The following is a 71,127-nucleotide window of genomic DNA, read 5'->3' as shown; positions in this document are numbered from 1 at the left end:
AACACGTTCAACATCGCTTCAAAGGCACGTTGAAGACTAGACCTCTGCCCTGCTTGTATCACCCAGCGCTCCGAGAGCATGCTGATGAAGCTGTCAGCCGTTCAAGCTGCAAAGGCGATCGGATCTCCTCAGTTGTTGTTGCTTTGTGTTGGGAAATGTTTTCCTTCCTTTGATCTGGGTGGCAGTTTGTAAACTGGCTCTTAGTGTGCATTTTTTCAGTTTCTCATGGAGAGATTAATGGCACAGATGGTATATTTTGCAATATCTATAAAGTAGCAGGCAATTGTGATTGTTGTTAAGAAATGCTAGAAGTCTTTTGACTCCAGTAGTTGGCTCTGGAATTGAAGTCACACTATTTGGACAATAACACAATTGACTGGACTCGGGTTCGTAGACCTTTCAGTGCTGTATCCCGTCATGTTTGTGTACCTTTTACAGCAGGTGGACAAACCTTGTGTTTTCCCACAATAGGACTATAACTGTTCAGAGAAAAAGCATTTTAACATGATTATTATTAAATGTTTTATTGAAAGCTTTTTGTTGATCATTTCCGTGAATCAAAATGTATTAGCTTACATTTTTACATTACTTTCAAAAGCTCCGTGAATGTTTTTCCATGTGTATATGTATGTGTTCAGTCTGTGTTCAGTATATTGAGTCTCCCGAACACATGGCTGCAATGCATAACAACAGGATTGAATGTGAACTCCACAAGCGGGGTCATTCGTACAGAAACTCAGAAATGCGTGGGTTTGAAGTTTCTGCTCTCAAAAAAGATAGCATTTTCTAATGTTCTGGTCATACTTATGAGTCATGGGCAGATATCAATGTAAAAACAAAGTACAGTGCATGTGTTCAAATGGTCCTAGCTGATGTCTAAGCAAATTGTTATTTTTCGAGTGACCGGATTGAGTAATGATTAAGAGGCTGTGTTGTGGGTTGGATGGCTTTAATCTTTAATCCTGGTCATGTGCTATCTCTTGAGGAGGCTGTCGTTGTTCATCGCTAAGTGGTTTAGTTAATTGGGTTAGAGGTTCTTTATTTGTGCCGCAGTTTAGCTGAGTGGACGCAGCGCTTTGTGTTTCAGAAAGGTTTCCCTCGGTAAGACACAGTAACAAAGAAAAGTAAAATCTTGCCCCCAAGTCAAACTGGAATCTGAAAACAACAACAACAACATCCATTCTACTACCTTTCCTGTTTTCCTCCTGGCACTGCTTGCTTAGTAAATGATTTTAGCTCCGGCTGGACTTGAGTTATGAAATTGTGGCAATAGCTGCAAACATAAAGCAGGTCGTAACCTTCTCTGCACACACACACCCACTCAGCAGTTGATATCAAATAGTTTTGGTGGGAAAGCCCAGACCTTTCAACTCTCCCTCCCATTCTCAGAGTACGCTGTATATTTTCCATCATTTCAAAGTATTTGTTTTGCAGAAATCAAACCGAAAACACAATAGGACGCCAGTCTGGAAACACTGACTTGTAAATAAGGAATCTTTTTAGTAACGGGGAGTTGACAATCCTTTCTTTGTCCTGGTTGGCTGTAATGACATGCATTTTATACAGCACATTAGTGTAAAAGTAGTCCTAACTAGCTTATCTGATGAAATGTGACAGTGTTTTGGGGCTTCTCATTTGTCAGCAATATTGTGTCGCATTGTAGTGTCTCAGAGACAGTACAGGCAAATAAGGTATTATTTAAATCTGACTTTTCACACAAATACTGGGGCTACAAATGCAGGGCTTTTACTGGGTTGCTCCAGTGAGACTTCTGTGCCAGTAGTTGTCATAGTTCAAATCTCCAAGTGCATAGGAAACAGAAAGATCTTGCAGGTACTACAGATTGTAACTGGACAGATCTCTAGTTCTATTTGAGGGTTTATAATAATAATCTCTTGCACAAATAATGCTTACTGTCCTTCAGGCTGGTGTGAAGGCAAAGATAAAATAAGGAAATAATAAAAGAGTGTGGCTCCTCAGCTGGAAGTGAAAGTGCTAATGAAACAAGTTTGATGCAATCAGCGATCTGCAATTAACACGAACCATTCTCACTTGCACGAATGTGTCTTATTCAGTGTGAGCAAAAGACGTTTCTAAGGAGCAGAGGATTCAAGCACGAAGTGAAGAAGTTAAGACTAAAATGACACACCGATACGCACTGATTTACCACGGTTATCACGGACTAGGAACCAAACATCCCAACCTAAATTATTCTCCAACCCAAAGCGATCTCAAAGTTCCAGGACGTCCTGAAGACCAGGCCGACTTCTGGAAGAGACTGTTTGAATTGCTTTTGGACTCTGAACTTCCAAAGACATCTCACGGTACCACACTGAGCAAAATAAATTCACTTCTACGAGCAGTGCGTCTCAGGAGGAAATCGAGCTCACCAAGGCACCGAATACACAGACAACCTGGCCTCCGGGAGGCTGGGGCCCGTGCGCATGTTTGGCACCATGGGATGCTCCCACAGAGAACTCGAAGCCTCCCTGGGTGTCAGTTGCACGGCACCTGGAGTGTCTCACTGGCTGGCCCCTTCACTCAATACCCTGCGTGTGTAACCCACACCCTCCGAGGATCAGAGGGGCCCGCCACTATAAAGTGTAGTTTTATTATCAGATTCAAATACTCTGAGCTTGGCGTGGGACTTTTATATGACAAGAACTGCTAAAAATAGCCCTATGAAACACGACCGTCTAATCCTCCCATGGCACGGAGATGGCTGGTCTCTGTCTCCTAAAGGCGCTGCGAAACCGGGCCTGGGCTGAGCTTTGTGGCCAAGGATGTCTGGTGGACGGAAATAGGGAACTGTTCATTTCTGCACACTGTAGGCCAATGCAAAACACACCATGTAGTGTTTAAAGGGCCGATTTCTTTTCAATGCAGAGCCCGTTCCTTTCAAATTAGATGTCCGCACTCATCCAAAAGAATCGATCACTTATTGTTTTATTTTGCAGATTACACAGAACAATATGAACATGTTTCGACCAGACACAGGCCATCCTCAGCCTTTCTCACATTCACAATACAGAGCCAGTTCCAAATAATGTCTAACAATGTATCGCAGAAATGCCAACTTGTTCATTTTGGTCCGTTCTGTATGTTAAACTGCTATCAAAGATAGGTCTTAATGGTGTAAGAGAAATAAGTGAGAAGGTAATGACACAGCTGTCAACGTGTTTCTTTAAGACACTCTAATGATGGGATAGGTGTTTCGGAGACCTCGAAACTGGCAAAAAACTGTGGCCAGATCAAAACAAGACCAAAAAAAGAAAACAGATGATAGGTGGTCCAAACAGTACCTAAAGCTGCACTCACTGTGTGGGTGGAAACTTAATAGCCTTGAGAATGCGAAAGACCCTGAGGCCTGGAATGCTGTAATTGGAGACCGTCACCTATCTGGCAGCGGGGGCACGGCGCGCACAAGCTGGCCCAGGGACGCTGTTTGACTCGCTCTGGGCAGGAGGCCCGAGTCGCTCTGACAGATGCCCAGATGCACACAGACGAGGGAGCTTAATGTGCACAGTGTGAGTGGTTGTTAGCCCTGGAGAATTGGGATTTCAATTTTATGGGGAATTAACATGTGGTTAAACATGATCATAAAGCAGTCATCAAGTGGCCATTACAGAAAATCAACATATAACCATAGCGTAGTGCGGCACCAATACAGTGGCGTTCCTGTGGCTGGCAGCCAGTGTGAGAGCATGAAGTCGACACAGAGCCGAACACTGGCACTGGGCTGCGGGGGACATCGTCCACGTTGTCAGATGTATGTGTGTAGTATGTGTGTAGGATTCCTTGAAATTGCAACAACAACAAAAAAACCTGGAATAACAACTTAAAAGAAACAGTTTCAGTCTCTTGTTTTGAAGCCCAGACAGGAATGGAAAGAATGGATAAGTGCCAATCAAAGTGAGACCATAGCATCCCCCCCATGCCCACCCCCGTTCCAGCACCATTCATTGATCGGCTCCAATAAATCAAGCGAGAGGAACAGCTGGAAGCTGTAAATAAAGACGACAATTGACATAGTTTAGGTTCAGAAATAAGGTTAAACTGTCTGCTTTTAATCTAGTTTATGTTTCCTTCTCTGGTTAGAAAGAAGCTCTAAAATTCATTTTAGTAGGTCATTATACAGAAACAAAGTAATATAAAATACATAAAGACATCATTTAATTGCTGCTGATTCATACAGAGGAAAGTCATAACTGCCACTCGAGTTGGTCCTCTGTTCCCACTGTATTTCTGTGTTTGCTGGGAAGAAAGGGGGCAGGTAATCTCAGGCTGAGATATCCTGTATAGCTGCGTGGGCTTAGGGACGATCAGCAGATAACCATGTGACCCTCTCGAAATGTTTGCAAACACATGGCATGGATGATTATTTCAAAATGTTTCCTCTCAAGGTTTAGCTGTTCTCAGCAGACAGCAAGAACCGCAGGAACACAAATAAAATGGGGAACAGAAACTCTTTTACGTAGTTCCTATACATTAGAACCGCACTTTCTGAGACACTGTACTTGAAATCTCAAATCTACGAAGACAATAGGGCTGTGTTTTCATTTTGTTTTGTTTCAACTACAGACTGTTATCTGTCCCTAACCATGACTACCTAACACAAGCACTTGAATCCCTCAGACACAGGTTTCTAATACGTGAGGTAAATGGAGGTCTTGTGCAGAAGATATCACTCGGCTGTGTCCTGTGTCTAGATGCAGGAGATCCAGGTGGCTGGCTGGCTGCAGGCTCCCATAATTTTAGCTTGAAATCCTGATGTCTTTTGAGGGTCTGAGAGGAAGGTCAGAATGCCCCAAGAACAGTGTTCTGCCAAGAGTCTGCTCTGAGAGGGCAAGCTGAGTAGCTAAATAATTACAGATGAATGTAGATACAGATAGAGTGTACTTTTAGACAAATACGGTGAAGAAACTTGATTTTCCCCTCTGGGTAAACGTTATGACACTGTGGAATATGCAGAGGTAACAGACAGCAAAGCCATATTCAGATATTAGGAAAACTGGGTGCATCCCCAGTGATTAAATTCATCAAAGAAGGCAACCATGTGACCTTTGCGTACCTTGGTGACTTTGCTGGTGCGTTGGAGATCTACACGTGTCCGTTAACGCCATCCAATGAAAAGTGTTTCTTGAGATCACAAGGTAACTTATGTCAGGTTCTGAGGATTTCAGATCTGTTATCTTGAGAAAATGATCTCACGATCACAGATTAACAAAGACCCTTTTCATTATTTGGCCAAACATATCAAGCCACTGCAGAATCAGAGTAACAGTTTCTCTCCCTTTCAAGATCCCTTTTGCTTAGTAAGCACTGTAAATTAATGAAGAAAGTTCATGGCAGTCATGTAATTAGTTTAGGTTACTGGACAAGTTCGGACCCCCTGACAGAATAGACGCAGGATTATTAATAGATGCTAATAACTCAAAGTGACTATTTTTATATTTCTGTAATCCCAAAAGCATTTTTTAAGTGAACAATGACAGATATGGCAGAGAAGAGATAAACGTTTGGCAGCAGTGTAGCATGTAATGGATGTGTACTGTCTAAAAACACAAGTATGTACAACTATGTTTAGTAAAGAAACAAACAAACAAAAACACTATTTATAATGGATCCCTTGAATAGAATAAATGTCCCAAATTATTTGCACCATTATGGCCTTCAGTTACCGCTCAGAAGAGGCATGAATGCTAACAATGTGTCTGAAGTGTTTATGACGCTGCATATTTCCTTACTTTGCACAGTTAACAGACGAGGGTAAATACTTTGCTGTGGACATAAATATGTGTAATTTATAGTACGACATAAGGAAGCTTTAGAGCCAACTGAATTTACAGCTCCATAAAGTCCTAGTTATCCCTGTTATCCATCAACCCAGCGACTTTCTTTCAGAACAGTAGCCCTTAATAATACGCTGCCGTGGGCCATGCGATAGGACGTGGGCCTGGGGGGGTTGGGATGTCGGCATTCCAGACGCTGTGTTTCTGCAGTTGTCGTCTCTGTGTATAAACTGTTCCTGTGTGGTGAGGCCGACACCTGCCACACTCACCCCACGCTGCCAAGCTGCTGGGCTGAGCGGCCCGCAGTATGGCAAGTTCTGCTGAGGAGCGGTGCGGAAACCGAGGCAGAGCACAATGTCACACAACCATTCTAAGATCACGAAATTGAAGACCATGAGCAATGCTAGTCAGCGTGGTTTACTTTTAAATAAATATGTGGCTCTGGCTTATAAGTGATTAAAAGACTATGAGAGGAAACAAGGGCTAGATTCTACTTGTGGCTGCTAAGCTGAATTTTAAGATAAATTATCAAATGTAAAATTAATTTGGTCCAGTCACTTTGCCAGGGCCTTATTATGAATTACTCGGCTCCGCTTGAAACCACTAATAACTTCATGTTGTTTCGGGTATCACCTAAAACGCTTTATTATTAAAACAACTGCTGTGAATATTTATTTTTCAAATGCAAAGTGTTCGAGTCTTGTATTTTTGTTTTCTGAATGGTTAAAAGTACAGGAGAGCATGTCAACGTGAAAGATCCTTCCGGTGTATTCTTGTGCCAGACGAAGTGGCACCAGACATGAATTAAATTTAAAAAATTCACAGGCCTGGCATGTGCGAGAATATGCGCCTCCCCAGGATGAATGATGGGGTCGAATGAGTGCAAGTGGCCGGACTGTGTTTGAAATGCTGAAGCCCACGTGACGCTGTCGCCCTCGCGGATTCCTTACTGTCAGTCTGAGAGCTTTTTAAAGTGTGGTGGTACGGACCTGCAAATCATCGGGGAACGCAAATGTCACTGCTCTTGAAAAACAGAATGCATCTATGGGAAAACCCATTAAAAACCCTCAGTGTGCATATGAAGACATGTAAGATACAATGAACCCCTCAGTGTTGCTTAACTTGAGTTTCCCTCCTATTTGTAAGGAATGTGGAGAATTCAGGATGCTCCTGAGGATGGTATTCACAACAGCAAACACGGAAATAACTCCCAAATAAATTAATTTTGTATTTATTTCAAAAGACAACTGGACATCCCATGCCTCAGAAACACAAATACGCAGGCAGTGTGTTTGCCAGCCCCACATGTATTTAAAGAACTACAGAAAGAAGGAAGTGCAGAAGCAACAGGAAGCCTGACCTGACCTAAGAATAGAGCTCACTGATAGATTGAATCCACATTGACAGGAAATTGGGTTTACAGGCTGCCCTGGGCTCCTCTCGCTCTCCTGGCTGTTTTGTATTCATTAGCGAAAGTAAATGAAGTTCTTGTTGCATGCCCTTCTTCTCCCCATCCTGCCTCATTCGATTGTGCCAAACACGTGCATCGAGGGATACGGGGATCGCATTTCATTACCTCATATCAGTCATTTCATCAGGAAACGTCCACCCTGAATATCTGCGCTGTGAAGCTTGAACATCCCTGGACTCCACAGCCTTAATTCCACACAAAAAAACACACATCAAATTCAACCACTAAAAAAATACATACGCTTAGTGTTTTATTGATCTGAAGACATAATCCTTCAGATAAATTTGACTGCCCAGCTGTACAATGGTGACTGACCTTAATATACCATCAGCAAAAACACTGTATTTTTTGGATTTCAAAAAACTAAAATAAAACCTTATTTATGTCAAAATGTTAAATCAATTGCTTATTAAAACTAATCGACTGCATATTTGCCAACCTAATTTACAGGTTTCCTAGACAAAATGGATCATTTGTCATTTATAACACATTGTAAATATCGCAGAACAAGAGGACTTTATCCACTCCACTGTAAAGGGAAGCCCATTTTAAACTGCCAAAATGGTTTATTGTTTTATTGCAGGTGTATACATCTTATAAGTGATTTATTCAAACACAGGATAGATGTTATTTCATCCAGTATGCTTTCATAGCGTGACTCAGTGTATGTTTGAGCTCTTCAACATGCTGTGTGATTGTTTTATCTGGTTTGAAACACTTCAGCTTCAGCTACACAGTAAAAGCATCGCCACTCTCTGCTGCAGGGTAGAAGGAGCACTAAATAAAATAAAATAAAAAATAGTAACAATGCAAATCCTTCAAAAGAGCCTTCAGCCATCACACAATCATCATGCATTTGCCCTCAGCTAACTGGTGTGCTGTTCTGTGGAAAATACATTTGTCTGCTACACATATAAAGCAGGTCAGTCAAAGATAGTTGTCACACTCGCCCCCGGGGGAAAACCATGACTAGGTCAGAAGCAACAAAGATTTATTTCTCAGTCAAAAATGTATTACATCTATGTATCGTGCCCTCAGGCCCTCAGTGTGAGGTGCTGATCTCTCCTTGAAGGTTTGCCCGTACCTTGCCATGGGCTACAAGAAATAACCTCTGCATCTGGAGGAAGTCTATTAAAAGACGAGCTCCCGATCACCTCTGACGAGAAACGAATAAAGATAACTTTAAGCACTTCAGCTCTGAAGTAGCGCAGGTTTTTCATCACTTCAAATGTTTTTAATGTCAGTGAGTGTAAAAGTATGCCAGTGCTTCCCTTTCTCTGCTTCCTCCGTTCCCTTATCTCGCTCTGGTTTGAGAAAGACACCAGCAGATCTTGGGTTTCAGAGCTGCACATCATTTATTTTTCTTTCCCCAAATTAAACACAATTCATTTCTTCTACCCATAGTCCTTGCATTGCATTCTTCACTAAATATCCCTAAATGGGGCTCTGTATTATTCCCCATTATCTTTCTTCTTTATTGTGTAAGCTGTCGATTACATGATCATCAAAAAATAAAAAGAGAGAGAAATAAACAGCAGAACAGGTCTTACATCACAGAGTCCCCTTTTTCTTCACCTAAATAAACTAAAACATCACATGAAGCCAGCCATGTGTCCACGAGTTCACTAGCTTGAGTTCCAGTTCAATGAAGTGTCTGTGTTTGGGACCCATGGGGAGTAGAACATTTATTTTGGCATTGCCAATGGCTTAGAAAGGAAAGTTGACAGGGCTGGGTTTGTCTCTGTGCACCTTAATTAACCCAGAAGATCACCTGAGCTGAACTGGCTCGTCTAATCAAAGAAGGTGGATAAATACGCTGTGGGGGGAAACGGTCTACAATCAGACTGCAGTCTCTCATATTTATTCATATTGCTGGATGGCAATTATAGTAAACAGAACAAAACAACAATAAAAAAAGAACTGATGTTTTGTTTTTTATCCACAGCCTATATTAAGTGTATTCAAATCGCCTGGTGAGTAATGATACAGTAGCTGTTCTCAGGGCAAAACTATTCTCTCATGTAAATTCACTGTATAGTTGTGTAGGTGAGGCCTGCCAGAGTGATTGTTAATGATCCTCAGTAGAGTCAAAGCGAATTAGAACATGCAGTCACAAGCAAAAGGACGCTACCCGAAGGAAAATATTCATGTGGGTGAGCTGGTTGTTGGTTGAGAAATACTCCAAGTTACTTTATTTGTCATAGCGTGTACTTTTTCTGCACCTTTGGTTATGGCCAATAAATAAATAATAATAATAATAATAATAATAATAATAATAATAATAATAATATTAAAGAGCCCATGCGTGTCCATGCATATTGTTTCCCAGTGGTTTGAAGATATTTACTTGTGCAGTATACTATATATAGAGTATACACACATATCAATATACTGTGCTTTTTCTTTTTATGAGTATAAGAAAATTGAACAATGTGGTTTTCAATTTTCTGTTCAACCTGAGAGCAGAGACCAGCCAAGCAGACTTCACATTCAAATGTGTGATTTGCATCGCTTTCTTCTGAAAAGGGGAGTATTCGTTTGACATATTTATCCCAAAGCAACCGCACAATCGTGGGATAGAAAAAATATCACAACATTTATGTTTAGGTTTATTTTAAAAAAAAAAAATATATATATATATATATATATATATATATATATATATAGCTGACTATTAATGATGTATTTCATCCAGTCAATAGTTACATTTATTTATCCAATGATTGTTTGCCATTCTAAAAGGTAAAACTTACTCACATTATAACAAAAGCTTTGGCATTTGGTTCTCGTGCACTTGATCTTCATTGCACCAGAGGTATCATTACTATGAGCACCAAGAGTCCTGAAAGAACATTGCCCTTTTAAAAGAATGAATGTTGCCCTTTAATGTTTTTACCCAGGTACCTTTCACTGCCTGAAGGCAAATACAGTTTTTAACAAGGGACATTTTAAAGTCTAGCCTTGAGCATGGAATCATATCTTGTACCAGAGTTCATTACAGGTTTGAATTTCAAAGTCTTGAAACTCTAGTCCTGTTTGCTGAATCTCAACACTTGAATACCGTACTGAGACTGTCAGCTCCATTTTCTGTTTCAATGAGCTTGTTCTCCTCCTTGTGAGTCCTTTTATAATGTGTCTGCAGTTGAAGGGTGAGATGAGACAGCACAGCTGGATAATTCCACTCTCAAACCTTTTTCTACAGAAGGGTGTCCCTGGGTACATGAAAACCAGGCGAACAAGTCAGCCTTTACAAGAAGTCACATCAAAGTAACACTCAAGTTGTTATGTGTGCATCTGGTTGCAAAGACAGTATGAGTTTACATCCATGTTTCTTGGTTGAGATGTGGGTGCGCAGCTGCCATGATATGTTTGAAATGAGGTTCACATTAAAGTCATTAGAGTATCTGAGGTTTATTAGGGGTTTATGTGTTGCTTCTAAAAACATACAAACAAACAAACAAAAAATACATTTAACCTGAGTGGAATATCTAATGATATAGAAGATTTTGTAGATACACAGCACAATCATTTTGTTAATGTAAGTTTTTTGGGGGGGGGAGGTTGTCATAATGGTTTCTACTTTCATACATGGACAAGATTAATATGATATTTCTCGATGCTATGGTTTTATAACGGATGATATTCAAAAATAAATAATCTGTCCGGCTTAGCTTTCTGCTTTCTGACAGAGTTCTTGTCCAGCAGATGATTGATTGCCTAGATTTCAGTCATATGGCTTTACATAAAAAAAAAAAAAAAAAACACACATCCAGAGAAAATACAGCATCTGCTGCTAATGACTTATCTTGTATGCAAAACAGAGGATTCCCCCTAAGGGGAAAAAAAAAACATGCCTCCCAAAAACTCAATGTATCTGTCTTGGGACTTAGAAGTTAAGAAAATGAATAGGCTTCTGTTTGAACCCAAATGTCATGGAAGTTCTTGGTTAATGAACTGAGTGATTTATAGATGTATGGGATTGAATGGGAGAATGTAGGGAGAGGCTGTATTATTTATAGTATTGCTGTGGAATACATTAATAGGATTTAAAACATTTGTATACTAACATTAAAATTTAAGTTTTTCAAAAATGTATTAGTGTGTGCCATGCAGATAGTGGTTTATAATGCACAACATGCAAGGTAATGCATGTTATAAGGTAATAAGGTAATGGAGATTGCAAACTGAATGATTGCTTGTAACTTACTTGCATCTCGCCCGACTTTAAGCCTTTATTGGGGAACTGAACTTGCACCAATGGCTTCTACTCAAGTACGTGCAGAAAATGATTATGAGCTGATGATGATGATTATTATTTAGTTAATGCACTACACGTGGCCAGAATGATGAGTGAACATACCATACTATAATTTCTATTTCACACAAGACATGCAGCAGAAAACCAGAAACCATTCGCTGTTGCACATCACCATGCAACTTCTAGCAGGAGCATTTACGGCGCCGCGCTAGCCCTTCGTGAATCGCCCCGACGTCCCCCCTCGTCGGACAGCAGCCCCGCCATCTCTATGGGGGACTTACGCAGAGTACGTGGCCCCCGCTACGCCACTGGCGCCGGTATGTAAACACCGCCAGGCCCGCCGGCTCCGCCCCGATCCCCTCCCCCCGTCCGCTCCGCTCCCTCTCCCGAAGAGCCCGAATGAGAAACTCCGGGACAGAAAATGGCGGCGGCGGCGGGGAGCCGGACCTCGTCGTCGGGAATAACAGAGTTGAATAACGGCAATAGCCTGGGCAACCCCTCGCAGGCGCAACCCCACACCCCCAGCCTCCCGAGCGGCCCCGGGACGGTCAAGAGCAGCGGCGGGGGCAGCGCGTCTCAGTGGCGGCGCAAAGAGCTGCGCAAGGTCCGCAGCGTAGACCTGGACCAAGCCGAGGCGCTGCTGCTGTCGCCCGACACCGGCACGGCTCCCATCTCGGCGCAGCTGCACTTCCTGTCGGTCTCCTCGCCCGGGGGCATCCAGGCGGCTGTGCTGCAGCCCGGCGCGCCCGTCCCGCAGAGCAGCCCGTCCGGCGGCGCCCCTCAGCCCGAGCCCCCGGCGCTCAATGCCGCTAGCGTGTCCGCAGCCGCTCAGGACGGGGTGAACAGCCCTGCTGCCCCCGGGAAAGGCAGCGCTGACCCCGGTGCGGACCATGGTGCCCACTGGACTTTACTGGATATGAGCTCCGCAGCAAATAGGTAAGCGGGGCTTGAATGGAGGGAGGATCGTGCTGCGCTGCTGCGGGTAAAGTTGTGAGAGTTGCTGGATAAACTTTGTGCTCCGTCTGCCTGAGCTGCACTGTTGAGACTGGACCCAGGCGTCCGGTCCGCTCGGTCCAGCTCGCCGCGGCAGTGCTCTCTGTACCGGGAGACTATATATGTATGCTGCATAAGGATTTGTCCCCCACTTGTTTTATTTCGAAATCCCATGTAGAGGCTCGGCTCTCAGATGCGTTTCGTGTCGTTAGATGCACACACCGGGCTGCGCGGCTGATCCGCCGTTAATGTGTGTAATCAGCTAATTGCGTGCTCGGGCTGTGAGCGGCGCCACATCTGTTCAGAAACGCAGCTCCCGTGACACTGGGATTGTGTGCTTTTTAATAACCCTTAGATCTAAAGGTTATTAAATATGATTTCTCACATGTTCACACGTGTGTCATCAGCCTGGCATATGTGTGTTTGTTTGTCATTCCCCAGTCGCTTCCCAGTTTAGCAGTGGAGATGTGCAGCTCCGATCCGCCGACATGTGGCTCGATTTAGTTCCGGCTTTATTTTTGTATTTAGCGGAACCCAAGTATATATATCAGTATGTATATGTATTTGTGTGTGTGTGTATATATATATATACATATATATACTATAAATAACACTGTCCGGTTGATCCGGATTTGTGTGCATTTTAAAATCCGCCACCTTTAATTTGTGAGCTTCCATAATGTATACATTTAATTTTTTTTGCAAACCACTAAAACCATGAAAGTAATTGTTTTTGAAAACAAACATGCGTGTCCTGTGTGCCCCCACACTTCTGCTCTCAAGTGTGGTGCAAACCGAGCATGTGAGCAAAGACGAGTTTATTCCCCTCTTCCTGATGCTGAGATTGAGAGAAAAAACTAAACGAAAGAGAAGACTTCAAATGTGTAATGTTATTATATTCATTTAATTTTCTCGATTATCGAATGCTTTGTGGAACTGGAACGCCTGTCTGTATGATCTATTGCTACATATCAATGTTACAACAAATAGATACATGCAATTCGTTTGTTTTTGGAGGGAAAATGACTTATAAAATATAGTGATAATCCATTACTGTGACCATTGACACACAAGCAAGCAGCGAAATTAGTAAAATGTGATTGTGCTGTGAGAGTTAGGATTGGGGATTGGACAGATAATGCATGACGAATAGATACAATAACAGATGATGATAAAAGATCAAAGGCGGTCCGCATGGCATTTGGGTGTCATGTTTGTCTTGGAAAACGCACAACACCTGGGTTACATCGCTTTATAGAGAAAGGACTCAAAAACAGCTCCACTTATTACTGATTCATTATACTGTGACTAAAGGAAACCCCGGACAGCAGTGCCATTACGTATAAGACCCATCTGCTGGCTGTTTATCCTTATCACTGTTGCTAAACTCTGGAGATGTCTTGTAAGTTTGTCTCGGACTCCGTCTTTGCAAATTTCTCTGATAGGTCAAGGTTTGGGGGAATATCCACCTCTGATGATCATGTCTTTATTATCGGCAGCTCTTTGGCATTTTAAAACAACCAGTGTAGGGGGATATACTTTTGTTTTTGTTTTCAGAAATCTAAAACCCATGTACCCAATGTCATGTACTTGAACTCTGCTCATATCAAAGCACGTCCCCTGCACAGAAAAGTCATTTCAGTGTGACACATGGCCTAGACTTTAAAATGCAAAAAAAAGGCTGATAAATGTGTTTTATCACCGTTTACATAGGCCCTTTGCCTGATTTCCAGTAGAGAGAGACCCTTGGTTTCCCTTCTATGGCTGGTGCTGTGTTTATATAGTTATAAATTCTCAGGACGTTTCAGTTCTCGGTAGTTGATACTGCAGCCTGATTTAGCCATGCCTTTTTATGTTTAAAATATTTAGACTAACTGATAGGCAGTGGGTTTTCCTGTTTGCGGTGCTAAAAACTGCATGGTATTAAAGATTTGAGTGACTTAGCCGTTACCCAGCCCCAGTTCAGATGTTTTTGTTGTGGTGTTTGTTTGTTTAGACCAGTGGTTCCCAAACCGGTCCTGTGGGACCCCCTACCGTGCTGGTTTTTGTTCCAACGGAGCTCTCAATTACTTAATTGAACCCTTAATTGAACTAATAATTTCCTAAATCAGAGACTTTTAATTATTTTAAACAGTAGGGGTTTTAAGTTAAGTATAGAATTATATTAAAAAACGTATTGAAGAAACAACTATTTTCTTACACAATTTAAAAAGTAAAATCTAAGCAGATTGTTACTTCAATTAAGGGTTCAATTAAGTAAATGAGCGCTCGGTTGGAACAAAAACCAGCAGGGTAGGGGGTCCCCCAGGACCGGTTTGGGAACCACTGGTTTAGATATTGCTTTGAGAAGGAAACCAGGTGCACAATGAATGTCCTAATAATGAAGAGAGTCCCCCCCATGCTGATATGTTTATAATAATGCGTATTGCTGATCTTATACATGCAAAAAAACACTAAGCATGTCGGTAGCATCGTTTACAAACTTGTACTCCCATATAAAAGCCTTAGAAACCATTCAAGTGCTCAGTTTCATGTCTGGACAGGCCGGCACACATTGCAGTTTCTCAATGCAGAGCTTTTGCCCTGTATTTCACCTCTAAAGGTGTTTCCTTTCAGCAGCTAAGACGTTCGTCAGTGCTGGGTTGCTGAACTTCTTCTCTAGCCATTTGTTCACGATTGCTACTCCTAAAAATAAAATAGAAGGAAATCAGTACAACGCTGTGACGTTGGCAGGCTTTCGGGTTCCTCATTGGTACACTGCTACATTAACTGCAGAGACGCCACATGCAAAATCTCAGTGGTTTGCAGGAGTGAAAGAAAGCATCTCTTCATAGCAATCAATACACGTGATGGCCAGGTACCCTCACATCAGTTCCCTGTCCGTTGTATGACTTTCTGAGGAGCAGGACTGCATGCTGGGCTGGTGTTAACACTTCCAGAGAGCGTAGCTCCTCTGTGCTGTACGTGTGAAATGGGAGGTGCTCCTCTGTTCGGGGAGCCCAAGTTATTCGTGTGCCAGTATGTTTTGGGTGAAGAGGAAGAACCCGAATCCTCCCATCCAGTTCCTCTGCCTGTGTTCCCAGTCTGCGCATGTATGACCTGACATGTATTTGACACGTCGGGCTGCCTTTTCCCTGCCCCTCTAGTCATGGTTACTTGAAGATATAACCTACACTTCAGGTGGGCTGGAATGCAGTCCTTAGTCATGGCTTTGACCTGTGATTATGATTCCAGATGGCTAATTCTAGTATGGCACTGACATGTTTATAATTTGTGCAAGGCTTGGCACAGATTTCTCTTCACCACAGTCAAGCTGAATCACAAACAGCAGGGAAAACCGTGACCCATAGGTTTATACAGTAAATAACCACCGTTGGTCTGGAAATCTAACCAACAAACAAAACAATGTTGCTGCTCAAATGGCGTGTGTTTGAAGATTTTGACGTTTGTGATCGGAGGCCAAATTAGAAACCTGTCGGGCCTCTGCTACACAGTGTTCCAGCTTCACTAGGGTTAAGGAAATGGAGATGTAGGGAGAGGGTCAATTGAGCGTGAGTACAGTGAAGTTGATTTTTATTTTTGAAGACTCCTTCCCAGCCTCCAGAGACAATTGCACAGCTAGGTCACGGTTTCCTCTGAGCTCAGTGTCTGCACAGAGAGCTTGAGTCGAGAAACTGACTCGCTGCACTCCTGAACTGTATTCCAGTAAATGCATATTAAACTTGTTAGACAATGTATCGTAGTATCAAACAGTTGTTCTTGGGTTTCTTTAGGGGCGGGTACTAGAAAGTTCCTGTACTCTCCACTAATGTTTGTTGACAGTGTTTTGCATTTTGTGCAAACTTTGACAGAAACTCCTCCGAGGGTTGGTTTCGTTGGGCTGATAGCAGGCATTAGGGAGCTGGGACACACTAAGATATAAGTAATGTGAAAGAATAGAGGCACAGTATTAAACTGAAAAATGTAAATGCAAGAAAAAATCTTCTGCTTTGGCTCCTCTGAAAGCTTGTTCTTCTGTAAATATACTCTTATTTAAACAAAATATAAGAATTAACTGGTGTGTAGACTAAATTCACAGCTTGTGGAGGTTGTAATGAAAAAGCACTATGAATTGCAGTCACAGTGCATCAGAAATGGGCTATATTAGGTCTTCTTGAGACTGAGAAGTGGTTATTATGGCTTTTGCCTTAGGCGAGGACATTCTTAAAAAATCGCTTCACATTGGGGGATTCAAGAATGGGTTTTTAACAGACTATTTCTGTGCGTGGTTGTGTACTGCAAGCTCTGTGTTCTTCAATAGGCACTACTGTTTAGGTTTTTAAGGAGGAGTTTATACATCACCTAAATGTGTTGTTGCTTTCAAGATGGGCTTCATTGTGCTTCAGGTTAATGTTCAGGCTTATTTCGAACATTATAGTGAATAAATGCAAGTGCTCGTATCTATCTTGTCTTTTTAGTGAAGGTCTGGGTGGAAACGGCTGTCTGCGGTACTCGTGTTCACACAATGCAAAGTAAGCATAACAGTCATGAGGTGCAGACTTGTTCAGTTCAGTGTCGCTGTGTTTTTATGCTCAGACCGCCCGCGTCATTCAGTGCTGCTTTGCGTCGAGAAGGTTTTGATTTCAAATATGTTCTAATCTAAAGCATTAGATAAAATATATAAAAATCAAATCTGTGTTAAATCTAGAGCTTCAGCTTCTTTCAAATTCAGCCAAGTACGATCGGGTTAAAATCAGATAGATATTTGAATTGCATAGAAATGGATAGTTCGGGAAAAGCAGTCCTGATGCTTAAAAAAACAAACAAGCAAGCAAGCAAATGTTACATTGACCAGTATGTTGGCTAATAGTCTGTTTCCTCAGGGGGAAAATACTGCAGTAGACTTTTAACTGCCCTTGCCTTAACTTTCATTACTGGATAACTTTTTCCTTCCCCCGTCTCTTTTGAAAATAAATGTAGTAGTTCTTAAAATATTTTTAACTAGTTTCTGTTATGCTGTACTTTGATCCTTAACTGAAACCATTTCCAAAAAAATAAATGCAGAAATGTTTCATGCTGGCCTCAATCTATCAGAATAAGAGACATTGTGCAGTATTTTTAGTTCCTTATTTTTGTCTGTGGGCCTTGAGCAAGATTATTCTTTCTTAAATGGAACTGTACAAGGTTACACAAAAATGTTTTGAATTGCATTTGCCACTTGAGAGTTGAGCACTCCCCTTCGCTGTATTGTACGATTGTTTTTCCTCATTGTGATTTGCAGTCGTGTACAAAAACATGTTTTTACACTTTAAAGGCAGGCATGAGAAAAGTAAATAAACAACTTAATGTAACTACATTGCGTTGTCTTCATTTATGGACCGGTTTGCCAGAAAGCTCGCTACAGTGCCTGTCTTAAAAATAATAGCCCTGATTTCCTGTGCAGCAGGACTTTCAGAAATCAAATTCAGAACATTGTCCTTTTTTCTAGACGGGGGCTCCATGGAGTCTTAAGAAACTCGGCCCTTAAGAGAAAACTGTAGTTTCTATCATCCGCATTTTCAGGATATTTCGTGTGTCTTTTTGTGTTTCCTACCCTGTGTGTTGTGTTGCAACACTAACTTGCTGTTGTGGGAAATCACAGGCTATGGAAACGAAAAGCAGAAAATGAGAAGTGATTTGAACGGCAGACTGTGTTGCATTCACTTTCTGCCCATGATCGCTTACATGCACTTTGCTTGGGGAATCGTTTTTCAGATGCAGTTTTTGATGTAAATGTTATTTAACGTGGGGAAAAAACAATTCTAGCAGATGGCAAGGACAACTGTTACTGCTACACGTAACACGTATAACAGGATGTGAGGAATGAATAGGTAGGAAAATCAAGACAATAAATGTTTTAGTCAGGACCAGTGCTACTTGGTACAGGTTTGGGGTTTCTCTCTAAACATCCTGGAATCGATTGTTGTATCCGATCATTTGTATACTCTGCGACACGTGACATTATCTCATTATCTGACGTTATCTTTTCAATTAGGAATAATGTATCATAAAGGTTTGATTTGTGTTCTGAATTTCTTGAAAAGCAGTCTATGGATGAATCAAATATATATTTTTACCTATTGGTGTCTAATGTAAAAGTCAGGAATTTCCTCTGCACAGATGTCTTAACCTATAGGCGTGACAACGGTGGAGGGTTGTGTTTATGCCAAGCTGCTTACACCCTGTACTGGATGAAGCCGTTATTGATAATAAAATAAGCATTTTACACCATTTGTGTCATGCTGGCCATGCCTGGTTTGCACTCTTGAATACAAAGTTCGTGCTTAACCTGCACGTTACCTGCTTCTCGGCTTGGGTAGTAAACTCAGCCACCCGGGCGTTTGCTTTCCCTCGCAGCGGAAGATCCTGGGACTTCTCAGATGGGCGTATTCAGCTCCAGAATGGCGTTTTTATTTCCACCGGATGTGGCTTTCTATTTTGTACTGAAGGACGTCGCTTTACACGTGAGATGGTTTCTTCTGTCTGTACAGGCTTTGCAACCGTGAGCCAGTCTTTGTGCTGGAGGTAGAATACCCACTTAATTTGGGTATCTCCTCCCAGCTGATCCGAATGAATTGTGAAATAATCCTATATTTATTTGTTTGTTTGATTGAATTGGTTCTTACACACATCGGCTTTAGGGAACTCAAATTTAGGAAGAATAAAAAGCAATTGAAAATGTTCATCTTTTTGAGAATTATTGTGAGCGGTGCTTTTGAAATGTCCTTACTCTTAAGTCTAACTTTTGAGCGTGCCATTCCCACCAGACCCACAATCTCGTGTGTGTGTGTGTGTGTGTGTGTGTGTCCCACTGGACCCCACTGTTGCTCTGTGCTCCACTCCACCCTTCAGTTCTGCGAAGGCCACCCCCAGGCTTTATTTCGCTCTTTCAAACAGGACTAATAATGACTGTCTGTCAGGATCTATTGCTTCATGTTAAAAAAATATTTAGTCCAATCCTGTCACATGTAATTCCTGTTCGTTACAGTGTCGTAAACAGCCAAACTGCATAGTCATCAGAAATAGTAGTTAAGCCTGGAAAACCACTCCCTTCTTTGTAATATAAAGTGAAGATACCTCAATAGGAGCTAATTATACAGCAAGCTACCACATGCCTTTGCTGTTGGCACCAGAGGAAACACAATAAGTTGGCTGTATTGTTGTTGTTCTTCTTGGTTTTAAATGGTCTGCTAAGACACCTGTGGCAGCCCACCCATCAGCACAGTGAGTGATTCGAGCACCAGGTAATTTCCGGATTTTGTGCGACACGGCAGGTGCTTTTCAGTCTTCTCTGGTTTTGAGTCCATTCATTGGCGTGTTGGAGATTTTTAGTGATTTTTTTTTTTTTAATTTTAATTGGGTGGTCATGTTTTTCTGTTGGTTTCAATGGCAAAAAACGGAGGAATATTCTTATGCCTTTGTTTCCCCCCCATCCCCTAAGTCAGGCGCAGTTCTGATGTCTTGATAATGAACACACAAAATAACTCTTTATCAAGATATCTATTATTCTTTCTATTGATCTTGAGGTTACATCCGCTACAGTTGGAGCTTTGTTGTGTTGTGGTTCGATTGTATACAGTGAGGGAAAAAAGTATTTGATTCCCTGCTGATTTTGTACGTTTGCCCACTGACAAAGAAATGATCAGTCTATAATTTTAATGGTAGGTGTATTTTAACAGTGAGAGACAGAATAACAGCAAAAAAATCCAGAAAAACGCATTTCAAAAAAGTTATAAATTGATTTGCATGTTAATGAGGGAAATAAGTATTTGATCCCCTATCAATCAGCAAGATTTCTGGCTCCCAGGTGTCTTTTATACAGGTAACGAGCTGAGATTAGGAGCACTCTCTTAAAGGGACTGCTCCTAATCTCAGCTCGTTACCTGTATAAAAGATACCTGTCCACAGAAGCAATCAATCAATCAGATTCCAAACTCTCCACCATGGCCAAGACCAAAGAGCTGTCCAAGGATGTCAGGGACAAGACTGTAGACCTACACAAGGCTGGAATGGGCTACAAGACCATCGCCAAGCAGCTTGGTGAGAAGGTGACAACAGTTGGTGCTATTATTCGCAAATGGAAGAAACACAAAATAACCGTCAGTCTCCCTCGGTCTGGGGCTCCATGCAAGATCTCACCTCGTGGAGTTTCAATGATCATGAGAACGGTGAGGGATCAGCCCAGAACTACACGGGAGGATCTTGTTAATGATCTCAAGGCAACTGGGACCATAGTCACCAAGAAAACAATTGGTAACACACTACGCCATGAAGGACTGAAATCCTGCAGCGCCCGCAAGGTCCCCCTGCTCAAGAAAGCACATGTACAGGCCCGTCTGAAGTTTGCCAACATCTGAATGATTCAGAGGAGAACTGGGTGAAAGTGTTGTGGTCAGATGAGACCAAAATCAAGCTCTTTGGCATCATCTCAACTCGCCATGTTTGGAGGAGCACCATCTCCACCGTCAAACATGGAGGTGGAAACATTATGCTTTGGAGGTTTTTTTCTGCTAAGGGGACAGGACAACTGCACCGCATCAAAGGGATGATGGACGGGGCCATGTACCGTCAAATCTTGGGTGAGAACCTCCTTCCCTCAGCCAGGGCATTGAAAATGGGTCGTGGATGGGTATTCCAGCATGACAATGACCCAAAACACACAGCCAAGGCAACAAAGGAGTGGCTCAAGAAGAAGCACATTAAGGTCCTGGAGTGGCCTAGCCAGTCTCCAGACCTTAATCCCATAGAAAATCTGTGGAGTGAGCAGAAGGTTCGAGTTGCCAAACGTCAGCCTCGAAACCTTAATGTTGGAGAGGATCTGCAAAGAGGAGTGGGACAAAATCCCTCCTGAGATGTGTGCAAACCTGGTGGCCAACTACAAGAAACATCTGACCTCTGTGATTGCCAACAAGGGTTTTGCCACCAAGTACTAAGTCGAAGGGGTCAAATACTTATTTCCCTCATTAACATGCAAATCAATGTATAACTTTTTTGAAATGCGTTTTTCTGTATTTTGTTGTTGTTATTCTGTCTCTCACTGTTAAAATACACCTACCATTAAAATTATAGGCTGATCATTTCTTTGTCAGTGGGCAAACGTACAAAATCAGCAGGGGATCAAATACTTTTTTCCCTCACTGTACATGTTTTCCAATTAGTTACTTACCCCATAACTGCATGGAAGTCTTTTTGTTTATATTTTTTTAATAAGCCCACCAACTGTAAACGCACAGCTATTGGACTCTGATTAAGCGTTGGTTTTCGAGAGTTTCATCTCTCAGTTCCCACAAGGTTTTAGTGAGTAAAGGGATTAAACATGATGTGTGCAATTAGACTGTGTGTATCAACTCTAATGCTAAAGATGCACCGCTCTGTCACCATGATTAACAAAACAATGTAGCTTGCACTTCCACGTCAAAAGGACGAGTAAAATGGAACCAGGAAATAGAATGTGTCATGTAATTATTATTCCTAATTGGGAATGAGATGAGACCACACATGTGATAAATGTTTCTCAGATGGGCAACTGGCAGCTGTAGGTTGAGATTGGAGCTCATAACATTACATTACAGAACTGGAAGTCCAGTATGTATTATCTGCCCCAGCCCCCGGTCTCTGTGCGCTGCTGTATTTTCCTTGATGTGTTCGTTACTTCCAGTGAGGGCAGTCTCCCTAACAGTGACTGGGCTGACATAAGTGACCGCCCGACTGCCTGCCGCAGGTGTCAATAACTCCTGAGTAAGATTCATAGAGGGGTAAACCTCCATCCTCCTTGAAAATCCAGCCCCTATAATATTTTAAGAAGGCTATTATGGATAATTATTTGGATCTCTTGTTTATTGGGCTGTCTTACTAAAGCCAAATCAGTGGGGAGTGAGTAGTTTTGTTAATTAACTATATATATATATATATGTGTGTGTTCTGAACCGTCTCTATACTGTATGTTCCGTATCCTTTAGTGGGTAGCTCTTTAAAAAGTCTGTGTGTCCACGGATTTCTTGGCGTTGTGGAAATGAAATGCTGGCACACGCCCCTGTCTGAGAAGGTTGCACAATCAGCTGACTCTCATTAGAGCGAGATTAGTAGGCAGCTTTCAAGAGTTATTGTATTACTCAATGACTGCAGGTTGTTCTGTTCTGTTTCTCCACCGGCATCTTCGAATGGCTCCTGCTGGAGCGATGCAAGCTGCTGTAGTTCTCGGTGGATTGTGGTGTTTATGTTCGAGATGCGACGGTGACCTGTGACCAGGAGGAGTGGAGTGAAGTGCCGGTGTGGAATGTGACACCAGAGCTTCCAGAGCCTGAAACTGATCCCTGGGTGAAGTCAAGGTGCCGTGAGATGCCTTACAGTAATAGAGTGAGCTGGAGCTAAGTGCCCCGATTACTGGAAGTAAGAGAGAATTAGCTCAAGACCGTGCTGTGTTTGTGTTGTTGCTGCTTTACTGTGTTTGACAGCTTAACGATCTCCACCAAGACCATGAGCGCAGTGAAATAATCTTATACAGGTTTTCTTTTCTCTCACAGTTTTATGAAATTAAATTAGTCAGATTATTTAAAATCTTGGTGAAATCAATTAAACCATCGCCAGCAAGCTAGACAATCATCTTCCATTGCTAGTTCTTCAGGCCAAAAGCTGCATATTAGGGTTGCTGCAGGAGGTTCAATCATGGAAAACGCTTTCCTTCGTCCTGCCGGATTAAAGCTCTCCCTGTTCCTACTAACGAGTTCACCGACTTCCGCTTTGAAATCACGTGTCTCCATTTCTTCACGGGAAACAAATCAGATTACGTGTGTTGCACCTTTGTCTGAAGGTATTGCTGATCCTCTCCATTGTTGTGTCTGGATTAGATGGAGAGGTTGTGTCAGAGAGCAGGGCGTGCTGCACTCCACACAACCTGCCTTTCCTTTACGTAGCATACCACATATGGGCCTGCCTGGCTCTGGCGATCTACTAACCGCAGACTTACATATGGTATAGGATTTGTGTTGTCTATTCAAACTTGGTTTTGGTAGTTTATAAATATGCAAGTGTGCTGGTACTACTGTCTGTACTTTTGACTTGCTTTACTTCCTTATAAGATTTTTAGATGTGTGTGTGTGTGTGTGTGTGTGTGTGTGTGTGTGCGCATGTTTCCTTTTTATTTATTTTTCCTCTTGAAATTGAGTGCCATGCATTGAATTAAACTGAGCTTCTGACAGGGAGTGACGGACAGGGTGAACCCTGAAACTGAGGAAGGGAGGTGCTCCCACCGGTTAGACCGTTCGCAAATCTAACAGATCTTCTGTCTGACGCGATTCCAGGGGACTTTACCCTCTGATGCTGTGCCGGTAGGAAAGCCGAATCTGTGGAATGAGGTTGGCGTTGTAGTAGCGATGTTTGGATTACTTTATAAAACAATAAAACCGTGAGAGGAATGCAGAACAACAGTCCTAGGTATGAGCAAGTCAGACCACCGTTCAGGTGCCTTTGCGCTGGGGGCCGGAGTTCTGCTTTTTTGATGAAGTTCTGATTAAATGTATATGCTCTAAACGCAAATGTTCACTATTATTTTGAAAACCTGGTGTCTGGAGTGACTTCTGGCCACCCGGAATAGGTCACCTGTGGTCTGCTGTTGGTTGATAGTTTTGGATGGATTTAGGGTCGAGGTTAAAACGGAGCCGAACGCCTCACGGGGATGTGAGTGGGTAATGGTGTATAATGAGCAGTTGCCAAGGGCTGCCGGAGTCGGGAGGCATTTGGAAATGTTTAGTTGCCAGGCAGTGCAAGGAAAAAATGCGCTCAAACTGAATTCTTCACACAGAGGTCAGAAGCCACCTTCTTTGTCAATTGGCACTCTCCATTTAGCAGGAGAGAGGTTGAAGTCTGTCATGGCAGTTGGGTTATGATATAAACCGAAGAATTTACACTTTATTTGGGGCTGTGTTGCTTATAAAACATACTCTGAAAACCAAAATGTTACACTTTGTCGTGCGTGTGCGGGCTGTGTTTGTGTACGTGTCTAGGACTTGGAAACGTGCCTGAGTTTGCACTTTGTGTCAGAAAAACAAGCCGTTTTTACTCCTAAAATGTAATTATTTGTAAACATGGTCACTTTGTTTACAGTCACTCAGAAAGGTACCTTCTGATGAAATGTAATTTGCGTCAACAAACACAAAATTAAAGCTGGAGAGTGCATGTTTTATGGAAATGCTGCAGTTGATTTGAAAACCAGAATCCATTTTTAATATTATGAGGACTGTATGTTCTGCTAATCAGTGGGAAATCAGCTCCCTGCAGACAGTGAGCCTAGCCCAGTGTGGGAGTTTAGACTTGGGGCCGAGTGTTTTATCTAGCTGCCCATTCGGGGCTTCCTGAGTGTTAAAGCCCTCCGCTCATCTCTGGCCATCCTCAACAAAGGCCTGAATATTTCCCTCCTCCCTAGACATGCCGGATAGCGTGTGAGTTTTGCCTCCCAGTTTCTGTTTACTTAGCAGCCGAACAGGGCAAGCTCCAGATTACATGTGAAAAGTCAACACGGGGGATCATCAGATTATTAGATTAAACAAAGAGACTTCCTTAATGTATGTGGAAGAAGAAAAGACATTGTATAATCATATCAAATATAGTCAGAAAAATACTCTGAACAACGAGTTTGTTTGGATTGCCAGGGATGTACATCATCAATCTCAATAATGCAGCTATTCCATTCATTACAATGGGGTGGAATTCAGATTGCAGTCAGCTAACTCCCTGCAACAAAAAATACACACTGACGAGGACCTGCTCTTGGACTCCCAACCACTTCTCTGCGTCAGAAAATCCATTTGCCGGTTCTCGGTCGCTTGTGGTTTCTAGCCTCTGTGTGCCTGTTTGTTATAGTGCCTGCCGTAAGTGATGGGAAACAAAATTCGCTGCTCCAGCAACTTAATGGAAAACCTTTTTAATGGCAGGTGCCGTTTTGAAGCACCTTCTGGCAAGCTTTTTCCCCGCAGGCCTTAACAAGTGCCAGAAAATTTGCTTTCGGTCTATCTATATCGCAAATGCTATCCTGCCCATTGTTTCTGCCCCATAGTCAGTCAATATGGAAGAGAGCCCGGCAGAAAAGTTAATTGGTAGGTCAAGCAGAGATGCCACTGCGTTTTTAGCCTGTTTTTTGAACCTAGCAACAGTAACCAGAGTCAGTAAGTGGATGGAGTCAGTGTGAGGTGGTTCCTGTTTGCCATGTCACATCTCCTTGAAATATTGCATTAAGAAACTCGGAAGCTTAATTAGACTGTCTGCTTGAATTGAATTGAAGACCTTGCAATGAAATTATTTTTAACCCGAATGCCTGAAATGGAAAGTTTGGCTGATTTCCATGTTGTGCCGTATTTGCCACTGAGCATGAATTCAAACCCAGCTGGGTAGTTTACCTGCACACGTTAATTCCACGTGTGTATTCTAATTGGCTTAGCATTAAACCTGTCTGGTTTTAAAACAGTCTGTACTGGACTGGAGGAGATTAAAGAGCTACAGGATGCGTCGTCTGGCTGTGAGTTGCTGCTGCGGTCGGGGGGGCAAGATGAGGTCACATGGTTCTGTGAAGACGTTGCAGAAATGCGATGTGGTGGGCAGGGATGAAGGCAGTGCAGATTGCTGGCTGTGGTCATTCAGTCCTTCTGCTGTAGAACAGCTGGTATTCATTGCCAGCCACTTTAATTGTGCTTCTGCCTACCTTCTCCTTAAAGCAGTCATTGTTTCATACAGTGTAAGAATATTTATAACGCTGCCCACAGAGAAGGATTATAGCTGATTGGAGTGGAATACCGTTGTAGCAGTAATAAGGTGCTTTGGGTATATTTCTTTGTGAGTGCTTGAGAAAGTGGATAATTACAATTCAAAAGTGATTATATGGCATGGAAGAGAACCTATTAAATGTGTATGTGTCTGGAGTCACTGTATTGATGTATTTGTTTCATTTATTAGCAGACGCCATAACACAGGCGACTCACTTTGTGCATTTCAAGAAACACAGTGCAGTGAGAGCGTGCACCGTCAGTCCCTCCAGGAAGCAATACAAATGCTGTGGTTAAATGATGGCTGCGGTGTCGCCTTGAGTAGGTCCCCTGATACCATTAAAGCCAGGAACTAAAGCAAACAAAGCCAACTGAAAGGTATCGCTCACCCTTTTTGTGCCGTGACTTTATTGGCAAGAGTACATTCCTTCTCGGAGCGCTGTGGCGTGTTTACTGCACCACGCCTGCGTCCCACACCGCGATCTTCCCCACAGCTGCCGAGGAATCTGTTTATCCCAGCTCTCCTGGGGTCCTTCCACGGCAGGCATTTTTTTCCTTCCTTCTGTCTGTTTTAATTTGTTTGAGTTTTTTTCTTCTCCTCTGTCTTTGTGTGTGTGTGTGTGTGTGTGTTTAATTTAGTTGGGTTAGGACCATTTGTTCCCCAAACGTCTCTCTCAATCCTTTTATTATCGGCTACATGGCTCTGTAGATGAAAATGTGAGGCGGCTGCAGAGAGCAGGTGGTGGGGGGGGACAGAGGGGGGACGTATTGCGTGCTGAGTTGTGCCTCGGTTCATAAGCAGGCCCTGCTTTATTGAGTTGTTCTGTTCTACTGTCTGACCTGGAGGTATCTGCCAAGTTATTAATGAACCCGTAGCCCGCTGCTTCGCAATGCAGTTGATTAAAACTTCCAATAAAGCGGCGGCTGGCTGTTCCTGTGTGTGGGGTACTCAGACGTGCCTTTCCTGAGAGACGTTAACTCTTCGGCACCAGTCCCGGGCAGGCCTGGCCTCTGCTGTCGCTGGGAACTGGCGGAGGATGTTCAGTCACACATCCAGTGTAAAGTCGAGCTCTTCAGTCATTTAATTAAACCACACAGAAGTCCCAGTCGTTCACGTCCGCATATTTATTGGTGAATCTCTTGAGTTGCCACATCAAGGTGGACATATTTCCAAGTTCATATTATAAAACAAATCAGGCCATTCTGTCACATGGCCTAGATGATCGGTTCTCTTTGGGATTTGGCAATACAGTCCCAAACACAACCATCGTTAATCGAATCTCATTGACAGGACAGGGAGAACTTCAGCCCCTGCTGTGAACTAAGGACATCTGTGTCCTCTGTGTGTGGACACTGTGAAACGTTCTGTGTTTGTGATTGTTGTCCTGCTGTATTAAGCGTTTGAAACTTCTGTAACGGGTGGATTTTGGGGAAGACAAAGGACATTTTAGCTTATAACAAGAATTTAGTTAATCAGTAATTTTATTCCCAGCAAACCTTCGCTTTCCGATCTAAAGATTACTGGCAGACTGAGAGGGAGCGCATGTGATCGTGCTCTGCTTGACCCGGGCCTTTAGCGCATGTGACCCGGGGGGGGGGGCAAACGATGTGTTCCCTGGCTGCTGCGGGTGAAGCAGCCAAACAATATCAGAGAGAGAGCGACCGAGAGAGAGGGGCAGTGATCTGTATCCCCAGCAACCAGGGGGACACCTGTGGAAACGCCGGCGCGGGGGGGCTGAGCGCTGAGCTGCAGGCGTGCTGGCAGGGCAAGTGTTGTTACAGTGAGGGGGACTCCATTCACTCGCAGGGTTTGGGTCTGTAAAGTTAGAGGTGCTGTGCCTTTTGTGCACGTTACCCACGGTCTGTGAGCCGAGTGCCTTTCCCCCTGTCAGCTCGCATCAGCACACGGGAGGGTGATGTGAACTCTGAGGGCAATGTCAGTAATATCCACACAGTTTTCACTCCAGTAATTATTAAAACGGTATCCAATATATTCTGCGGAGGGGTGGGGGACAGGAAATGAAGAGCTGCAGGGTCCAGGGAGTTTGCTGGGGCCCGGTCGAGTCTGCACCGCAGGGTTGATCCCCTCCTACGTTTTCCACAATTATGGATTTTCCTCTAATGCAATGTGCTTTTCCAGTGACTGTAAAGCTGTGAACCCACAATGACAGGTTAGGTTTTGAATAGGTAGTGCCCTGCCATTGAAAAATGTATTGTTGATTTAAAAAAAAAAAACATATGACAAACTTTTTTTTTTTAATTGCTTTCCCCACTTTAAAAAACCAAATTGAAAAACCTATGAATGCTCGAGAGACTGGATTCAAAGTTGAGTGTGACTACTCTGTGAAACACTTGCATAATCACCTACTTCTAAGTAATTAAACTTTAATTTAAGTCATGGGAATTTCTGATGTTTGTGATTTTCTGGGGTTTATGAATTAGTCTGCAGTTGTGGTCACCATATTGTAAAACTACTAGATTCATTCAAATACATTTCCTCTTCTTTTAATGCACCTTTCTGTTGCCTAATTTCACAGCTTTTGCGTCGGATTTCTTGGTTCATGTATAAGAGGTATCGATGGGACTTGCGTTGAAAAAGACAGACTGTTTGAATGCGCTATTGTGTTCGGTTTCCTGCCTGCTCTGCAGATTATCATTTATCACTTGTTTTTACAAGACTTTAGGCAGGGGGACCTCCTGCAACCAGAGTACACAAGTCAAGCTTTATCATAATAAGAAAAAGAAAGCCACGAAAATTGTTTGGCGAACTGTGTTTGTACTTTCAGTCGGAGGCATCTATTGTTCTGTCGTCGCGTGGGGGGGGAGTGTTGACACAGCTTAGGTTTTTGGTTGAGGAACTCGGAACCATTTTGATGCGCCTGGAAAGCGCCGTCCCCTCTGCTGTGGCCAATCTCTCCTGCCAGGGAGAGCAGTGTGTTTGTGGGCCTCGCCCGCAGGTCGTGCCGTGATTGTGCCGCTCTGACCGGGACACTGTAGACTGTCTGCCGTCGGATTTTGGGGGAGAAGCAGTCTGAAGAAAGGGAACTTCAGTGACTCACTTTGTTGGACGTTTATCATGTTGGCTCCCACTTTATTTAATTTTTTTATTTAATTATCTATCAGTTGCTAGATATAATCCTGGTTAAAAGTAACCTTAATTACAAATTGGTTGTGTTGGTCCCTGACCCGTAGAAGAAAACCGGTGTTCTCTAAATCCGTGGTAAGATTGACCACAAAGCAAATATTTGCCATCCGCGGAGATTCGGCTGCTGCATTAACGTAAGGAGGTTTAATATTTCACTTCTCTTTTCAATAACAGGAAAAACGCTTTTTATTTTTTTCCCTTTCCCCTTTCTTTTTTTTTAATTCCAGGCATTCAAAAGAGTACAATATTCACACTGAGCTCTTTGTTAATAGCTTACTGGGTTATTGTAGATTATCATTCCTCCTTGGTGTCAAAGTGCTGGGAAATATGAATGTTAGGACATGTCCAGATCTCCCATGGTCCACTGCTGCCATCCCCATTATCTCCCGTGTGGGCTGTGTGTTGTGATAGCACAGGGTGGGAGGAATTTCTTTGCATTCCAGTGGCATTCCAGAGCCGGGCACTGGGCTGGAAACGCATCTTTTTGAAACTGCCACCTGCAAATCGGCCCTTGTGCACCAGCCTGTGAAGCAACAGGTTGTTTGTGTAGTTTGTGTCCAGTGTAAGCTTGCTCAGTGTTAAACAGGTCCAGGGGCTGCCCGGAGGTCTTTGGCTGGCCAGCAGTGCAATTATTACTGGCATGAGGTTTTGTCAGTAGGCCAGTTGGATTTAAAGAAAGAGAAATTGAATTACCCCCCAGCTGTGTGTGCTTCCAGATTCGGTAGCCTTTTCTGTAGAGTAGTGGGCAGGTTGGTTGTGTTTATATAATACACACACACAATATAATACACAAAAACAGTTGAATATCAACAAATATCCAAGTGATTTTACAGGTTTTGCAATTCACAGAAAGAAAAATGATCCAATACAAATATTTGTATATTTTTTGGGAATGTCAGACATGAGGAACTGGAAGCTTCAAGGCGATCAATTAAGTCTTATTTATTTAATGTTTAATCTCCTGAATGAAACAGTCTGTGCTGAAGTCTAAAGCCAGTTAGGCCAAGTTTACATAATCCAGCACGTTCCTGGTCAAACCGGTCAACTTCTGTAGTGATATGGTAAGAGAGCAGTTTACTAGTGACCTGCTTTACAGCTATATTGCTTTATTGCTCCTCGCATGACATGGGACCGTTATACAGGTCACCGAGTTACGGCTAAGTTAAGAAGTCATTTTTAGTAACTGTACTCTCACATTACATTGGCTATTCCCAAAATAATGATGCTGTGTGTGTTGAACATGGCTGCAGCAGAAGCGCTAACTGTGTCAAATTCACAGCGTGTCTTCTCATGTTTTTGGTTTTTTGCGCCCCCCTCTTACGGTGTTTCATTTAATCTCCCTTGCCAATTATCTCCTTACTGGAAATTAATATGCGAAAGAGCAGCATGTCTTTATTGTGATTAATATTGACAAGGCAGTGCACTGCTGTACTAGTTTAGTGAACACTTGGTCCCTCGCAATGTGTCGTAACCGTTGTAAATCCTCTGGAGACCCTGTCTGTTTGTTGGTGTTTTTGTGTTGTGTTCACCGCCGACTGTCCCCTGCTGCATGGGAGTCTCACATGGGCATTAGATAATCACTCATGAAGTCATGTGTGTTTTTATGATTGTAATCGTGTAAAATGTTTTCCTCGGGTACACCGATTTATTGAAGGACCCCTGTTTATCTCGGACAGAGGCAGCTGCACTACATATTTGCAGTGAGTTGGTTTCAGTTGTTTGCATTTGTTTGTTGCTCTAATGTGAATAATAAATCCTCCTCTAGACCACTGTCTGCCTGTTTTTTGTTTTTTTTTTGTCAGTGAAGTCTTTCTGCTGTTCAGTAGATGGGCTCGGACTAGGTCAGCCCATTGGACAGTCACAGCTTAAAGTCTGAGAAATGCATGCTTCTCCATCGATGGTGGGGGGCTTGACTTGAATGACCACAGATTATGGTGGGTTGTTGGGCAGCCTCGTGGGGATGGCCTGGTCAATTGTTCAAGATGTTTGGAAGCAGTAGAATACAGTTAATTTTATTGCACTCCTGGGTTTCATAAAGTGTACAAAAAGAGAAAACCTGATAGATTGTTTTGTATGTTTTAAGAGTAGTTAATTTGTACCACACTGCTGCATTGTTGTGTAGAGGGGTAGCTGCTTTGAAAGTAATGTTCATAGTTGTGTAAGCATGTGTGTTTGTGTCTTTTGGCAAGACCATGATTTCTCATCTGGGTTGCTGGTATTGCATCTATTTTCTTTTCACAGCTGGAAGGCTTTTTCGCAAAATATTTTCAAACCGATGATTCAGCCTCTAGCCTGATATCCTAGGATGAAATGTCCAAATCTGTATCTGATTAACCATCATTCTTCCTGTAATTTAGTTGCGATCTTGAAATTTGTGCAAGTCAGGGTGAAGTGAAAGCGGTGTTTCTCTTAAAATTGTGCAATGGCTTCTTCTTGGAAGAGAATACACTCACTTTGAACTCACTGTGTTGAGCGCCATTTTAAGTCCTGTATGCACCAAATCAAAACGGTGAGCCTCCCGCAAAATCAAAAATTACAATGGTGTGCCCAATTGCATTTTGACTTAAAAGTGGTATAAAGTGACTTCTAAAGGTTTAATAGACACAGGTTTAAACTTGGTAATTTGCAGGTCGCTCAAAGTTTTGATTTGTTGTCCCCTCTAGTTTTAGCAGCAAGATATTTCATTAAGAGATCAGCGTAAACATTGATTATAAATGGCACATTTCTTCTCCTTGGAGATTATGCTAGTAGCAGCAGTTTTTTTATCATTGCATTATATATAGAAATCTGTGAATACTGCACAAAACTGCAGGTCCTGGCTTTCTGACTGGTACAGTAACTTCTTTTGTCGTTGTGGAACGTCCACCGAAAATGGCAGCACTTTAATCTGATAACAGCAGACATGTACCAAAGCCATCCACACTAAGAGTACAGTACTTAGGTACTGTCCATTGCTTTGTCATCAGTCTCACGCTGAAAGACTGTCCCCACTGTTGACCGTAAACAGTTCAGATTATCTTCTGACACTTTTCTGTGAATTGTGCTGTTATTGCAGACACCCAGGGTCTGATTAGTAAACAGGAAGCTTGTGACAGCTTCTTCCATTTCCTGTCAGTAAGTGAGGTTTTAATTTTAGGCCAGATTGCAGATGTATAAATGCATATAAAAAGGAAGCTGGTGCTGGCGGAAAGCTAATGTTTCATCATAGAATAAAAAGAATGTGATTTAATTGTGATTTACAAGCTCTAATTGCATACTGTACAGACTGTAATGTCATACGAGGCACACAGCACTTTTCTTCTGTTTTTCTTCCTCCCCTTGATTCAGTACTCTCTCATGATATCGGGTCAGTTTCTCAAGATAGCAAGAGATTTGTGATTGGCACTGAATGCCTTCCAACTCCTACATTCAGATGACAAACACCCTGAAAGGTAAAATCTCTGGTTTCCAGATGCTGCCGATAACATTGAGAATAGCGTTCAGGCTGTGCTGTTCCTCCCAGGACCTCGGATCATTACCCACAGTGTACTGGGTTATGTAGCTGCAAATGCTATATTTTACATAATAATAATATTATTATTATTATAACAAGAATAAAGATGCTCTCTCAGATTACATGTCTTCTGATAAATGTAAGTGTATTATCATTGGCCTGCTAATAGCTAGCTCTTATTCCCTCTGGTAATGTCGTGTTTAGGATGCTCTGTCGGAGCTTTGCAAGCCTCTGGTTCACTTTGTGTAGTTTCCACAGTGTTTTGATAGTAGGAGTTGAAGTCAGTCGCTGTTGTCCCGTAGTGTTTAGGTTCATGCTGGCCTACAATGTTGAGGTTCCCCGGTGGGCAGTGGAGATCCCACTATTACTAGTCTGATGCTTTTGCTCCTGCTCATCTTTTCCCGCTTCAGAGTGTTGATTCGATTTTGAGTGAAAACAACTAGAAGTGAAGAGATATGGCATCATACTTTCCCCCCCCTCATTTGTGGTTCGCTTGTTAAAACATACAGCAAAACAATGTGGTTGACATATTTTCACACTTCTGTAATTAATAATAGGATTTTTATTTTTAATTTGACTGTTGAATACAAATCCCCGTGATAATTCCAGAACATGTTTCTTCAGATGGGAGTAGAGGTGTAAACAGCACTTTACACTCGTTCCTGTATGACGAAGCAGAACGGGTTCGGGGCAGATGTGCGCTTTCCTTGCTCTTGTTCACGCTAAACAGACCTCAGTTTTTCACCCCCCGGCGGTTCCCCTGCCTTCACCGTAATCCTCACCAGCTCTGTCTCCAGTATGTGTAAGGTGTTGAAGTCATTATTTCGGTCACGTAGGTTTTGACGACAACGATATCCCATTTCTGGTTAATCAATCGGACCATTGGTTTTAAAAGCAGGGGACCACAGGGTGTTCGTTTGCCATTGATGGGATCTAGGATTGGCTTTAGTCCAGGAGGTTGACTTTTTCTTTCCCTCTGTGGTGCGTCTCTGAGCATTGTGCATGACGCCATAGATTATATTTCTGCTTCCCTGCTTTCTCTGCCAGCTAAACCAGTCACCTAAATACCATAACAGTTTTCACTTTTATTATAGTCTTATTATTCTCCCGTTTGCGTTTATCTCAGCCGTTTCAATGGGCTTTGCTATTCGGCTTAACTTGGTTGCAAATTCTGTCCTCCTCACGTGGCGGTCAAATGATTTTATACTAAAGATATACTGTTCATTGAATATTTGTCCTCTGTGCTGTGATTGGTGCGCTTGGCGATGCTTATACTGAGGATCATGGGAACTGTAAGGTTGGCCCAGACATGGATGTCCGGCCTGCCGCTCAAGACAAGATACATCAGTTGAGCAGAAGTTAATATTTGAAAGTCTCTGTGCTTTGAACTATAAACATGGCAGACCGGTCTTGCTTACAGTTATCTGATGCAACACAGCTGTAATCACTTTGCACACAGTCCATCAGGGCCGGGACATGCCCTGCTCCGTGCCGCTTAAAGAAAATGGTGCTTTCGCAGTGCTCTGTAAATAGACCCTCGGGTGGTCATCAGATGTTTGGCACGAGGACAGGTTTTGGAGCCATCCAGGCAGGGCGGTAGTTCCATACTTCATATCTTTTGATTATCAATCATTGGTCATTGCTTGACTTTTATTATTTTCTGTGTTCCTGGCAGTCAAAAGCTGCTGCCTATGGCTTTGGTTACTTTGAAAACGTACTTTCTTAAATTCTCAACTGACAGCCCTGAATTGTTCTCATCAAGCTTTGTGTTGGTTCACACTTACATCGATCGGCACTTGTAGGGCGATTTAATAAGTAACGGAGGTGTGCCAGTTCTGTTGCGCAGTCTGTGTTGGACTGAGCTTTTATGTCTTAACAGTACTGTACTCCTCTACAGGATTTGCAGAACCAGAGACCTTGATGTTTGATGAACTGCTTGTGAGAAAGGATGTGAAAAGAGTCCTGGCTGTCAGCCCCCGTGCGTGTCAGCGTGCCTGTGTGTGTGTATGTGTGTCAGCGTACCTGTGTGTGTGTGTGTGTGCATGTGTGTCAGCGTGCCTGTGTGTGCATTCGTGTGTGCATGTCGGCGTGCCTGTGTGCATTAATGCGTGCGTGTCAGCGTGCGTGTCAGCGTGCGTGTCAGCGTGCGTGTCAGCGTGCGTGTCAGCGTGCGTGTCAGCGTGCGTGTCAGCGTGCGTGTCAGCGTGCGTGTCAGCGTGCGTGTCAGGGTATACGTGGACGTTTGAAACCTATTCCCTACTGGCAGGGCTTCCCTGTCCCCACCTGCACCAGCAGCACAAAGGTCCTTTGTCTGGGACTCGCAGGGAAGTGAGAGGGCTGTCATGTGGGAGGCGGAGAGCGCCACTGCTGCCCTTTATTCACAGGCAGGCCAGACTGTAGGCGGGCACTATCTCCGCTTATTATTCCTGTGTCCAAGTCCAGAGAGAATTTGCTTCTTTATCATTCTGCACAACGTTCATCAAGTCTGAATCGGGGAACAGGGTGTTCCCTTGACCGGGGCTGAGCTCTGCAGGGCGTTACGGGTCAAACTAATAATCACTAGCATTTACAGCATCTGAAGATTTGTCTGCATGTGACTGTACTCTTTGCATAATACATTAATGAATATATTTTGTGTGATAGTATTGAGGTGATGGTTGAAGGTCAGTAGGAGGTCTGTGGTAGGTTAGGTTAGTATAATAAAAGGTAGTGTAATAGTAGGGAGGCTAGTGTCCATGAACCTGTGGAAGTCTGTGGCAGAAGCAGTGGTACTACAGTATGTAGGTCATGTAGGTGGATGTGGGTTACAATCTGTATGTAGCGTCAGGATCAATCCGTTTTTACATTAAGATACTCTTAATACCTCCGTACTTCCTAATGCTCTTATATAGCATTGTATTGTTGTGCTTTAATATAATCTTGTTTGTTTTGTAACTCGTTATTGTCTCTGAATGGATGGCCTCTGTACAGTGTGCTGGGAAAGCCGAGAGCAGCATCTGAAGGTTAGTGGTACTCGAGTGTTAACCATCGGCACTCAGAGACACCCATGTTTTGACTTTTATCATAATGGCTAAAGCCAGAACTGGTCCAGGGGTTAACTGCTAACTCCACAATGTGCTCGTCAAGGAAACCAGGGCATCGTCTACCTGCTGTAGTAGTTGTAGTAATAGTATGTTGGTCATGTCGCTTCTGAAAGTATTTGAGTTGGGATTGTTGCAGAGTGTTCAGACTTCTGCTTTGGCAATGGCATTTCAAAAATATTGAATGTTATAAGTCAGTAATTTTGCATGATATCGGGTAAAAATGCACAAGTAACCTATTGTGTAAAGAGGCAGATGCTCTGTACAATGTTTCATGTGTCTAGCAGCAAAGGTGTGGGAGGAGTAAATTATGGTCCAAAGATAGTAGTTGTAGTTATTATAATAATAATGCTGATTTGCAGTGCTTTTTGCACAATTGATTATTGAATATGTAAGTAGGAACAGTGAGAATCTCATTCATGCATAATATTGTTGTTGTTTACTCAACTTTAGCAGATTAGCGCAGTACACAACTCGACACTTTGATTTTATCACCGTGCATTATATAAAACTTTATTTCCACGGTACACTACACTTTACTGTGTTTGTACCACAGAATACTGCACTATAATTTAGTGTTCAAATCGGCTCTTTTTCGAAGGATTCTCTGTATTGAAGAACAACACGAGCACAATATATGCACAGGGCCCGTTTGATGCTGATATCATTGCGTTTGCACGTTTCCTGCTTAAAGCTCTTGACACCTGCTCAAGATTATTCTGCATTTTACAGGAAGCTGCCGTTTCCTTTTCTATATGTCGTTTCCTTTGACAATATTTTTAAAGAAGAAGTACTGTCAGTTTTATAGGTTGTAAACGGAGCCTAACTTGAAGCTATGAAAAATGTCTCTCTTATCGATAGCTATGTGTTCCTGCTCGCATTGCTCCTTTTATCTCATTGATTCTGCAGACTTACTTTGGTGAGTTATTTTATATTTTTTGCTTTCTTGAAATGCTTTGATGGTTTAATCGGGAACAGGCAAGGACTTCAGTCTTCGCTGTTCTCACTGAAGTAAGCGATTTCCTTTTTTTTATAGGTGTTTAAGATAACAAAACTAGGCTGTAAGTTTCATTGGCGCTTTAAAACTTTGTTTACAGCTGCGGCCCCACCACCATTTTACTGTTGTTTTTAATAACTCTTTGACTTCTATCTATAGGAAGCTTCATAACACTCACATGTAAAACATACGTTTGATTTCTTCTTCCATAACCACACCTTTTAATTGTGTTTGTTAAAAGTCCGTTATTTGTATGTATTATTCAGAGATTCGTATTGTGATTAATACAAATCTAATTGAGACCTGGTATCAGCTGGCAATCCTCAAAGATCTGTAACTCCTTTTTTTGAATAAACTTTGCTCACCACTTTGTTTCCAGAGGAAGGGACAGTTTCTATTGTTGATCCCAAACTTTGATGTAAGGCAGGATGTCTCCTTAACCGTTCGTCTGCCTGCTCAACTGCGTGGTTTGAGATGCATTTGGCCTTGGCTGCCTTTGTTTTGTATGGGGAATTTCTGAACTTATTTCAGACCTACGTGCTGAATGAAACTTCAGCAGATTAAGTGTAGATATTTATTTTTGACAGCCTTTTCCATGAGTGACAATAAAATAAGGCAAAAGTGTTATACCTGCGTGGTTTCTCTCCGTCACAAGGACAGTTATGAGTTGAGTAATTCCATCAGACAGTATTACTTTATATAAATATAGTCTTGATCGGCACTGGATGTGAAGTGAGAGGCGGCTTGATTTTAAACCAAAATATAATGTGTGTCGGGATAATGTTTGTCTCCTATGTTAGCCAGATAAGGGAAAGATTAATTGTAAGCTTTTAAAAAATAAAAATAGATAGACATATATACACACAGCTCTGGAAACAATTAAGAGACCAGTGCAAAATGATCAGTTTCTCTGGTTTTATTATTTATAGGTATGTGTTTGGGTAAAATTAACATTTTTGTTTTATTCTATAAACTACTGATAACATTTCTCCCAAATTCCAAGTAAAAATATGAATGGAATGGAATGGCTGCCATACATGTAGAGATGCTGATTTAAAGAAAAATGTGCAGTGGTCTAAATTTTTTCCAGAGCTGTATAAATATATATAATCTGTCAAGAGTCCCATCTCAAACAGGACTGAATTTGTACTTTGCCAATTTACCACATAAACCTTTCAGACTCAAAAACTCTAATAGTTGTGATTCACCTGAAATTGTCAAGATTGATGGTGGACGTGCTGCTATTTTTACATGTGAAAGAAGCTTTTAGTGAAGTTGTCTTAGTGAAAAGATGTGTGGTAGACATGCTGCGGGTTTGGGGGGCAATTTCCCCAGCAGGCCAAGTTTTCATGTCCTGAAAGGGCTCGTTCGCTTAGCAAAATGAAAATGCAGAGAACAATGCTGTCAGCACACATTTGTATGATGTCCTATAAATGTAACCGGCTCAGACTGCTGTAGTGTCTTATAATAACATCCCCTTGTGTGAGTCTGAGTTTTGTTGTTCCATTGAACCTTAAATGCAGGAGAAAAAGCATGTTTGGCCTTGTATGCAAAACTCCTTGTATTAAAAATAAAAGGTTCCAGTTTTTTGGAGCGCTTTGTATAAGCTTTCAGTCAGGAGTTACTGGCAAAGGGTGTCCTTTTTAGTTTTTGTTACGTGTGTCATTTAAATGTTTTTTTTCCTACTGTACCGCTGGATTAGAACAACAGTCAGTAGCTCTTAATGCATGGAGAAAGATTGAAAAGAGGGTTTCTGTTCTATAAACTACTTAGTTGCTAAAATTAGCCTTTTTGAAATCTGTGAAAGTGTGGAGGAATCTGCTCAGATGAAGGATGCAGGGAGAAGTGAGAGCGAGTCAAGTGCAGACGTTTCCCAGCAGAACTGCAAGAACAGTGAACCAGATCAAAATAGGCTAAAAAAAACAGCATTGCCTGTACACAATACTCATCAGTCCCTCCTTATGTTCCTTAAAAAATAAAAAGATCTGAATATTAAACATCTGTGTCCTGTAAGGCTTAGACAGGAGTGACGTGTTAATCCCTATTTCTTCAACAAAGAATTCTTACTGCATGGAAATCAGTTTTTATATCTATGCTGGTGGTAATATACCAAATGAGGGAGAAACTTCAGTAAGTCACTTGTACCTTTTAATACAAATGTTTCCCTGTGACTGTGCGTTACATGTTTAATTAGCAGCAGCTGTGATCTCTCTAATTACATAGCAATCTACCGATCAGCTCATAATTATGTGAACATGTGATTCTGCCGTCAGCTGGGATGGAGTTTGAGTCTTCGTTTGTGAATTGAAATGGAAATGGAAAACCACAGTGAGACGAACCAGGCTGGTCATCCCTCTCTGTGCTTCAGTGACGTTTACGCTTCTGACTGTAATCTGAGTTTTAGGTGTCTTGTTTCTAACCATAGTGTCTCTGTTCTCCTTCCAGTAGCCGTGACATGGAGAATAAGGACACCCTGCGGGGGCTACAGAAGATGGATGACCGGCCCGAGGAGCGGATGATCAGGGAGAAGCTGAAGGCCACTTGCATGCCCGCCTGGAAGCACGAGTGGCTGGAGAGGCGCAGTCGGAGAGGGCCGGTGGTGAGTGGAGTAGAGAGGTGCTAGCTAACTGCAGCTCAGCTCAGATGTACATATAGATATAGACAGATGCATGTCGCTTTTAGGCACAAAACATTCGATTTTCCTCGTGGTTGTAGAAAAACTGACGTTTGACAGGCAGAGAAGTGAGAATGTAAACTGCTGCAGTGCGAACAGGAGATGAAGAGCAGAGCTAGCGAGCTACAGGACCCCCTTGGACCCACACGCTTTGCTCTCTGCCTCGCAGGTGGTGAAGCCCATCCCGCTGAGGCCGGACGGCAGCGAAGTCGGCAGGCAGGGGAGCGAGGCTGGGAGCGAGTCTGCGGCCCCCCCTCAGGCCCGAGGCCGACGCAGTCCTTCCCCCAGTTCCTCCTCTTCCTCTTCGTCCTCCTTCAAGACCGGCGTGAAGTCGGAGTCCCCCGGCGTGCGCAGGAAGAGAGTGTCTCCGGTCCCAGTAAGTCTCCACACTGGTGTGTCAGCTGTGCCCCCCACACCCCCACCCCTGTGTCTAGCACAGTGATTTACACTTGCATTTCACTCCATTAAGATTCATGCTGAGGTGTTTTTTTTTTGTTTTGTTTTTTTTTTTCTTCCCCTTAAACTAATTAAAGGCACGTAACAATCAAATTAGTGCAAGTCAAAGCTCAAAGCTATTTTTGGAAGTGATTGGACCAGAGCTGCTAATGTTCCCTTTGCTGTGCTGTGCATTTTTGTCAAGTGCGCTGTTTTGTGTAGTTTCAGAGTGGCCGCGTCACCCCTCCCCGAAGGGCGCCCTCCCCGGACGGCTTCTCTCCCTACAGCCCCGAGGAGACCAACCGCCGAGTCAACAAAGTCATGAGGGCCCGTCTGTACCTGCTGCAGCAGATCGGCCCCAACTCCTTCCTGATTGGAGGAGACAGCCCTGACAACAAATACAGGGTGTTCATTGGTCCTCAGGTAAATGTGGTCAATGCACAGGCAAGCGTATAAATAATGCATCATCAAAAGTGGTTGAAGATTGATTTTTCAAAGTCTGTGCCTTTCAGTCTGTGAAATATTTATTATATACGGAATAAGGTTACAGTTGGTGGAAATTTCCAGAGGCGCGGTCTTGTTTGGGGATGGGGTTTATGATTTAGGGATGACGGTACCCCTCTTTTCCCCTGCTCCTGGGCACCTGCGAGACCTTCCGCTCATGAGCTCGTGCTGTACGGAGTGCTTTTGATCGGGACGCGTGTCTCTAACATGGCTGTGCTTCGTGTGACCCTGACAGACCTGCAGCTGTGGCCGGGGAACATTCTGCATCCACGTGCTGTTCGTCATGCTCAGGGTGTTCCAGCTCGAGCCGTCGGACCCCATGCTGTGGAGGAAAACGCTGAAAAACTTTGAGGTAATCTCAGCCGAAGATGAGCCCCTGTGTGCGGTTCCGTGTCTGCGCTTCAGTCGGTGTGACAGAACGATGGCCCGGCTAGCATGCAGCGCTCGAGTTGTATGAATCACATGAACGTGTGTCTGTGGTTAATTCTTCATGAAGAGAAACGTACAGTCTGTGTTTGTGTATTTCCTGCCTTTGGAACTTTTGTTCTTGTCGCTGCTCCTCGTGTTTCTATTTCTACTGTACCTGTAAGTCTGTCAGTCACCCATAGTTTACTGGAAAAGGTATTTCCTGCCAAACCCTGTGGCTGATTACCAGCTCTCTTGACTAACTGTGGGAGCCCCTTGAACACACGCTCTTCGTGTCCACAGTAACGCACCTGTGCGACACCATATGGCCTAGTGGATTGTTTATTATTCCTCTCTCTTATCAACTTTGTAAGTCACCTTGGGTGTTGGTGTATGCCAAATTAAATAATTGATTGATAATATTGTTTCCCAAACTGTAACTCGTCGTGTCGTAAAAACAACGCTGTAATCTGTCGTCTTGCACATAGTAGTTGAAGTGCACTTATGATGCATGTTGGGCCCTCGAATCCCCACATCGCTGGCGGGTTTGGGTGGACTCTGTATTGGCCGGGCCTGGCTTGGCAGGGCTCCCATCCCCCGTGGCTGACTGGGCATCTGCGAGCCGGCAGCGTTTAAGTGCACCCTCCCTGTACTGGGTTGCGGCCGAGGCTGTTGCAGGAAGGAAATGTGTCCGTCTCCAGCCCACCGTCTGTAAGGGGTATAAAAAGGGTTTTCCTAACTGTAATCTTGGCTGCTGCGTTTTATTGACTATTGTTCATGGCGTGATTGATACTTAGCGACCTGTCTTCAAAATCATGTGTAAAAGGTTACACTGGACCTCATTGTCTCCTGCTTTGTACTTTTGCAACAATAATAACATGCCCTCCCCCTCTGTTTTTCCTGTGAAGGTGGAGAGCCTGTTTCAGAAGTACCACAATCGACGCAGCTCCAGGATCAAGGCCCCCTCGCGCAATACAATCCAGAAGTTTGTCTCCCGCATGTCCAACTCTCACACGTCCTCGTCTTCTAGCACGTCAACGTCCAGCAACGAGAACAGGTGCGGTTTCCTGCCAACTCGCCGCCTGCCTCTGCCCCCGTCCGTCTGATTGGCAACGTCCTTTTCAGGCCCAGTACTGTTACCCATTTGAGACATCTCCGATCTCCCCTCGTACCCATCTCGGTTCACTTACAACTCCACTCACTGTACAAACTCCTCTGTTTACTTCAAGATTATTTCATAGATGGTAGACGGAGCTCCTTCATTCCACTCACTATTTCACCTGTGTTGATTAATGAAATCCCTGGATTCAGGGTTTGGTGGCTCATGTGATCTCAAGCCACGACCGCCTCGGTGGAAGCAGTCCAGTTATGTCATACACAGACCCGGCCAAAAACAAAACAAAAAAATGGCAGCGGGATTGTCATTGATGGCAAGTTTTCAGAAAGGTCAGAGTTGTGTCTTCTTGGCTTGCAGCATGAAGGACGAGGAGGAGCAGATGTGTCCCATCTGTCTGCTGGACATGCTGGACGAGGAGAGCTTAACGGTGTGTGAAGAGGGCTGCAGGAACAAGCTCCATCACCACTGCATGTCAATCTGTAAGTGTTTCGGGTGTGGTGTCACAGGGAACCATCAGACCACCGCTTTGGGCAGTCTGTGGTCTATAATATGTTATCTATGCTGACCTATAAGCACCTTTACGGTCAAATACGCTCTTTCCATGACATCCCATGTTGTTGTCCTTCTGCACTGGGGAGCGGCCGGTTGAGTTCAGCACGGGCTAATGAAACCACAGACAGTCATTATTTTAATCTGGGTCTCGCTTGACAGGCAGTCACAGAGCATTTTCTCTCCCTGTCGTTTCAGGGGCCGAGGAATGCCGAAGGAACCGGGAAACGCTGATCTGCCCTCTCTGCAGGGCCAAGTGGAAATCGCACGACTTCTACAGGTAGTGACACCGTTTGACAATCGGATCCCGTGTCCGACAGCTGTCGCACAGTGACCATTCAGCCTGAAAAGGCCAGCGAGGGTCTTTTCTTTTCTGCCAAGACATCTCTCTTGTTTTCTGCTGTCGGGACACGAAAGACCTTTTCATCTTCGGCTGATCAAACCTTTAAGTCTCAATTCCCTCAGGGCAGCGGAACGGAGTGCGAGCCCGACTACAGGAAGTGAGGGACACTAAATGACTCATGTGGACGGCCACACGGGTCTAGTGCCGGGCTTGAGCCATTTACATCGAGCTTAATATGGTTCAGCAGCTGAGCTCGAAAGCTCTGGCTGAAGAATGCGAGCGTCAACAGGATGGAATTAGACCTCCACGATAAATCCTGCCATCGATTTTTACAGCAAGTGGATGAAATTAATTGCGCTTCGGTTTGGCCGTTCTGGTCTAATTTAAAAGTTGTGCACGGAGGACATTCTGTGCCTAAGAATACTGTGTGGGGGTCTTATCCTGGAGGCGGTCAAAGATAGCGCGGCGTCTTGGAAGGGGGGCATCTGATCTGTAGAGTAGTTAATGGTGCTGTTTTTATCCCGGTGACAGACGTGTATAACAACAAAAAGGCCATTGCTTTTAATACTGAATGTTTGCACCCTCTGTTGAAGTGTCGTGCGTTAACTCTCAAGTAGTGGCTGCTTTCCCAGCGTCGGGGGGGTGGGCTCTTCTGCCTCCTAATAAGGTAGCTCCTCTTTTAATTGCCATTCGCACAGTTTATGGGAGGCTATCTCTGCTAAATCAAGAGTTTTGTCTTATCAAGCTGGATTGCCTCCACGCGGTCACAAGAGCCAGACTCCCTGGCACCAACACTTTGTAGTAGTTTTTTCTCCCCTCTTCTCTCACTAGCTGTCATTTGGATGCAGCCGATTCTATTAATTCACTCCTCTAGTGTCACCATTAGCAGATTGGCTTTCCTTGTTTCTGATTAACACATTCTAGTTTAGAGATGTGAATATGGCTTGCAGTCTACAGAAACTTAAAGGAAGAGATCACTGAGTGAATTATTTAAACTGATAAACATTAGAACATAAGAAAGTTTACAAACGAGAGGAGGCCATTCGCCCCATCGTGCTCGTTTGGTGTCCATTAATATCTAAGTGATCAAGGATCCTATCCAGTCTGTTTTTGAATGTTCCCAAATTGTCTCTTCAGCCACATCGCTGGGGAGTTTGTTCAGATTGTGACGCCTCTCTGTGTGAAGAAGTGTCTCCTGTTTTCTGTCTCGAATGCCTTGAAGCCCAATTTCCATTTGTGTCCCCGGGTGCGTGTGTCCCTGCTGATCTGGAAAAGCTCCTCTGGTTTGATGTGGTCGATGCCTTTCATGATTTTGAAGACTTGAATCAAGTCCCCACATAGTCTCCTCTGTTCCAGGGTGAGAAGGTTCAATTCGCTCAGTCTCTCAGTAGGACATTCCCTTCAGACCTGGAATATGTCTGGTTGCTCTCATTGTGCCTTTAACTAGACTACTTTTTCTCCCTAAATAGCTTGGTTCTTGTTATTATTGATGTTTTTAGCCATGAACCCTCCAGCCCATTGGACAGCGTTGTGGCCCGGCAGACGCACTCTCAGTCCCAGCAGCAGCAGCAGCAGCAGCAGCAGCACCAGGCCTCTCCTACGGACCCCCAGAGGAGAGGGGAGGAGGGCGACTTCAACCTGCCTCACTACGGCGTGCAGCAAATCCCCCCCACGTACAAGGACCTGGCCGAGCCCTGGATCAAGGTGAGCCTGTGACACAATCACATAGAGGGCACAGTGGCAGATGATTAAGGTCCCCCGTTAGTTGAACATCATCCAGGGAGAGATGCAGTCTGCTCTCTGGGTCGGCCTGCATGAAGCCCCCTGAGGGTTTTGACCTCTGACCTCTCCGCTTCCCCTCCAGGTGTTCGGGATGGAGCTGGTCGGCTGCCTGTTCTCCAGAAACTGGAATATCCGGGAGATGGCGCTGCGCCGGCTGTCCCATGACGTCAGTGGCGCTCTGCTGTTGGCCAACGGCGAGCGCACGGGCACCTCCTGCTCGGGCGCCGGGACCGGGCAGGGCGCGGCAGGGGGCGGCTCCTCTCAGAGCGGGGTCTCCGGGGACGTGGTGGTGGAGTCCTGCTGCTCGGTGCTGTCCATGGTCTGTGCCGACCCCGTCTACAAAGTCTACGTCGCCGCACTGGTACGTTCCCCACGTCTGTGTGTGTGTTGAGTCGCCGGAGAGGGTTAGAACTGCTTTTCAGATGACAGAAGTGCGATTCCCGCTCTCAACACATGACGGGGAGGGAAATTAAATGGAAAACCGCTCTGGAGGACTTTGCGTTCGTGTCCCCTGTGGCATTGGTCATTTATCGGGTATCTCGATCGATGGGGCCGTGCCTTTGTGTTCGGTGTTGCCCAATGGGAGCCCTCAGCGCGTTACACAGGAAGTGCGTTGGCAGACGGAGCCCGCGATCTGCGTTTACGGAAGAGATGAGAGACGAGATCCTAAACATTTACATATCCAAAGAGGGTTCAGCCGAGCATTGAAAGGATTATCGCGCACTGGAATCACAAGACTGCAGATAATTAACTTGAGAAGGTTTGAGACCCCATGACTATAATTTCAACTGAGCAGAATCCTTCTCAAACACCATAAACTTCGAGTGACCAAAAGCAACATATCTGATGTTTCCAAATCTTTTTGGGATCCGTGTTTAAAGCCTTTTCATTTCATGTCAGTTAAAGCATTGCTGTTTTGGGCTTTTCTACGCAGAGGTCATTTCTAACAGGCAGGCACCAGAGGAGGTTTCTAACCTAATTACTCCTCTCTGTGGGGGAAAAAAAAAAAACGAAAAACCCACCCAACCCGCTATGGGTCTGGAATTCCGGCTTCTGGAGGTCTTGACATTTGCCTGCGGCGTTCAGTCTCCAAGGCGGGCGTTCGCGAACACAAAACCGTATTGTCTGTTTGGGTTTTCAGGCATGTGTTCGGAGAGAGGCTCCACTGTTGTTCTCGTCTGCAACTGCAGTGGAGAGAGGGAGGTAGCTTTGTACTAAAAATAACCAGCGCAAGGCTGCCGATTGAGGGAGAGAGGAGAGAGAGAGGGCCATTACTCTTAGCCGTGCCTTTGTTCTGCAGTCCGTTTATGAGCTGAGTAGATTGTGATGAAAGCGAAGCTATTTGCCGCCTATTCACTGACCCAGGTCACGTTAGTGTTTCGTGAGGAATTGAATTATTTTTCTTAACGTGTGTGTATATACGGACAGATAGATCTAATATATTTTTGCCTGTAAACAGTCTGAACATGCTGGCTGTTGCTTTGAGGAGTCGTCTTCCACACTTAGAGGGAGAGCATTTTGTTTCATTTAGTTTTAAACACTGGAAGAGATGCTCTGGTCTGTGGAGAGCCGAATGTAGGCCTCTGTATGGGAAGCATATTAATCGATCAGCGCAGTTATTATTGAGCGTTCGTGGGAGATTACCTTTCCCTCTGCCTTGTGGTGACTCTGCCCGGTCTAACATACTCGTGCCACTTCATTTCGTCAAGCTGCAGTTGGGGACCAGTTTTAAGGCGTAAACATATGTAAATAGATTGTGCTCAGTCATGCATATGCCAGCATAAGGTCAAATCGCCGGTTTGTCACTTGAGCAAGTCCCATTGTTATTACAATCGCCACATACTCTCCTGTCTGAGAGAAGAGCCAGGATTTCCTGACCCCAGCAGGAGATGTCTGGCCTGTTTGTGTGATGCCGAGATAATGTAACATCTTATTATTATTGTAAATGTCTTGGCGGAAGCCCCTATCGGGACAACGAACTGTTGTCACACAAAACACACAACGTAGGTCCTCTAGAATAATCCAATACACAGTGGTTTGGCAACGCATCCTTCTGAGAAACGAGATTGTTCGGCACCCGGGAATGAGTCCAGGATGTAACGCGTTCGCTTTATTACCCAGAATGCCACCCGGCCTCCAGGTACCCCAGAGTGACCGTGTTTTTGTTCCGGTGCAGAAAACCCTGCGGGCCATGCTGGTGTACACCCCCTGCCACGCTTTGTCGGAGCGGACCCGGCTGCAGCAGCTCCTCAGACCCGTGGTGGAGACCATCCTGGTGAAGTGTGCCGATGCCAACAGGTAACCCACTGCGCACGGGCGTCGGCCGGGGAATCGGGGTCGGTGACTGCCGGATTGAGTTGTCCGGAGGCACATTGATGGAGTAACGGAAGCAGGTTCCGGCTGGTGTCAGGCTGTTGATATCTGTGCCACTGTCCCGGCATAGAACGGCGTGGAACGTAGCGCCATCTTGTGGCAACACAGGCTTTCCCACTGTGAGAGAAACACAATAAGGGATCTGCTGTGCAATTCAGTAGCTGTTTGCATGTTTATTTCTAAATATAAACGTGTGTGTGGTTTAAAAATCCTCTGATACACATTTTTTTACGCAATATTGCATCTCCATCTATGTTAATATTATGTATAGTATATTAAAATGTATATTATTCTTTCTCTGTCAGTCGTACGAGCCAGCTGTCCGTCTCCACGCTGCTGGAGCTGTGCAAAGGGCAGGTGGGAGAGCTGGCGGTCGGGAGAGAGATCCTGAAAGCAGGTAGGATCTTTTATTTTGCATTTTATTGACCTCAGGACAAGAAATCCAGTCCTGCATAACCACTGCTGTCATTATAGTCAAATGCTCTGCCATTTGATTAACTTAACTGCTGACTTCTGCAGGGTCCATAGGTATCGGAGGAGTGGACTACGTCTTAAACTGTATCCTGGGCTCTCAGACGGAGGCCACCAACTGGCAGGCGCTGCTGGGACGGCTGTGCCTCATCGACCGGCTCCTACTGGAATTTCCAGCCGAGTTTTACCCCCATATCGTTTCCAGTGGGGAGTGTCAGCAGTCAGAGATGCTGGTGGAAAGGTAAGGACGTTCAAACCCCAGCAGCTGAAATTGATTTGGGGCCTGTCGGGAATCTGATGTACCGATCGGTGGGACGTGTGATTCCTTAGTCTGTCAGGGTGTCGGTTATGCGGTGAGAGATTGAGGTGTTTCGCTCCTGCCCCCCACAGGTATCAGAAGCTGTTGTCCCTCCTGAGCTTCGCGCTGCAGTCCATTGACAACTCCCACTCGATGGTGGGCAAGCTGTCCAGGCGGGTGTTCCTCAGTGCGGCGCGGATGGTGGCCCGGGTGCCCCATGTGTTCGTCAAGCTGCTGGACATGCTGAGTGTCACCAGCTCCACGCACTACGCACGCATGAGGCGGCGCCTGATGGCCATCGCGGAGGAAATGGACATCATCGAAGCCATTCAGATGGGCATGGAGGACATGCACGTGGGAGAAGGGCGCCACGAAGACTTTGTGCTGCCGGCAGCCCCTCAAAACTCGCCCAACATCACGGAAAACAACACCCCTGCCCACACCGTGCAGCTGACCGGGAAGATAGGCAGAGGTCTGGCCGACATCAAGCCTGGCGTCAGCCCGGAGGACGTCACGGAAAGGCTGGCTGGCATTACTGTAGGACTCCCCACGCTGTGTGCTTCCGCCGAGCAGCCGAAGGCTCCAGTTCACACAAAGAGCCGGCCACTGAGCCAGTGTCTGAACTCGCCCTCGTCAAACTATTCCCCGACCCCGTTCCCCACGCTGCCCTCTCCCTCCACCTCCCACCCGCCCCCATTCCCCGCCCCCGATGGCGCCAAGGCCAGGCCTCAGGGCTTCATCCCCGGCAAACTGGCCTCCGCTTCCCCCGGCACGCAGCGCAGGTTCCTGCAGATTCAGAAGGGTGCGCATGCAGAGCGGGAGCCCGAGAAACTGTCCCCCGTATTCACCCAGGCCAGGCCCCTGCCCTCCAGCCAGATCCACAGACCAAAGCCGTCGCGGCCGTGCCCAAGCGACTGCGGGAAGCAGCCGTGCGACGCCACCAGAGGCACCATGAAGCTGGAGCTGAAGGACGTGCCGCACTGCGACGGCCGCTGCGGTGGCGGCGCCGGCGCCGGCAGCGTCACGCTGATCCCCAGCGAGGACACAGTCTTCACGCCCGTGGAGGACAAGTACCATCGCCTAGACTCCTCGGCTGAGCTGAACTCCAGCATGGAGGACCTGCTGGAGACTTCCATCCCCGCCGGCGACAGCACGGTCACCTTCAAGTCCGAGGTGGCGGTGCTGTCGCCCGAGCGGGCCGGCGGCGAGGACGACGACTCCTACGCTGACGACGTGAACCAGAACCAGAAGTGCAAGGAGAAGATGGAGGCCGAGGAGGAAGAGGCACTCGCCATCGTCATGGCCATGTCGGCGTCCCAGGATGCGCTGCCTGCCATCCCGCAGCTGCAGGTGGACAAGGGAGAGGACGTGATCATCATCCAGACCGATGTAAGTGCCGTCTCGCACCGTGGAGTTGTGTGGTGTCAGGTGACCCTGAAGGCAGTTCCCTGTTTGACTGAGATAGGGACGGAAAGGCTTACTAAGAAACATTAGAAACATAAAGTGTCCAAGCGAGAGGAGCCCATTCACCCGATCGTGCTCATTTGGTGTCCATTAATAACTAAGTGATCCAAGGATCCTATCCAGTCTATTTGTATTGTTACAATAAGCTTTTCCTGCTTGGCAATAATCCTGGAGAAGCCATATTAATTCCCCCGCTTTTTTTTGGTGGGGTTTATTTTTGTTTTAGTTAATTAAACACGGTGTACAATAAAATGATAAAAGTAAATAACTGCACCTTGGACTGTGGACTGTTGTCACACCGCTGTCATATGATCTGTTGACCTGTGCTGAGTTCTCCATGTCCTGGCTAACGAACACCATGACTGCAGCCTGCCAGGCCGTGACTTTTATGACGCAGTCTGATGCTTTCATATCGGGCCCTTTGGAACAGGTCGTCTGGGTAAAATCCATTCCACTCGCATGTCAGTAAAAACAACACAAACGCTGCACTGCTCTCGTTGTAAACCCGTCTGCTTTTATTTCCCATGCGTTTCCAGACCCCAGAGACCCTGCCTGGACATACCAAAGCAAAGCACCCGTACAGGGAGGGTGCAGAGTGGCTCAAGGGACAGCAGATCGGCCTCGGAGCCTTCTCTTCCTGCTACCAGGCGCAGGACGTGGGAACCGGGACGCTCATGGCGGTCAAACAGGTAAGCGCTGGCTGGGTGACTCTCTTCTCTGGTCGTTGCTCTCTGACCTGAAACCGACTGTCCTGTCTGCACCAGGCCTGGTTACTTTATGATGCCCATGTGGGTCGGCCTCCTGCCCCCTAGATGCCCCTGGCTGCTCCAGTACACTGTATGTTGATCAGGGGGGTCGTCTAGTTCTGCTCTGGCAATGCCGTGTGGTGACCTCTTGCCCTCCTCCCTCCCGCATCAGGTGACCTACGTGCGGAACACGTCCTCGGAGCAGGAAGAGGTCGTCGAAGCTTTAAGAGAGGAGATCCGCATGATGGGCCACCTGAACCACCCCAACATCATCCGCATGCAGGGGGCCACCTGCGAGAAGAGCAACTACAACCTGTTTGTGGAGTGGATGGCAGGTGAGAGCCGACGCCACTGGTGGGGACAGACCCGCGGGCTCTGCAGTGTAGAGCTTAGTGCTTTCCATTAATTTATCCATCTCTATCTCTCACTGCCTCCTTTCCATCCGTCTGTCTCTTTTCCGTCTCTCTAGGTATTTACGTTTTCCGATGTTGGTCTGGTGTTGGTTTCGCTCTGGCGCACCTGAAGGGTCTCGGGGAGGAAGGCAGCTCGTTGAAAGTGAATTCTGTCCGTCTCTCCCCTCAGGCGGCTCGGTCTCTCATCTGCTGAACAAGTACGGGGCGTTCAAGGAGGCGGTGATCATCAACTACACGGAGCAGCTGCTGCGCGGCCTCGCCTACCTGCACGAGAACCAGATCATCCACCGCGACATCAAAGGTAGGCTCCTCCTCGGGGGGGGTCTGGGAGGACTGTGTGCTGGGAGTTAGTTGGGGTTGTGATGAAGGAGAAGGCACCACCCTGACCACTGCCCCCTTCTGTCACGCTCGTTCTAGGTGCCAATCTGCTAATCGACAGCACGGGGCAGAGACTGCGCATCGCCGACTTCGGAGCCGCGGCCAGACTGGCATCGAAGGGCACGGGGGCCGGAGAGTTCCAGGGGCAGCTCCTGGGAACCATCGCCTTCATGGCCCCGGAGGTAAACATCGTATAAAAATAAACTGCTTTTTTATTTAATTTGTCACCCATCTGTATATACACAAATAAAGGAAAAACCTGAATAAATTAGTGTAAGAATGTAACGAATGCAGACGTCTCCAAACAGGTATACTGCATGACACAATTAAGCAATTAACATCCCATCATGCTCTGTGGCATGTATACAAATGCTGAGCAGGCCCAGCTGACCTTGATTTTGGATCAAGATGGCAAGAGGAAAGGATCTCAGTGACTTTGAAAGAGGGGTCATTATTGGGGCATGAATGGCAGGAGCTTCAGTCACACAGACGCTCAACTGGCTCGTGTTCTGGACAAGTGGGCGAGTGCATGTGTGGGACATCAAGAGAACAGGACAGGCCTGACTGCTGGACCCTACAGTGAGGGGGTCCGGAGTCTCTGTTATGCTGTGGGGGGCATTTTCCTGGCATGGTTTGGGTCCACTTGTCCCCTTAGAGGGAAGGGTCGCTGCACATCATGACAGTTATTCTGAGTGATCACCTTTATCCTATGGTGACACATTTCTATCCTGATGGGAGTGTCTCTTCCAGGATGACAATGCCCATCCACAGGGCACGAGGGCTCACTGAATGGTGTGATGAGTATGAAAATGATGTGACTCATATGCTATGGCCTTCACAGTCACCAGATCTCTGTCCAGTCCACCCATGGGAGATTCTGTTAGACAGCGCTCTCCACCACCATCATCAAAACCCCAAATGAGGGAATATCTTTTGGAAGAATGGTGTCCATCCCTCCAGTAGAGTCCAGAGACAATCAAACCCACCACCGAGTTCAGTGTTTCTGCTTCCTCTGCCAACACACATCTGCTTCCTTCACTCGAGTGCTTGGAAGCTGAAGTCAGGTCTCCAGTTTGCTTTTTGCCCACCGTCATTTTAATGTTAATTGGCCGGACAAAGGTCTGGGCGATCCGGCGCTCGGAATGTATAGCGCCGACAGTCACGTGCCCCGCGGAGAACGGGCTGGAGTGGATTTAGGGTTCTCAGTAACTCTGAATAAAAGGAAATCGAAATCCCTGTGAGGCACCAACAATGAATGGGCCTCTTAATCTCTTGTTATCATTGTCGTCCAAAACATGTTTAATTAGGAGGGGAATCAGTTGGCGGTGCCTCCAGCAGCAGCACTGCACTTCATTATGTCTCTCTCTCGGAAACGAGCCGCCTGCTTTCCTCTCCTGAAAGGAAGGAGATAAAATAAACTTGCCGTGTTTCTGGCGCTCGGGCTCGGTGGTTTAAGACCAGGTCTCCGACAAAAGCATGAGCTGTGATCGAATGTATTATTCATTGGATGATTAAACTGATTTAATGGCAGGGGTGCAGTAATAAGAGGTTGCTATGTAATTAAATAGTGTACGTTTTTATCAGCTATCAGTTCAAAACGAATGTTTGTTTTAGTGTCATTATGGCTGCCTCCTGTTCCCTTTCTCTAATCTGTTCCACATCGCAGACATTGAGTCCATAGACCTGAGTATTGGATTCTCCTGTCACTCTTGACGCCTAAGAAGCAATTCCGGAACAATTGGTCCTGATAAATCATTAGAACATAAGAGTGTCCAGTCGAGAGGAGCCCATTCGCCCCATCATGCTCGTTTGGTGTCCATTAATAACTAAGTGATCAAGGATCCTATCCAGTCTGTTTTTGAATGTTCCCAAATTGTCTCTTCAGCCACATCGCTGGGGAGTTTGTTCAGATTGTGACGCCTCTCTGTGTGAAGAAGTGTCTCCTGTTTTCTGTCTTGAATGCCTTGAAGCCCAATTTCCATTTGTGTCCCCGGGTGCGTGTGTCCCTGCTGATCTGGAAAAGCTCCTCTGGTTTGATGTGGTGGATGCTTTCATGATTTTGAAGACTTGGATCAAGTCCCCACGTAGTCTCCTCTGTTCCAGGGTGAAAAGGTTCAGGTCCCTCAGTCTCTCAGTAGGACATTCCCTTCAGACCTGGAATAAGTCTGGTTGCTCTCCTCTGAACTCCCTCTAGAGCAGTATGTGACAGGATGTTTTGCATAAATAAGGAATGAATTGAAAGTGTATTATGGTGGTTGTGGTGTAGTTAAGGATCACTGATGGTGTGCAGATTAGTCTAAGCAGTTGAAGCTACAGCTTTCTCTCTCAGTAGGACATTCATAGGAGGCATGTGAACACAGTACATTGTCCTGCAGTAGCGCTGTGTCCGTCTCGGTCTGTGCCCGTGTGGCATGTCTTAACGGTGCGGTGTATCGCAGGTCCTGCGTGGGCAGCAGTACGGCCGCAGCTGCGACGTGTGGAGCGTGGGCTGCGCCATCATCGAGATGTCCTGCGCCAAGCCGCCCTGGAACGCCGAGAAGCACTCCAACCACCTGGCCCTGATCTTCAAGGTAAGCAGCAGGGAGTCGGGGGTCTGGTCGTCAGTCGGAGGGAGACGGGTCCAGGCACAGGCAGGGGGTTCAGTCAGTTTGTGGTAGATGGTCTACTTTCCTTGCAAACCAAAAATTACCAAACCTTTCAGAGGAATGCGATCTCTAAGAGTTAAAATGACCCTAGGGTGGATTGTATGTAACGGTCATGTTCTCCTGGGTTTCCCGCTAACCTGCGCTGTCCTCCCCCCTGTGCCACGCAGATCGCCAGCGCCACCAGCGCGCCCACGATCCCTGTGCACCTGTCCCCCGGGCTGCGGGACGTCACCCTGCGCTGCCTGGAGCTGCAGCCCACCGACCGGCCGCCCTCCCGGGAGCTGCTCAAGCACCCCGTTTTCCGCCTCAACTGGTAGAGGGCCCCCCCAGGAGAGGACGCTCCTCACCCGGATACTACTGAAGCCCAGCGAACCGCCGCCTAGCCGGGGACCCCGGAGCGCCGCGCCAGCCTTAAACCCGATCGCACCCCCCGGGCCCCCGAGAGGCCCCCGCTTCCTTACCGCGCCGGCCGCAGCTGAGCACAGAATGCAGACGAGCTTCGAGGTTCTAGAACTGCACTCTTCAGAAGTGCGACACTGGGCCTTCCTGGCCGGCTTTTTTCTTAGTCCCGAGCTTCTCTTTTATTTCCTCGTTTTAAAAAACTGTTCGTTTGTGAGGGAGGGCAGTTTCGTGGACGGCGTTTCTGTTAGAGCACTTTTGCAGCCATAATGAGGACTGTGGGGGGGCTGTCCTATCCCGACCTCCCGTTTCAGACCACCGCTACGAACATGCGATGGCGCAGCGTAGGACTCGTTACTGCTGTCGTTCTAAAGGTTTTACTAGAGTAAGTCACTGTCCACCGGTGTAATATTACTGTAACATCTATAGGAAACAAGTCATTAGACGGTTCTTTTAATGAAATATGTTTAAATCAGCGGATTCTGTTCGTACCACTGGTTTTTAATACGATTATCATGAATATGCAGTTTGATTTGTGCATTTTACTGTTCGGCCATGTAAACCTGGTTTTGTAATCGGAAAGATACTTTTATCTTCCTTAAAAATGTTCAGGGAACGGTTGATATTCTGGCAACAAAGACCATTATGAATCGGCACAGTGCTGAATGTGAAAGATTACAGTGCCAATGTTTCAAAGATTTGTTTGTTGACATTATCTGGTGTCTGGATCTCTTTTTATAGAATATATACAGCTCTGGAAAAAATGGAGACCACTTAACATTGATTTCTGAACTTGGAGTGGTCTCAATTTTTTCCAGAGCTGTGTATATATATATATATATATATATATATATATATATATATATATATATATTTACCAATATGCTTTTGCGTGTTACTCGCATCCTGTTTTTCAAAGCTAGCCTTTTAACCGAAGACCTTTTTATATTTATATATTTTTTATAAATATATATATAAATAAAACGAGGGGTTTTGGGGGGAAGGTTCTCGAGTCAGGGTACAGTCTGCTGTGGTTACAGATCTCACTGTTACATTTGAGCCTCGTCGAGTTGACTAAATTGATTCTTTGGATGTTGTCGTTTCTAAAAGTCTTTAAAAGAAGTCTTGTCAGATTTCTTCCTATTTAAAAAAATGGAAATTCTTCCTGCTATTGATGTGTGTCTGTCATTTCTCTTGGATGCTGTTTCAGTGTCAGACCGCTCTGATTGGTCTCAGAGGTTTATTCCCAATCGGAGACGACAGCCCTTTCCTACAATTGTCGTTTCATTCATTTGCTGTTCCTTTTTTAACTTTATCTTGTTTTTGGCAAGGACATTGCTGGGTACAGTATTTAAGGTATTTGACAGACAGTTTTTTTTCTTTTCTTTTCTTTTGAATCCGACTGTTTTCATAGCGTATTAGGCTAGGGATTAGAGCATGTGCCTAAATCATTTTAATTGTTTGACATTTAACTCTTCAAGTGGTGTTGTTCCGATTGTAATCAGTTTAGAAAAATGGTCTAAAATGGTGCTTGATCTGTTTTAAATGTTTCCAAACGTGTACAAAACGAGAAATCCTTGGGTTTTTGTTTCTGGAACCTCTAGTCTGAGATTATGAAAGGAGGCAATAATGTGCGTTTTAATAACGAGTTTTAATGAAAAAGAAAGTCACGATTTTTATAGTAAATTGATTTTTTTTATGCAAATTTCTATTTCTTTATGCGGAGTACAAGCTGACAAAGCTTGAAGAGTTAAAATGTAAATAAATGTGAAGTTTGGTAGCTAAATTTATTGTACTTGACTCCTGTTCTTTTGTACCACTTTTTTTTTTATGGAAATTTGTCTGTTTTTGCTTTGGGTTATTTTTTATAATCTTACTTTAAAGAAAATCTTTCTGTATGAGCTTTAAATTTATGCACTCTTGCCATTTTTATATACTGGAAAAAAGATAATTTCTGGCAGATTCTTAAAACTGATGAACCTCAGCTAATCAGTATTACATGATCCGCTGTCCAGCTTGTGTTTCTTGCAAATCGTAATACCTTCGGCTTCTCTTCCAGTCCGCTAGTGGGTCCCTCAGCTTGCTGGAGTATACGCGGTGTATTTCCTTTTTATATCATTTATTTTATTTGAAAATGCAGATGTGATGTAATCTTATTTTCTTTTTGGATCGGAGCTGGACTGAAATCGTCACATGTAATTATTGTTTTTGTGCTGATTGTGTTACTTGGTACTTCTTTTTGTGTGTAAATAACGTCTATTGCTGTTTTATTCCGGTCTCTACTACCTCAGGTGTCCTATAGATTTTCTTCTACCAAAGTTCACTTTCACAATATTATATGCTATGTGACTGTATTCTTGTTTTGTTTCTTGTTTTACAAAGATTTCCAGGGCTTAAGGGCTAACGTCTATTAGCACCTTACTGTGCAAGCAAAGTTTTCAAGAAATCTCTGGGTTAAAAGAAATTTTAAAAAATAAAGAAATTGGCTTAAATGTATCCTTTGTAATTTTAAATATACCAAGATATTTTAATTATTAAAAGTTTTTACCCCATTTGAAGCATTTTATAGCATAATTTGGACTTATTTTGGTGTTTGTCTTTATAGTAAATAAAAGATTTTGAACAAATCCAAGACTGTGTTCTTGTTTCTGTTCTCGGCCTGTCAATGTCGGCCCTCGGGTGTCTTCACTGCGCTCCTCCCTGCTGCACCTGACACTCGGACACCTTTGCACACCGAGAGGAGCGCGTTTCATCTCGTCGGCCATGAACTGTGTACTCGTTGCAGGCCTGCGGGGGATTACAGAGGTCATGTTTCGCAACAATATCGACCGGATAATTGTCTTTACAAAAAGATCCGATTGTAGGGCCCAAAGTTTCAAGTGCAAAATGGAAGTTTCAAACATTAACTACTTTGTAAATAAAATTGTAGCGACGCATGGAGTGTTTACAATTCTCAGACGTATAGCACGCATTGTAAACATCCGTGTTGGTCCACAGCCCCCGTGCACATCAGCGATTGCTGCCTGATCTAAAATGCAGAATCTGTGCTTGTCTAATTGTCTAAATCGATTCCACCCATTCAAGGGGAACTAGCACAGAGCCTGATGTGATGGGTTTATATTCACTGGTGTGGGGGAGTGTGTAAGTTACTAAAATGATTAGAATGGAACAGAAATCGCTGTTATACACTCCTAAACACACATAAATCAGTATATCGATCGTGTTAGCAACTGCCTTAGTTCCTCTTTCAGGTGGAATAGCTGCCACAGAATAAGCCATGTTAAAAAAACACAAATACAGGAAATAATACAAGATTAGTCAAGACAGGCAGAGAATTAGTTTAGCTTCCTCTGCCACCTGCTGGTGTCAAAGCCACACTACACTCATATACAGAAAGTGCCCAGTAAATGGGAGAGATGCAGAAAAACTATTTTCTCCTGATTTTAAATATTCCCTTTCTTGTTTTGAATTTTGTTTCTTTCTATATTAGGAGCCAACCCTTTAATATGTAACGAGCATCCCCTGTAAGAGTGGCAAGATCCAAGTTTCTCTCTTTCTCGGTGTGCCTACATTACTGTAGTACGTACATTACATTACTGTAGTATAATTTGTTAGGAGTAGTGTGCATCAGGAATAGTATGTAAAATGAAGTAGGTTACTAGCTGTAGTATAATAGCAGGTACAGTGCCTCTCAAAACTATTCACCCGCTTGGACTTTTCCACACTTCATTGTGTTACAAATGAAATCAGAATGGATTTAATCAGGAGTTTTTGCCACTGAGCAACACGGAAAATGTCCATAATGTCAAAGTGAGAAATATAATCTGCAAATTGTTCTAAATTCATTACAAATACAAAACAGAAGATCACTGCATATGTAATCACCCCTTTTCTCTGACACACCTGCTTGAGCTGGGGTGAAACCAATGGTCTTTAGAAGTCACCTAATTAGCTGAATGGAGTCCAGCTCTGTGCAATGAAGGTGTGTCACATGATTTCAGGTTCAATACCCCTGTCTCCGGGAGGTCCCACAGTCGGTTAGTACAATTCCTAATGGAAACTACATCATGAAGATGAAGGAACATTCAAATCAAATCTGGAATAAAGTTCTTCAGAAGCACCGATCAGGGGTCGGATATAAGAAGATTTCCAAGGCATTGAATATTCCCCAGAGCACAGTAAAGTCCATTATTAAGACATGCAGGGAATATGGCACAACTGTGAATCTGCCTAGATCAGCCCGTCCTCAAACACTGAGTATCCGAGCGAGAAGGGCACTAGTCAGGGAGGCCAGCAAGAGGCCTATGGCAACTCTAAAGGAGTTACAGTCTTCCACGGCTGAGCTGGGACACTGTGCAGACTGCGACAACAGCCCTGAGGTTTCACAAAAGTGGCCTTAATGGGAGAGAAAAAGACTCGCATAAAATCTGGGCTAGAATTCCCCAGAAGGCATGTGGGCGACTCTGATACCAAGTGGAGGAAGATCCTATGGTCTGATGAGACCAAAATAGAGCTTTTTGGCCTCAACGCTAAGCACTACATTTGGCGCCAGCCCAACACCACACATCATCCTGAGAACACCATCCCTACCGTGAAGCATGGTGTTGCAGCATCACGCTATGGGGATGCTTCTCTGCATCAGGGCCTGGAAACCCTGTAAAGATAGAGGGCAAAATGGATGCAGCAAAGTACAGAGAAATCCTGGAAGAAAACCTGCTGAAGTCCACAAGAGACCTGGGACTTTGGAGAAGATTCACCTTCCAGCAGGATAATGACCCCAAACATACAGCCAAAGTCATGCTGGAGTGGCTTCAAAACAAAAAGGTCAATGTCCTGGAGTGGCCCAGTCAAAGCCCGGACCTCAATCCAATTGAGAATATGTGGAAAGAGTTGAAAATTGTTGTTCACCAAAGGTCCCCATCCAGCTTGATGGCGCTTGAGCAGTTTTGCAAAGAAGAACGGGAAAACATCAGTGTCCAGATGTGCACAGCTGGTAGAGACTTATCCACATAGACTCTTGGCTGTAATTGATGCCAAAGGTGCCTCTACCAAATATTGACTGAAGGGTTGATTACTTATGCATTCAATGAGTTTCTGTTTTGTATTTGTAATGAATTTAGAACAATTTGCAGATGATATTTCTCACTTTGACATTATGGACATTTTCTGTGTTGATCAGTGGCAAAAACTCCTGATTAAATCCATTCTGATTTCATGTTGTAACACAATGACACAAAAGTCCAAGCGGGGTGAATACTTTTGAGAGCCACTGTATGTTCATGTTATTATTTATTTATGTATTTATTTATTTATTAGCAGATGCCTTTAAGTGCAATAATACAGTGCAGTTCAAGGCATAATGCCAGGGATGGCGAGCCTGTGGCACCCAGAGCCGTACAGGCTGGCACGGCCGCTCACTTGTCTAAACTGATTGGCACTTCAGAAAAGCAGTCAGTGTATTTGGCAGTGACGGCGCTGCCCCCAAGTCATTGAGCTGCGCTACGTTATATTCAGACTATTAATGCTTCAGGTCAGGTTCTTGTGCGCAGATTTTCACAGTTATGCGCAGAACTGCAGAATCCTCCGCTCCCATTGGTGGAGCTGCGCAGATCCGCGAAGAACTGCGAGAATGTGCACTTCACGGACGAGATGTTAGTGTGATGATGATGTTCATGCTGCTGTGGCTCTGGGAGCAGGAGGAAGAGGACACAAACTAGGTCTGTGCTGTTGTGATTCATTGTGGTCAGCAATGGACGTGTCTGTTGAACTCGCAGGGGAAAGCAATGTGTTTACTGTTATCTCCTGTATCAAATGAAGAAATGGCCACAATCAGTCCTATTTAACACTCCAATCATTTTAAAACTTCATAAAGTTTGCAAAAGGAAGCTGTAAGTTATCCAAAATAAGTACATTTTGCCTTTGATTGTAGAGTACATTTGTGCACACTCAAACTCACGGTACATTGATACCGCTGCATAATTTTCTCCTTAAAACATAAGTGCCACACAATGTATATTAATCTACACGTTTTAGTTATTTTGCAAAATGTAAAAGCAGTAGATATTAAGTAAATATATGTTGACAAAAAGCGCATTGGTAATGACTGAGTGCAAACAAAACACAAATATGAAGGGTTACTAAAGCAGCCAAATGAACAAACCTCTACTTCTTGTATGTAACCGCAGGGCAATGGAGAACCTGTGGGACTTTGTTTTGGGGGTAGATTGTGATTTACCCCCAAAACAAAGTCACTGTATACAATTAAGAACATTGTCCAGTCGAGAGGAGCCCATTCGCCCCATCGTGCTTGTTTGGTGTCCATTAATAACTCAGTGATCAAGGATCCTATCCAGTCTGTTTTTGAATGTTCCCAAATTGTCTCTTCAGCCACATCGCTGGGGAGTTTGTTCAGATTGTGACGCCTCTCTGTGTGAAGAAGTGTCTCCTGTTTTCTGTCTTGAATGCCTTGCAGCCCAAGATTGATTGATTTACTTTAAATGAGGATTAAAGATTCTCATTGTCCAAAATAAAAAGGGACATATTCCAAAAATGATCGAGCTAGTGAAGTGCTCTTACTGTTGATTTTTGTAAATGTCAATTGACAATAATCTGTGAGCAAAAATGGAGCCTGCACATTTATAATATTTTGGGGGAAGAATATGTGCCTCGCTTCATTGGGCTTCATACTCTGCAGCAGCAGACTCCCATTAGCAGACTGGAGCAGCACTGGCTTCTCCAGACTACAGAGGGATATGGGGGGGAGGTTGTTCTATCTGTCCATGATATTTAGATTTTTCTGTATTGCGGTTTGTTTTGTGAGCATGTTTGCTTAATAACTTAATTACAACAACAACAATATATATATACATATTGGTTAAAAAATTGCTGTTTAGCCCCTGTATATACTTTCATATCCCTAATTTATCACTGGCACCCTTTGGCACTTAGCAAAGTATACAAACCAGACTTCGGGCACTCCAGACAAAAAAGGTTTTCCTTCCCTGCCCTACTGCCCTTCAAAGCACACAGTTCTCATTGTTCATATTAAACACGCTGCACGGTCATCTTTTTAAATAGCTTGTGATATGCTTGTGTTCATCTTTATTTCTTCTTCTTCAGTAATGCACATAATTCAATTCAGCCACTCTATACACGAGAGCAAGATGCATCAGCAAGTGGGGCCTTTCAATTTAATAATTCAGTAAAATACCAGTTATTATTTAACAGCCTGGGGTTCGAGAAGAATATTTGATGGAAAACACACTTTTCTTCCCCTTTCCCAGTGTACTTGCAGGTTTCAGTTCAGTAGGCAAGCTCAGTAATTGGTGATTAAGTTTAAGCAGCATTGTTAGGAACCCAGGAGCCGGAGCTGCTGTTGGCCTGAGACCCCTGGCATCCGGCCGCCATGACCGTCTGAAGGCAGAGGCGCTGCGGTGCAGGGGGCGGAGCTGCACTGGTCACTGACTGGGGCGACCACAAAATACTGTGTACAAGTAAGTAGCTCTAGTATAATAGAAAGCAGATTATGTTCATAGCATGACAGTTATTATAAATAAATGTAAGGTATATGATTATTGGTAGTAGTAGTGGTGTGGTGGTAAGTAAACGCAACGTTTAAGTGTTTATGGGACAAAAAAGTATATATATATATATATATATATATATACACACACTCACCTAAAGGATTATTAGGAACACCATACTAATACTGTGTTTGATCCCCTTTCGCCTTCAGAACTGCCTTAATTCTACGTGGCATTGATTCAACAAGGTGCTGAAAGCATTCTTTAGAAATGTTGGCCCATATTGATAGGATAGCATCTTGCAGTTGATGGAGATTTGTGGGATGCACATCCAGGGCACGAAGCTCCCGTTCCACCACATCCCAAAGATGCTCTATTGGGTTGAGATCTGGTGACTGTGGGGGCCAGTTTAGTACAGTGAACTCATTGTCATGTTCAAGAAACCAATTTGAAATGATTCGACCTTTGTGACATGGTGCATTATCCTGCTGGAAGTAGCCATCAGAGGATGGGTACATGGTGGTCATAAAGGGATGGACATGGTCAGAAACAATGCTCAGGTAGGCCGTGGCATTTAAACGATGCCCAATTGGCACTAAGGGGCCTACAGTGTGCCAAGAAAACATCCCCCACACCATTACACCACCACCACCAGCCTGCACAGTGGTAACAAGGCATGATGGATCCATGTTCTCATTCTGTTTACGCCAAATTCTGACTCTACCATCTGAATGTCTCAACAGAAATGGAGATTCATCAGACCAGGCAACATTTTTCCAGTCTTCAACTGTCCAATTTTGGTGAGCTTGTGCAAATTGTAGCCTCTTTTTCCTATTTGTAGTGGAGATGAGTGGTACCCGGTGGGGTCTTCTGCTGTTGTAGCCCATCCGCCTCAAGGTTGTACGTGTTGTGGCTTCACAAATGCTTTGCTGCATACCTCGGTTGTAACGAGTGGTTATTTCAGTCAAAGTTGCTCTTCTATCAGCTTGAATCAGTCGGCCCATTCTCCTCTGACCTCTAGCATCAACAAGGCATTTTCGCCCACAGGACTGCCGCATACTGGATGTTTTTCCCTTTTCACACCATTCTTTGTAAACCCTAGAAATGGTTGTGCGTGAAAATCCCAGTAACGGAGCAGATTGTGAAATACTCAGACCGGCCCGTCTGGCACCAACAACCATGCCACGCTCAAAATTGCTTCAATCACCTTTCTTTCCCATTCAGACATTCAGTTTGGAGTTCAGGAGATTGTCTTGACCAGGACCACACCCCTAAATGCATTGAAGCAACTGCCATGTGATTGGTTGGTTAGATAATTGCATTAATGAGAAATTGAACAGGTGTTCCTAATAATCCTTTAGGTGAGTGTATATATATAGCATAGTATATATATATATATATATATATATATATATATATATATATATATATATATATATATATATATATATATAGCTTATGATTCTGAGGAAGTTACTGCGAGAGGAGTGATTAATGGATCATAATAATATTAAAGATCTTGCATGAGAATAAAACGTCAGGTTCTCACATGCAGACTAATAATATCCATTTACACCACCGGAGGTCGCTGTATTTTCAGAAAATGATTCAATACAGGTGCACGACTGAAATACTGTAAAATCCTTGCTGTATTTATTTTCTTTAATTATTCTTCATCATAGACAGACACTAAGATAAATGCTTATATTCTGAATACTGGAGAGAGAGATAATAAAAGAGAATCGGGGTCATTGTTGGCAGACCCTTCCGTCAATGCCTTGAAATTGTGTTCCCCTGATTTAATTAACACAATTAACACACACACTATGGATGCATTTTTGTACCCTTTTTTGTTTTACAGCTTCCATGATCCATCCTTGTTTCTTTGTCAAATAATTACCCCTCCACTGGTTTAACTTCTGTACTTCCTTGCAAAGCAGGTTTGCTCTCCAGCCCATGGGAGCGCGTCCTCTGTGCACATTTGACGTGGCAAGTATGTATAGATTGTTTTTGTCCATTCATATTTTATTTATTACTGTCGCTAACTATCCTAATTCTTTATCGTAAGTTGGCATGTGTTTGCTATCTCCACTTTAAATTGCTGGACTCTTTTTGTAATAGTGTTTGCATTCAGCATTGACTTTTTGGGGAATAAGTGCGCATTGATTTACTTACAGTATCGAAGTGCTTCTACCAGATAAATACCATAAAAACGACAAACTGAACGGGATACAGTTGTTACTCGAGTGTTAATCCACGTGTTGGTGCATTGGGTTCAGTGTTACACTTGCGATATTGGATAATAATAATAGACGTCATCTGATATAATAATAATACAAATAACTCAAAGCTGCAATTGTGCTTTTCGCAGGTATGGAAAGTTCACAAGTGTCCCCAAAACATTGAAAGCAATTGCTAATGCACATGTACAACTGCAGCGCAACCGGCGTTTCTTATGCAAATAGCTGGTGCGCATTTACACTTGAATCCTATGCGCACATTTCACACACTGTGCACGCCGTGCTCTGCAGCGCACAGACCCCCGAGCCCGGCTGCGGGTCTGTGCGGGTCTGTGCGGTGCTGGCGAGCCCGGGGGGGTCTGTGCGGGCCTGTGCGGGCCTGTGCGGTGCAGCCCCCCGTTGCCATGGGGACGCTCGCCCGGTGCCGCTCGCGCTGCCGCGCCAGGACTCGAAGGCGCGCTCTGATTGGTCGCGGCGCCCTGTGATCGGCTGCGGCGCCCTCTGATTGGCTGCGGCCCTCTCACCATACACCGTCACTCACTCACACCATCCAGCCACTCAGAGCGGCGCTTCGCACGGCCTCGCCTTCTGGGCCGCTGATTGGCCGAGCAGCGAGCGGGGTGGGCGGGAACTAAACGTCGGCGCGCCTGATTGGACCCGAAGCTGTCAACCAGGGCCGGAGGGCGCCGCCCAGACAAGCCGTCCGTCTTGACGTATATATAGTAGAGCTGCGGGGAGAGGGAGCCGCACAGTCGCAGCGTTCCTGGGCAGTGAGTTGTGACAGTCCGCGAATAAGGTGAGTACGTTTGTCCTGTCCCTTGTCTATATCCTGGACACTTCAGCTTCAGTATTTTGGTTTTCACAGCGCTTGAACCCTAAGCTGCATTATTGTGCACATTAAATCGGTGACGCCATATGTCATGTAGCTGATTTAGGTGTCCCGCTGACGTCATGGTGGACATCATTCTCCGTGTGTTTAGTGCAGAATGACGTGAATGGTGGTAGACGAGAGGCAGGAGATTCATTAAAGTGGGTTAGATGACCACAGTTTGCGCTGTGCAGTGAGAGAGAGAGAGAGGGGCACCGGGGATGCGGGGGCACCGGGGATGCGGGGGCACCGGGGCTTTAAACCGATACCCGGCTCAGGGAGCGTGTGTGCGAGGAGGGCTGTGACTGACGGGTCGTGGTCTGCCCGGCCATGACAACTGACCCCGGCACAGTCCGTACGCCTGTACTGTCATGTGAGCTTGTCATCCGGCAGTCAGGGGCTCTGCTGCGGGAAATGACGCTGCTGACGTGTCCAGATGTGTCCAGATGTGTGTGCTGGAGATCACTAGGATAATCACACGCGTGTCTGTCAAAACCAGAGAAGCGAAGCGGGGCACAAAAATGGTCTTGCATCCCCTAAAGCAGGGGTTTTCAAACCGGTCCTGGAGTGCCCCCTGCCCTGCTTGTTTGTGTTCCAACCGAGGTCTTAATTGCTTAATTGAATACTTAGTTAACCTAACAAAGCAATATACCATTCAATTCAGTAGTTAAGACCCAGGTTGGAACAAAAACCAGCAGGGCAGGGGGTACCGGTTTGAAAACCCCTGCCCTAAAGTACATAATTTACATGACTGCATTTCCTCGCAGATGTCAATGGGTTATTTTTGGCAGACTGGCGTTGTAACAGGGGCAGGTACTTAGATAGGAAGGTCATTAAAAAAAGACGATTTAATGTGCAGCAGTTCACTGTAAACACAGGTAACGGGAGACATTGTCAGAGGACAGTTCGTGTATGTAGACGGTGCAGGTTCACGCTTTATGATATGAACTGACAGCGGTCTGGGTGAAAACAAGACGTTGCTAAACCTGTAAGTTAAGTAAAGTAGTTCTGTAATTATCCCGTGCATCGTGCATATTAATACGACCCACCGCCGATACTCTGCTTATTCAATGCATTGAAAACGGATAAGACACATTTAGAAACGCACAGTCCCGCACAGCTCGGACGCGCCTGCGCAGAGCGGAGCGGAAGTCGGTCCGTCCGTGTTGGGCGTCCGGGCAGGAGCAGCGAGTCTGCGCTCCCGGGAAGGACGGGGCTGTGCTGTATGTCCGCCGGGTAAGAGGGGCGTCCGGGGGTCGTTATTAAACTCACCTCGGCGGCAGTGCCTTGATTTGGTTGAGTTGAGACCGAGGGGGCCTCCACACGCCGGGAGAGGGCGGCCATTGACGTCGCGGATAGAGGTCAGACGAACACAAGACATTCGCATCCATGAGTATCTGAATTGCGTGGATATCGTGCAAAACCTCTCTAAATATGCGTTAAAGCCCCGTGTCAAATGCATAAATAGTGCACTGGAAAGGCGGATGTAGATGAATATGTGCTGCCGTGTTTCGGTGCAGAGCTGTCCTGTCAAGGCCGGATCACGACACGGCACGAAAACACGAGCAGGTTAAAGGTCACCCGGCCGGCACTGAGACACCGCTGTCCTGCGCCAGGCCTGCTCGCTGCTGATTGGCTGATTTTGCAAACTGTTTACCTGTCTGAATCATTGATTTATAGAAAATACCATCTAAAGAATACTTTGGACGGTTCACGTCGTGTTGGAGAGGAGGTCAGAAGACCAAGATACAGATTGAACTTCGTGAACAGAAAAGGTCCGCTGGTGTTTTCGGATTTAAACCGATATCGTCCTTTATTTGTCACTGTAATCAATACACGTTTGTGCATTTATTATCTGTATTGTGCCTAAACATATTGCAGGTTGTTTGAGAATGCTTGCAATGTCCTTTGTACAGCTGTTTTCTTCTCCGTTAGGAAAATAAATGTGATATTTTCCCATCTTTCCCCAGCTTCACTTCACTTCACTTCACATTTTATTTATGCATATACTTGTTTTGTGAATGTATTTATCTTTTTATTTGGGGATCAGTCTGTTGGTGTCGTGTCAGATTACCACCCAGTGGCATTTTCCTATCAATTCCACTCTTTAAACCAGCTTTCCTGTCCTCCTTGGTCCACTTCTGTGGCAAGTTGTTCTGGACCCACCACCACAAGCAGGAACTTGGCAGAATTCTCATGCATTTGAATTTCCTCCTCCTCCGCAGCTCTGCCAAGATGCCTGGATCTGTCCCTGCCAATGCAGAGGCCGGCTGGCCCAAGGACGTGGGCATCATCTGCCTGGAGGTGTACGTGCCCTCGCAGTACGTGGACCAGGCCGAGCTGGAGCAGTTCGATGGCGTGGCAGCGGGGAAGTACACCATCGGGCTGGGCCAGGCCAAGATGGGCTTCTGCTCCGACCAGGAGGACATCAACTCTCTGTGCCTGACCGCAGTGCAGCACCTGATGGAGAGGAACTGCCTGTCCTACGACAGCGTTGGCCGGCTGGAGGTGGGCACCGAAACCATCATCGACAAGTCCAAGTCGGTGAAGACCGTGCTCATGCAGCTGTTCGAGGAGTCGGGCAACACTGACGTGGAGGGCATCGACACCACCAACGCCTGCTACGGAGGCACGGCCGCCCTCTTCAATGCCGTCAACTGGGTGGAGTCCAGCTCCTGGGATGGTGAGCAGATCAGAACATAAGAAAGCGTCTAGTCGAGAGGAGGCCATTCGACCCATCGCGCTCATTTGGTGTCCATTAATAACTAAGTGATCTATTATCGACGTATTGCAGACACTGGGATATTTAATGTGGTGTCTGTGTGTTTCAGGGCGGTACGCGCTGGTGGTTGCGGGAGACATCGCGGTGTACGCCACGGGGAGCGCTCGGCCGACGGGGGGTGCGGGAGCCGTGGCCATGCTCGTGGGACCCAACGCTCCTCTTGTGCTTGAGCGAGGTAGGTCACGGGTCACAGGTCATAGGTCACGGAGCACAATACTTTGAGGTCCCATTGGTCCTAGATCGGAACTGTTCTTGTTGTTAAAGGATGTGTACGATTAAAAAAAATGTTTCCTCTACTGTCCGGGTGGCGTGTAGGTCTTCGCGGGACACACATGCAACACGCGTACGACTTCTACAAGCCTGACATGGTTTCGGAGTATCCAGTGGTCGACGGCAAGCTGTCCATCGAGTGCTACCTCAGCGCGTTAGACCGGTGTTACAAGGTCTTCCGCGACAAAATCCACGCGCGGTGGCAGAAAGGTGGGCGACGTCTTAGTTTAATTTTTGCCTGGCGCTGACCTTCCCTTGATTGCTCTGCGTCCGTGTCCATTTTATTATCTTTTGAACTGGGCGGGGGGGGATGCATCATTAATGTTTTTTTACGGAGTTTGGCATTTGATTATGTGAGCGCAGTGTTCCCCCCCCTCCACTCGCGTTCACTCGTCTGCTGTCTCTGTGGATTTCAGAGGGAAGTGATAAACGTTTCAGTCTGGATGACTTTGGCTTTATGGTGTTCCACTCTCCGTACTGCAAGCTGGTGCAGAAGTCCCTGGCCCGCCTGCTGCTCAACGACTTCCTCGGCCACCCCCGCCCCGACACGGACAGCGGGGTCTTCAGCGGCCTGGAGGCCTTCAGGTGAGGTGCTTCGACCTTCTAATACATACATCCGTTGGGGTGGTCCGAACTCCTGGGACGCAGGTCTCCGTGTGTGTTGGAAAGAAACGCACACAAATGTGACCGTTACTCCTGCAGCAAGAAGGCTAAGCTTTTCTATTCTCAATTTCCAGGGACGTGAAGCCACAGGACACGTATTTCGACCGTGATGTGGAGAAGGCTTTCATGAAGGCCAGCGCACAGATGTTTGAAGAGAAAACCAAGGCTTCCCTGCTGATCTCCAACCAGAACGGCAACATGTACACCCCATCCGTGTACGGCTGCCTGGCCTCGGTGCTCGCACAGTGAGTGTCCCCCAGGACTAACAGTCCTCTGTGCATCAGTGCCACAAACCTGTCAATTTTAATATCAGTTGGATGAAACCCCGCTGTTTAATACAACTTAATATAGAGGAAACCCAGAAATCATCCCTGTGAGTATTAGAACATAAGACCATAAGACAGTGTCCAATCGAGAGGAGCCCACTCGCCCCATCGTGCTCGTTTGGTGTCCATTAATGACTAATTGATCCAAGGATCCTATCCAGTCTGTTTTTGAATGTTCCCAAATTGTCTCTTCAGCCACATCGCTGGGGAGTTTGTTCAGATTGTGACGCCTCTCTGTGTGAAGAAGTGTCTCCTGTTTTCTGTCTTGAATGCCTTGAAGCCCAATTTCCATTTGTGTCCCCGGGTGCGTGTGTCCCTGCTGATCTGGAAAAGCTCCTCTGGTTTGATGTGATCTTGCGTCTGTGAAGTGTTGTTGTCTTTTTCCACTGTGGAGTTCTCGGACACAAGACTGAAACCGAGAGCGATAATTGTTTATCACTGAATATCCTGATTTAAAGGCTGCGTTTCCTAACCGCGCAACTAGCAAACCTTTTAATAGAACGCAAACTACTTCATTTAAAATGGAGACCAAGACAGGAAATGGTCCCGTGGGTGGCCACAGTTCTCAGAAATCACTTGAGGAAGCTGCGCTGCTGAGAGAGACCAGTCTGAACGTATAGCTGAGGGATTGAATGTGTTTGAGAGGCTGAAGTTAGTCGTGTTACTCAGGACAGTGTGGACGCGTCTCTCAACGATGCTCTGTCTGACTCCACAGGTACTCTCCTCAGCAGCTGGCAGGGCAGAGGATCGGAGTGTTTTCTTACGGCTCTGGCTTTGCCGCGACCTTGTACTCAATACGGGTCACTGAAGACGACACGCCGGGTGAGTTCGCCGACCAGCATTTAACAGCTGCTGCTAATGTAGACGTATAGATGTTTACCACAAGGCATTATTGTGCAAGAGACTCTAACCGGTGTGATTGTGTCTCTTCCAGGATCGCCTCTAGCCAAGCTGACCGCCAGCCTGTGTGACCTGCAGGCCCGTCTGGACTCCAGGAGAAAAGTGGCTCCTGAGGTCTTTGCCGAGAACATGAAGTTGCGACAGGAGACTCATCACTTAGGTATGTCTCATCGCTGCAGGTTCTCACCCTTAGGTGCCCACTTTAACGAAAGAGGGAAGTCCAGGCCCCGGGGGGGGGGAGGATCCGGCTTTGAAACGGCTTTAGTCCGTGGTGCGTCTCCACATTCACTTCCTGTTTCACTTCTGGCTGCACAGCAGGTTTCAGCAACTGTAAACCCGTTCCTTGTGTGGAGACGGCCTTGCTTTTTCTCGAGGACAGGCAGCGCATGGAGTTGGAAGATACTTGGCCTGGATGGAGTCTTGTGTTGATGGTCACGCTCCGCCCAGACCTGAAGCTCCTGCTGTTGCTTTGTTTGGATGAACTTCAGAGATTCCGTAAGACTAATTTTCCTCTCTCTCTCTCTCGTCCAGCCAACTACAAGCCCCAGTCCTCCGTGGACGAACTCTTCCCAGGAACGTGGTACTTGACCAGCGTGGATGAGAAACACCGCCGGCAGTATGCGAGACGGCCCTTGAACGAGGACGGACCCCTGGAAGCGGGATTGGTCCACTCCACCACAGCGGCAGAGGTGCGGACAGCCGAGGAAATTTGATCCTCTGAGTCTGTTCAACAGCCTCCCTTGTGGATCTTATCGCCTACCTTTCTTAATAAACTTTGATGCTCTTCCTATGTTTTTCTTTCTGCCTTTCCTCCCTCCTTCACGTGCTCATGCAGTGTCTCTCTCTTTCCCAGCACATACCCAGCCCTGCCAAGAAAGTGCCACGGATTCCCGCTGCCAGTTCAGGACCTGACATGGTCCCCATCGCCAACGGGGAGCACTGACACGGCCTCTGTGAGGTCCCGGGACGCAGCGGTCATGGCCGCTGCAAAACCATGTATTCTGTGTATTGTAGGTAGATCTGTGTATGTACATCTGGCTCTTTCACCACCACGGCGTACGATTCGGACGGCGCCGCCCTGAGACGTGCCAAAAGTACTGTGGCACCGCCCCCCCCCCCCCCCCCCCAACACTAACAATCAGTAGGTCAGCATCAATAAGGGAATAACACAAACTGGTCAATTTGTGATGCAGGCTGTCCCACTGGAACAGAGACAGCATTTAAGAGTAGGATGTGCATTCTGGGATCTCTTCTTGCTCACTCGTACCCGACGGCAGGTTTTCATTGAACGGAAGTCGGAATCTTGTTGTTGTCTCCCCCCCCAATAAAAATCAGCCTCTGGGAATCTTGTAATTTGCCACCGGTCGAGTCGGGGGTCGGTGTGCCGACACTTCGACTCTGAAATGCAGCTCTGCCGATCCGGCACCGGGCATCGAGGGGTGTCGAGGGAGCGGCTCTCCGGCCTCTTATTCATTACGCTCCTCCTGCCGAGCCGCGGGGGGTCGACGCGCTGCCGCCGGGCTGGGGCCGAGTGTCGGACGCCGGCCTGACGGAGACC

At 45.2% G+C, this 71,127-nt stretch overlaps 2 protein-coding genes across 10 annotated transcripts in view; both read left to right on the top strand.

Annotated features, from left to right (window-relative positions):
* The first annotated feature begins 11,893 nt into the window (after positions 1–11,893).
* Positions 11,894–56,624, top strand: map3k1 (mitogen-activated protein kinase kinase kinase 1, E3 ubiquitin protein ligase). 6 transcript variants are annotated; one of them, XM_066711470.1, is made up of 20 exons: positions 11,894–12,457; positions 39,450–39,600; positions 39,845–40,051; positions 40,333–40,533; positions 40,850–40,966; positions 41,928–42,076; positions 42,494–42,615; positions 42,884–42,965; positions 44,528–44,732; positions 44,893–45,171; positions 46,987–47,108; positions 47,489–47,580; positions 47,703–47,895; positions 48,045–49,341; positions 49,953–50,105; positions 50,335–50,497; positions 50,745–50,876; positions 50,993–51,135; positions 53,392–53,523; positions 53,766–56,624. In XM_066711470.1, the coding sequence occupies exons 1-20, from the start codon at positions 11,943–11,945 to the stop codon at positions 53,913–53,915; spliced, it is 4,605 nt and encodes a 1,534-aa protein (XP_066567567.1). In that variant the 5' UTR covers positions 11,894–11,942; the 3' UTR covers positions 53,916–56,624. The 6 variants fall into 6 exon arrangements, with proteins under 6 accessions (XP_066567567.1, XP_066567566.1, XP_066567571.1 ...); XM_066711469.1 differs by having other exon boundaries at positions 39,447–39,600; XM_066711474.1 differs by lacking the exon at positions 11,894–12,457 and adding an exon at positions 22,641–22,921 and having other exon boundaries at positions 39,447–39,600.
* A 7,849-nt stretch (positions 56,625–64,473) lies between these two features.
* The window catches only part of hmgcs1 (3-hydroxy-3-methylglutaryl-CoA synthase 1 (soluble)), a 7,585-nt gene continuing 931 nt past the window's right edge, over positions 64,474–71,127 (top strand). Inside the window, exons 1-10 of one of the 4 annotated variants that reach the window (XM_066711466.1) lie at positions 64,474–64,556; positions 66,854–67,311; positions 67,460–67,585; positions 67,726–67,890; positions 68,097–68,265; positions 68,418–68,588; positions 69,385–69,491; positions 69,604–69,729; positions 70,101–70,258; positions 70,423–71,127. The exon at positions 70,423–71,127 is cut by the window's right edge and continues 931 nt beyond it. In XM_066711466.1, coding sequence (XP_066567563.1) covers positions 66,864–67,311; positions 67,460–67,585; positions 67,726–67,890; positions 68,097–68,265; positions 68,418–68,588; positions 69,385–69,491; positions 69,604–69,729; positions 70,101–70,258; positions 70,423–70,512 — 1,560 coding nt within the window. In that variant the 5' untranslated portion in view covers positions 64,474–64,556; positions 66,854–66,863 and the 3' untranslated portion in view covers positions 70,513–71,127. Of the gene's footprint in view, positions 64,557–65,764; positions 65,865–65,889; positions 65,990–66,299; positions 66,404–66,853; positions 67,312–67,459; positions 67,586–67,725; positions 67,891–68,096; positions 68,266–68,417; positions 68,589–69,384; positions 69,492–69,603; positions 69,730–70,100; positions 70,259–70,422 lie in introns of those variants that run through there. The other 3 variants (XM_066711465.1, XM_066711468.1, XM_066711467.1) reach the window with 3 other exon arrangements.

Source organism: Amia ocellicauda, chromosome 8, assembly GCF_036373705.1.
Source record: "Amia ocellicauda isolate fAmiCal2 chromosome 8, fAmiCal2.hap1, whole genome shotgun sequence".
In the NCBI taxonomy this organism is placed as follows: Eukaryota; Metazoa; Chordata; class Actinopteri; order Amiiformes; family Amiidae; genus Amia; species Amia ocellicauda.
The sequence above is the reverse complement of the archived record's forward strand: the minus strand, read 5'-3'. Positions and strand labels throughout refer to the sequence as shown.

Bases quoted from the DNA above. Each gene is read 5' to 3' on its own strand.
- map3k1 (XM_066711469.1), top strand. From the start codon at position 11,943: ATGGCGGCGGCGGCGGGGAGCCGGACCTCGTCGTCGGGAATAACAGAG. The intron at 45,172-46,986 runs GTACGTTCCCCA...GTTCCGGTGCAG, and splicing joins AAGTCTACGTCGCCGCACTG to AAAACCCTGCGGGCCATGCT. The intron at 50,106-50,334 runs GTAAGCGCTGGC...CTCCCGCATCAG, and splicing joins CGCTCATGGCGGTCAAACAG to GTGACCTACGTGCGGAACAC.